At 46.7% G+C, this 72,089-nt stretch overlaps 1 pseudogene; it reads right to left on the bottom strand.

Annotated features, from left to right (window-relative positions):
• Window positions 1-46,852: 46,852 nt before the first annotated feature.
• On the bottom strand, window positions 46,853-57,392 carry LOC140719761 (C-reactive protein-like; annotated as a pseudogene).
• Between the last annotated feature and the right edge of the window lie 14,697 nt (window positions 57,393-72,089).

Here is a 72,089-nt window from a genome sequence, read left to right as displayed (position 1 = left end):
CACCAAGACCAAGGAGATGGTGGTGGACTTTAGGAGATCTAGGCCTCATATGGAGCCAGTGATCATTAATGGAGAATGTGTGGAGCAGGTTAAGACCTACAAGTATCTGGGAGTACAGTTAGACGAGAAGCTAGACTGGACTGCCAACACAGATGCCTTGTGCAGGAAGGCACAGAGTCGACTGTACTTCCTTAGAAGGTTGGCGTCATTCAATGTCTGTAGTGAGATGCTGAAGATGTTCTATAGGTCAGTTGTGGAGAGCGCCCTCTTCTTTGTGGTGGCGTGTTGGGGAGGAAGCATTAAGAAGAGGGATGCCTCACGTCTTAATAAGCTGGTAAGGAATGCGGGCTCTGTCGTGGGCAAAGTACTGGAGAGTTTAACATCGGTAGCTGAGCGAAGGGCGCTGAGTAGGCTACGGTCAATTATGGAAAACTCTGAACATCCTCTACATAGCACCATCCAGAGACAGAGAAGCAGTTTCAGCGACAGGTTACTATCGATGCAATGCTCCTCAGACAGGATGAAGAGGTCAATACTCCCCAATGCCATTAGGCTTTACAATTCAACCGCCAGGACTTAAGAACTTTTTAAAAGCTATTATTAATGCTGTCTGAGATAGTGATTTAGATGCATATCATATTTTTTTTACTGAGTCAAGTATTGTATGTTATTAGTTTTTGCTACAACAAGTGTATGGGACATTGGAAAAAAAAAGTTGAATTTCCCCATGGGGATGAATAAAGTATCTATCTATCTATCTATCTATCTATCTATCTATCTATCTATCTATCTATACACATTGATGAAGGAAGAGCAGTCGATGTAGTGTATATGGATTTCAGTGAGGCATTTGATAAGGTACCCCATGCAAGGCTTATTGAGAAAGTGAGGAGGCATGGGATCCAAGGGGACATTGCTTTGTGGATCCAGAACTGGCTTGCCCACAGAAGGCAAAGGGTGGTTTTAGATGGGTTATATCCTGCATGAAGGTCAGTCACCAGTGGAGCGCCTCAGGGATCTGTTCTGGGAGCCCTACTCTTAGTGATTTTTATAAATGACCTGGATGAGGAACTGGCGGGATGAGTTAATAAGTTTGCAGATGACACAAATGTTGTAAGTGTTGTGGATAGTGAGGAGGGCTGTCAGAGGTTACAGCAGGACATTGATAGGATGCAAAACTGGGCTGAGAAGTGGCAGATGGAGTTCAACCCAAATAAATCTGAAGTGGTTCATTTTAGTAGGTAAAATATGATGGCAGAATATAGCATTAATGGTAAGACTCTTGGCAGTTTGGAGGTTCAGAGGGATCTTGGGGTTCAAGTCCATAGGACATTCAAAGCAGCTGCACAGGTTGACTCTGTGTATTGGCCTTCATCAATCGTGGAATTGAATTTCGGATCTGAGAGGTAATGTTGCAGCTATATAGGATCCTGGTCAGACCCCACTTGGAGTACTGTGCTCAGTTCTGGTCGCCTCACTACAGGAAGGATGTGGAAGCCATAGAAAGGGTGCAGAGGAGATTTACAAGGATGTTGCCTGGATTGGGGAGCATGCCTTCTGAGAATCGGTTGAGTGAACTCGGCCTTTTCTCCTTGGAGTGACGGAGGATGAGAGGTGACCTGGTAGAGGTGTATAAGATGATGAGAAGTATTGATCATGTAGATAGTCAGAGTCTTTTCCCAGGACTGAAATGGTTGCCACAAGAGGACACAGGTTTAAGATGCTGGGGAGCAGGTTTAGAGGAGATGTCAGGGGTATGTTTTTTACGCAGAGAGTGGTGAGTGCGTGGAATGGGTTGTCGGCAACAGTGGTGGAGGTAGATACGATATGGTCTTTTAAGAGACTTTTGAACAGGTACATGGAGCTTAGAAAAATAGAGGGCTATAGGTAAGCCTAGTAATTTCTAAGGTAGGAACATGTTCATCACAACTTTGTGGGTTGAAGGGCCTGTATAGTGCTGTAGATTTTCTATGTTTCTATATTTCTATGTGATTAGCTAGGACAACCACAACTTGATTGGAGATCCACTCTCCATTTGCATGCCACATCCCCTGCAATGAGGCCATCTGAAAGTGAATTCAGAAAGGTACTGGATGATGCCACAACTGTCTCCATGCCAAGCACCATGCCCAATGGAGGACAAACAGGTACTAGAGCCGATCTCTGTGCCTCTGGTTGCAAGCCATGTTGGACCAAGGAAGGACCATGCAGCTCAGAGGAAGCAGGAAAGTGAGGAAAGCACTGGTCCAAATACAACTGTTTTTGTAGGCAACATGTCTGAGAAAACTTCGGAAGCGTCACTCAAGACAGTTACATGTGAAATGAGTTTTGCTTTAAGCTGGAAGAGAGTTCAATGAGCTTCAAGAAAGTTGCAAACATTCGGCTTTTCTGAGTATAAAGAACCAGAATCTCCTCTGTGTGCATTCTGTTTATTGCATTAACTTGAAATGGGAGACAAAATCCACTTGTAAAGATCAAGGCCCAATGGATCAATAGATGGCCAAAAAGAAAGGAGTCAATGGAGGTATGGAAACAGAGGATCTGTCAAAAGATGTTGTGGATGTGGAAACCAGAAGGAGAGATCAGATCGTAAAGGGAGAAATAGAAGGATTAATAATTGAATACTCCTGTGAACTAAATGCACTTTCCCAACAGCAAGATGCACAAACGAGAAGAAAAAGGAAGGAAGAGATGGAGAGAAGGAATGTGAGAAAGGAAAAGGAATCAAATTAGATCCAGAGAGAGAAAAGGAGAAGAAAGGAGTCCAGAGCTGACAGAGCCACTTCCTGCTGTCTCAGAGTCAACTCCGACAGCCAACACTGAGGAGGCCCCAGAACCTGAGATTGTATTCACGGCCATGAGTCTCACGTCCCAGAGTGATCCTCCTTGTCTGGAAAGACATTATCCCTGTGGTGAACTACATATACCTGTCTGGACACACCCCCTGCTGACTGCTCCAGTGGCTCCTCCCACAGACCCCGGTATAAAGGCGATTGAGGCCTGAGCCCGGCCTCAGTCTCCAGGATGTAGTATGGTGGTCAACTACTGCTTGTTCTTTCTTCCAGTCAATAAAAGCCGATATCTCGCCTTTACGTCTCAGAGAGAGTTATTGATGGTGACTGGAAGTTTTAAAACATGGAAAGCGTTTTACGTCCGGAAAGATTGGATTTGGACCCCCAAAACCCTGAAGCAGCTCTTGCCTTTGAACTCTGGCTTGCATGCTTCCAATCATACTTGGAGGAGGTTAGTGCAACTGAACCCGCTGTTATGCACCGAATTCTCCTCTCGAGGGTCACCCCGAAAGTTTACTCACTTATCAGAGGCCTGCCGACCTATGAAGGGGCACTGGACGCCCTCAAAAGACAGTACCTGTGGCCGGTGAACACCGTCAATGCAAGACATCGCTTAGCTACGCGATGGCAATGGCCTGGAGAATCGAGCGCCGAGTTTCTCCGAGCCCTACAGACACTCGTGCAGACTTGCAATTGCAAAACACTCACGGCGGAACAGCATGCGGAGCTCCTCGTACGAGACGCCTTTGTTACAGGAATCAGGTCACTGTATGTGCGCCAGCGGCTGCTGGAAAATGCCGATCTTACCCTACGCTCGGCGATCGAGACGGCCGACATGCTGGAGACTGCTCTGCACAACGCTGACTCTGTCCAGCCGCGCGATCCCCCGCCTGTTCCGTCGACACCTCAGACCCCACCGCCGCCGGTTCCCGCGAGCGAATTCGCCAACACCGCTGCCAGTCGCGATTCCACGAACTCCCCGAACCCGACCACAGCTGCTGCCAGTCGCAAGCCCATGCAGTGTTACTTCTGCGGACTCGAAAAGCACCCCCGAAAACGCTGCCCGGCCCGAGAAGTGATCTGCTCAAGCTGCAGGAAGAAGGGCCATTTCGCCAAGGTCTGTAAGTCTGAACCACGAGCGGGCTCGGGCAGCGCTGCGTGTGAGGCATGGGGGCCACCATCTTGCCTGCCCGCCTCGTGCGAGGCATGGGGGCTGCCATCTTTGTCGGCGCCAACATGCCCCGCCCCCTACCCACCGGTGCTTACCGGGCACCAAGACGGCAGTTCAACTCTGGCCACCGTAACCCTCGACCAAAGCGCCTGTTACGTACCCTTGTCACGTGACTGGAGTTGAAGCTATACTGGACTTGAGGTAATGGTCTTGTGATGGTGGAGTGACATCATTTTCCCGCCAGTAGAGGTCATGTGACAGTTTTTTTTTACAGGGTATAAAAGGAGGACCCCTCCCTGTGAGGAGGGGCAGTTCGTGGCTGGATTTGCCATGTTGACTTCATGCCACTGCGTGATTTAATGTTATGACGCAGTTTAGTTGAAAGATGAAGTTTTATCTAATGCCTAAAGTTTAAAATGTCATTGCCAGCAGTTTCTTTACAATACTGCTAGTTAAGAATCAGTGGAGAGTGAAGATCGGAGTTCGGGAGTTAAAGATCGAGGAGAATCGATTTCAACGGTGAAACAGGTTCGACTTTGTTTGATCCTTATTCGGAAGGAATTCGTTGACTGTTCTCGTGTTAACCCCTGTGAAATATCAGAAAGGATTGAGAACAGTGTTCTAAAGGAAAAGGTCAGTGCCTTTAAGCCGTTTCGTTTCGTAAATTCTTCATGGGAAAGAGTTTGATTTGGGAACCGAAACAACATGATGGAAAAGAGAATTTAAATCGTCTTAAAAGTCTCTCCCTTAAATGGACTGTGAGCATTTTGAACTTTTGGCAATATTACTTTGAAGAACTGTTTTTGCAACATCGCTTTAAGAACTGTTTAAGCTTCATTTCTTTAAGAACTGTTTAAGCTGCCGCACAGCAGCTGATTTCCGGTTACGTTAGTGATTTGTTTACTTTTGGGGGGTTTATTTTCAGTGTTTAATAAATGTGTTATTTGTTATAGAAACCCCTGCCTAACTCATATATTTATTGTTGCCTGAATCTGTAACACGCCCCACACCAGCTTGCAAGGTCAATGATGGACATCCTGGTGGAGGGACACAGGACTAGCTGCCTGTTTGACACGGGCAGCACTGAGAGATTTATTCACCCGGACACGGTGCAACGCTGCAGACTCGTGACACAGCCGGTAAGCCAGAGGGTCACCATGGCTTCTGGGTCGCATTCCACAGACATCCGGGTGGGTTGTGTAGCGACATTGGTGGTGCAGGGCACGGAATATTGGGACTTTGCGCTACTGGTCATGCCTCAACTATGCGCGCCTGTGCTATTGGGGCTCGACTTCCAGAGCCACCTCGAAAGTGTGACTATGGCATATGACGGGCCCCTCCCACCACTCACTGTCAGGAATCCTCAGTTTTGTGGGACTTCGTCATATACCCCATTACTGACCGCACACACACACACCGACCCACACATCCCACCCACACCATGCCGACAGCTGCGCTACTGACACCACTTGCAGCCTCTCCACCCTCAAGATCCCTCCCCCACCGCTGTTCGCCAACCTGACCCCTGACTGTAAACCTGTGGCAACTAAAAGCAGGAGGTACTGCGCGGGGGACAGGACCTTCATTCAGTCAGAGGTGCAGCGGCTGCTCAGGGAGGGGATCATTGAGCCAAGCACAAGTCCTTGGAGGGCCCAGGTGGTTGTTGTTTGGACCGAGCAGTAAAATAGGATGGTCGTGGACTATAGCCAGACCATCAATAGGTTCACGCAGCTTGACGCGTACCCCCTACCCCGCATCGCGGATATGGTCAATCAGATAGCTCAGTACAAGGTGTACTCGACCATAGATCTGAAATCCGCTTATCACCAGCTCCCCATCCACCCGGAGGACCACCCCTACACTGCTTTCGAGGCGGGCGGCAGGCTCTGTCACTTCCTGCGCGTCCCATTCGGTGTCACAAATGGTGTCTCTGTCTTCCAGAGGGAAATGGACCGGATGGTGGACCAGTGCCAACTGAAGGCCACATTCCCCTATCTGGATAACATCACCATCTGTGGTCACGACTGGCTAGATCACAATGCCAACCTCCAAAGATTTTTCCAAGTGGCCAAAGCCCTGAACCTTACTTATAACAGGGACAAGTATGTGTTTGGAACCACCCGACTCGCTATCCTTGGGTATGTCGTGGAAAACGGGGTTACTGGCCCTGATCCCGACCTTATGCGCCCCCTGTTAGAACTCCCTCTTCCCACCACTCTCAAAGCCCTCAGACGGTGCCTGGGCTTCTTTTCCTATTACGCCCAATGGGTCCCCCATTACGCAGACAAGGCCCGCCCCCTGGTCAAGTCTACCACTTTTCCCCTCTCTGCCGAGGCCTGCGCGGCCTTCAGCTGCATTAAAGGGGACATTGCCAAAGCAACGATGCATGCGGTGGACGAGACCATTCCCTTCCAAGTAGAGAGTGACGCCTCCGATTTCGCGCTTGCTGCTACCCTCAATCAGGCAGGCAGGCCAGTAGCATTCTTTTCTTGTACCCTTCAAGGCTCTGAAATTCGGCACTCCGCGGTGGAGAAAGAAGCCCAGGCCATAGTGGAAGCTATTAGGCACTGGAGGCACTATCTCACCGGCAAAAGGTTCACCTTGCTGACCGACCAGTGCTCAGTTGCGTTCATGTTCAGCAACCAACAGCGGGACAAAATCAAAAATGATAAAATATTGCGGTGGAGAATAGAACTCTCCACCTACAACTATGATATCCTGTACCGGCCTGGCAGACTCAATGAGCCCCCTTATGCCCTATCCCAGGGAGTGTGTGCCAGCGCACAGCTCGACCAGCTATACGCCCTCCATGCACATCTTTGCCACCCAGGGGTCACCCGATTTTACCTTTTTGTGAAAGCCTGGAACCTGCCGTACTCCCTTGAGGACATCAGGACGATGACCAGGGACTGCCAAGTCTGCGCTGAGTGCAAACCGCACTTCTACCGTCCTGAAAAGGCGCAACTTATCAATGCCACCCGCCCCTTTGAGCGACTGAGTGTTGACTTTAAGGGCCCCCTTCCCTCCACCGACCGCAATGTCTACTTTCTCAATATTATCGATGAGTACTCGTGGTTCCCCTTTGCTATCTCCTGCCCCGACACCCACTACCACGTCCGTCATAAAAGCCCTGCGCCAGCTCTTCACTCTGTTCGGATATCCCTGCTATATCCACAGTGATAGAGGGTCCTCCTTTATGAGTGACGAGCTGCGCCAGTACCTGCTAGCTAGGGGCATTGCTACTAGTCGGACCACGAGTTATAATCCCCGGGGAAATGGACAGGTGGAGAGGGAGAATGCCACAGTGTGGAAGGCCACACTTTTAGCCCTTAAGTCAAAAGGGTTGCCGGTCTCTCGATGGCAGGAGGTCCTCCCAGAGGCACTCCACTCTATCCGCTCCCTATTATATACGTTCACCAATGCCACCCCTCACGAGTGCCTATTCTCTTTTCCCAGGAAGTCTGCCACTGGGACCACCCTACTGGCTTGGCTGACATCCCCAGGGCCAGTGCTGCTCCGGAAACATGCGAGGGGCAATAAATACTCCCCACTGGTTGAGAGGGTTCACCTTCTACATGCAAACCCCCAGTATGCTTACGTGGTCTTACCTGATGGGCGGGAGGACACGGTCTCCGTCCGCGACCCGGCGCCCACAGGAGCAGCAGACCACTACCTCGAACACTCCACGGTAACTATGAATCCTGTACCCGAGGTGACACCGCGCACACCGAGCCCTACACAGACTCCTCACGACACTCCTATACCGGGCGTCTCGTACGCGCATATACCAGGCACCTCGCACACGCATGAGGGATCACTGACGCCTAGTGGGCTGACACCTCCAGTTAGGCCGGAACCAGCACAACCACCGTCTCCAGTGCAATCACCACCGGCACCTGTGCAATCACAGCCGGTGCTACGTAGATCGCAGCGATAGATTCGACCACCTGATAGACTTAACCTGTAAATATACTTGTAAGAAACTTCGCCCCATGGGGACTCTCTTTTAAAACAAAGGGGGGGTGAATGTGGTGAACTACATATACCTGTCTGGACACGCCCCCCTGCTGACTGCTCCAGTGGCCCCTCCCACAGACCCCGGTATAAAGGCGATTGAGGTCTGAGCCCGGCCCTCAGTCTCCAGGATGTAGTATGGTGGTCAACTACCTCTTGTTCTTTCTTCCAGTCAATTAAAGCCGATATCTCGCCTTTATGTCTCAGAGTGAGTTATTGATGGTGCATCAATCCCACAAGAGTAAGAAATCCTCCACAGTGATTAAATCTTTAAGACTGATAGGGACAATGTAAAAGTTACTATGCTGTGGATGTCTGCACATACTGGCTGTGCTATACAATATATTGTGTATATAGATTGTAGATGCAGTCTATATTGAGATGGAGTTTAAAGCTAAGTAGGAGGAGTGTTGTGCATTTAATATTTTAGTTATATTTGAATAATCTTGTATATATATTGGCCAATTGAGCATTTTTAGTCATTTAAATAATTCATTACAGGTTCCGTGTAAAAATGTGTTAATTGCATACATCATCACGTTACCATGTGATATGTGTGTGCCTCGTTTAAAGCAAAGACAAAATCACACCCGTATTTTGACTCCCTGTGTCTTCCTTTCAAATAATTTAATGTTTTATGTTACAGAACATATCACCAAGTAAGCAACATCTACTGAATCTGCTTTGTCCATCCTGCCTATTATTTCCTGAAAGAATTTTAAGTGTAACCCCTTGGGTCGCCTCAGGCTCGCTCAGCTCGTTCTCGTCTAGGGGGAGCAGCCTTCGGCCCCGCCAAACTGGGTAATCAGCTGGTGTGGATGCTGTGTGATGTCCCCACCTCGCCAAATAACAGACAGGACTCCGTATGCGATTAAATGATTACAATTTATAAAGATTACTATAACTAAGTGATTAATAACAATACAGTATATATGAAGGAAAAGAAAATAAAGAAAAGGCGCCAAACTTATCAAAGTCCAAACCACTTCATGCACAACTGTTGGAGCTCAATTACTGAAGTCTTCTGGCCACCATTCGATCCCCTCCGAACTCCTCAACTCGCAGCTCAGGACCACCCGAAGTGGTCAACCAAGCACATCTATCTTCGTCTCCGGTCCTCACTGAACCACCTCGCCTCGGACCCCCGCTTGGGGTCCGTTCCTCACCCAATTTACAGTATCGCGCCCTCTCTCTCTCACCCCCTCGCACTGACTCCCCCAAAATACCCGCCAACAATAGCTTACAGACTCAGAAGAAAGAACAACATTAATCCCAATTGGTTAACAAAGGAATACAATTCTCGTTATCAGTAAATTTTAACCCAAACAAGCTTCCACCACTCTCTCATAACAAAGAAGCATTCCTACTTTTAACAAAACAAAGAAGCCATTTTGATTAACATACGCAGTAACAAAGAAAAAGAAGAAACCCTCTTTACATAAGAAATTTGCCAGGCAAGATTTCCCCTGAAATAATCGTACTGACTTTGCCCTATTTAATTATGTGCCTCCCAGTACCCCAACACATCATCGTTAGTAATAGACCCTGTACTGTATGGATCTGTTTCTTTTAGAGCAATGACTCCCCTTAGCACTACTCGTGGATGATAACTTATCCATGGGCATTGATTTGTGGTTTCTGCACACACGCATTCTGCTGTTCTCTCTCCCTCTCTGCAATGGGAATAAACCTGTTAAAGCCACCTCCACATGCGTGCTTTTATTTAATGGACACTTACTGTACAGACACAACAAATTGGTGAGGAGTACAAAGCTGAACGTCTGCAGATATCACCAGCTGCACTGACAGTTACGAGATTCGGAGGAAGGGAGAGAGACAATGAGAGGAAAGAGCTCAACAGTAGGGAGATGGTTGTCACAGATACAAGCAAAGGGATGCAGAGGGACACACAACTAGCAAAGATAAAGTGAAAACATTATGACAATGTCCTTAGTTGGGAAAGCTGAGGAATATGAGAGGGCTTATGAGGACTGGGAATCGTACATCGAGAGGGTTGAACTGTATTGTAACATGGACGACATGGATGAGGAAAAGAAAGCCTGCACGCTTCTTAGCTTAATGGGTGCTGAGACGTACAGGATCTTATGCAGCGCAGTAACTCCTGAAAAGTCAGCAAGCAATACAAATGAGAAGTTGTTTGGGAAGGGTATTGGTAAACTCAAAGGCATGACAGTCCGGATTAAACTGGATGAAGCAGCAACATTAAGATTCCATAAAACACGTCCGGTGTTTAGGACAGAATTAAGGAAAAACTGAATGGTCTACTTCTGCACCTATTGTCTATTGTCTATTGTGCCTTACGCACTACATTCTAAAGTGGATGATGAATTGCAGAGCTTGGAGGCGTCTGGCATTCTCTCCAAGGTGGAGTGAAGCAACTGGGCCATGACCATTGTCCCAGTGATGAAGAAAGGGAAGCCTGGAGCTGCTGGAGTATGCAGGGACCCCGGAGTGAGCATCAACCCTGTGCTGCGTACTATACAGCATCTCCTGCCATGAATAGAAGACATTCTTGCTTCTTTGGCAGGAAGGGAGAGGTTTTCAGAGATTGACTTGTCACAAGCCTATCTGCAAATGGAGATTGAGGAGTTAAGTAGGAAGCTCCTCACAATCAACACTCAGAAGGGAATGTTCCAGTGTAATCATCTCAACTTTGGCATCGCATCAGCTCCATCAGTTTGGCAAAGAGTGCTCCAAGATATCCCAGGAACACAATGTTACCTTGATGGCATCATTGACTCTGGCAAGAATGGTGAAGAGCAGCTCCAGAACCTTGGTAAAGTGCTTCCTAGCTGAGTGAGTATGGACAGAGAGAGAAATGTGAGTTTTTCAAGAATAAAATCTCATACTGTGGACAAGTCATCGACAAGCATGGCTGGCATATGTCACAAGAGAAGACTGAAGCAGTGCTACAGGCAGCAAAAGTGGAAAATGTGTCATAACTCCTGTCATCCTCAGGCCTGGGAAACTACTACCATCAGTTTCTCCCAAACATTGCTAACCGTGCTGCATCCGTTGAACATACTGTTACAAAGTGGGAATGGTCAGAAAGATTTGAAAGAGCATTCAGGAAAACAAAGAGATGAGTAACATCAGATGAACTGCTCACCCATTGTCACCCATCTCTACCCATCAGACTGTCCTGTGATACATCCCCTTACGGCATTGGAGTTGCTTTCTCCCATGAAAGATGAATCTGAACATCCAATTGCATTTGTTTCAAGATCACTGATGAGAGCAAAATGCAACTATGCACAGATCGACTGAGAGGCTCCTAGTCTAGAATGGGGAATAAGGAAGTTCCACCACTACCTCTACTGACAAAGGTTTACTCCAGTGACAGACCACCAGCTCCTTTCCTCCATTTTCAATCCCAGGAAGGGAATCTCACTGATGTCTAATACCCAGATGCAACGTTGGGCACTTTTCCGAGGAGGCCGCTCTCATGACAGAGTTCAAAGGTACCAAACAACACTGACGGTTTGTCACGTCTTCCACTGTTGGCAACTGAAGAAGAAAAGACTTCATTCTGTGACCCAGCAGTGGTCTTCCACACAGCATTGGTGGACCAGTTGCCGGTAACAAATTCTGAAATACAAAGAGAAACAAAAAATGACCTGACATTGTCAAAGGTCTGTGGGATCATCATGCAAGGATGGCCAGCTCATAGTATCATGTGTTTCCAGAGTTCTCAGTAAGAGACCAACTGTCTGTTTGTCAAAGAATGCTGACGTGTGGATCTTGTGTTTGATTCCCTCTAAACTGCGCACCAGAGTGTCAGAGAATCTGCATGAAGGACAGCTGGGTACAGTCAAGATGAACAGTCTCACCCAGAGCTACGTGTGGTGGCCGGGGATAGATAGACAGATTGAAGATTTGACCAAAAGCAGTTTGGGATGCCACAAATTTCAAAATGCACACCACAGACACTTAACTGGAACAGAGAAAGTTGTCTTTGATAAGACACCTGCCCAACCTGATGGCAATTCACAGGTCCAAAGGTGCTATCCTAAAAGAAACAGAGAGCCACCCAAAAGACTGTATCATAAGTGTAGTGGTCTGCTATTGTGAAAGCATGTTTGATGGAATAAGATTTGTTCCAATTCATCCTCCCTAAGCTCCCACTCTCATCCACACTGGGAGCAAGAATCTCAAACCTGCTGGGCAGGCTCAAGGGCTGAGGCTCCTCCAGCACAACCTCTGGGATCCCCTACCTGTCTCACTCACAGTCATACCATCTTGTCCCTGCCACAGGCATAATCTGAAGTAGTTAATCTACTTAGTGTGACTGTTCCTGAAATTCAGTGTCCAGGTAACTCTCCCCTCTCTGATCCAGATTCCAGGCCATCAACTTCAAACTCAGCTTCGTTCTTAGCAGCGAACACACACTGCAGTCGCCACACCATGCAGCCACAACACAACACCTGATCCTGCTTCCTTATTTTATTTCATCTCCCGTAATTTGGTATCTTTTTAGTTATAAAATCAATATTATATATAATTGCAAATCCTTACCTCTTCTTATCTGCTATACACCATTGCCTCCACCTCATCTCACCACAGCCTCTTTAGCCAAAGCCTCAGTTCTTCATTCTAACACTGCCCACTCCTACAATGGCTGCTCCCACAAATACCATGCCAAGTAAATTTGGTTATTTTTATTCGCTCAAGTAAAACTCACTCCCACTCTTCACAGACTTTGATCTTCTTTCCCGCTACTTGAAAATATGACTCATTTTCAACATGCACGTACCAGGTAGAGCTGAGCCACTGACAACATGTTTCACTCTTCAATGAGAGGTGCAGAAGGACAAAATGGGACCAGTAACAGACGTACCGAGAAGTAACACAAACAAGAGAAAATCTGCAGATGCTGGAATCCAAAGTGAAACACAAAATACAGAGTGATCCCTAAATGATCCCTGAGCCATGAAATCACATAGTCTTGTTTCATCATATCACATCTGATCATTTTATCGCATTGTTGTCATGCGAGGGAAATCTATAAAGTATTACATTACAGGGAAATTTTAGTGCAGGTAGAAAAGACGGTGCAAGGTCATAACCAGGTAGATTGTGAGGCCAAGTGTCCACCTCTTTGTACAAGGGAAACATTCAATAGTCTAATTACAGCAGGATAGAAGCTGTCCTTGAACCTGGTGATCTGTGCTTCCAGGCTTTTGCCCAACAGGAGAGGGGAGAAGAGAAAATCTCTGGAGTGGGTCAGGTCTTTGATTATGCTGGCTGCATTCTTGAGGCAGTAAACAGGGTATACAGGGTTTCAAGAGGACATGCTAGCTTCCATAATGTGTGAGGCCATGTCTTCAAATCTCAGCATTTTCTCATTGTTACGGACTCAGCAACAATAAATATATGAGTGAGGCCGGGTTTTGATAACAAATAAAACGTTTATTAAAACACTGAAAAACAAACCCCCAAAAGTAAACAAATCACCAATGTAACCGGAAATCAGCTGCTGTGCGGCAGCTTAAACAGTTCTTAAAGCAATGTTGCAAAAACAGTTCTTCAAAGTAGTATTGCCAAAAGTTCAAAATGCTCACAGTCCATTTAAGGAAGAGACTTTTTAAGACGATTTAAATTCTCTTTCACGTCGTCTTGTTGCGATTCCCAGTCGAACTACTTTTCCCATGGAGAATTTACGAAGATGAAATGAAACGGCTTAAAGGCACTGACCTTTCCTTTACAAAACTGTTCCCAATCCTTTCTGCTATTCACAGGGATTAACACGGGGATAGTCAACGAATTCCTTCCGAATGAGGATCAGACAAGGTCAAACCTGTTTCACCGTCGAAATCGACTTTCCTCGATCTTTTAACTCCCGAACTCCGATCTTCACTCTCCACTAATTCTCAACTAGCAGTATTATAAAGAAACTGCTGGCAATGACCTTTTAAACTTTAGGCATCAAATAAAACTCCATCTTTCAACTAAACTGCATCATAACATTAAATCACGCAGTGGCATGAAGTCAACATGGCAAATCCAGCCACGAACTGCCCCTCCTCACAGGGAGGGGTCCTCCTTTTATACCCTGTAAAAAAAACTGTCACATGACCTCTACTGGCGGGAAAATGACATCACTCCACCATCACAAGACCATTACCTCAAGTCCAGTATAGCTTCAACCCCAGTCACGCGTCACGTGTCACGGGTACGTAACATCATAATCAGAGCAGAAGTCCATTTCTTATAATCAGATGCACCAGATAGGATGATTTCTAAGGTGTGACTGTGGCTATAATAGTGACCAAAGCATGTGCTTGCAAGCGCAAAATAATGTGACACGCCGGGGATGGGGTGGGGGGCAGGTCAACAGCTTGCCCCTGTATTTCCAATGACCAGCACTGTTTATTGTTCTTGTGTTAAGATGCTTTCGTGGGATCATGGTGGGAAGTTCCAGTTCATTTATTGCTACATTTTAGCTTGGGCTATACAGTTATTTGATAGTGTATCCGTGGCTCACTCTAACTGTAACTGGGGTGTGTGATGTTCACCTCCCCCGTCTGTATCAGACTGGTTGGGTTCACTCTCTGGGTCAGGGTGCCAGTCTGTTTTGTGATTGTCACAGTAAAACGGTTGTTGAGTTAACGAGCTTCCTCGGCTGTCATTATGGACAAACCCTCAACACATTAGTCAATGTTAAACACGGCAATCAATGAGGAGCAACAATCAGCAACCCAAGAGGAAATGAATCACTGGTGTTCAGAGAGCAACATCTTCCACATCCACCAAAGAGAGTCAAAATGCTATCACTGCTGTAATGTAGGGTTTAATTTACTTTATGTGAAACCTACAAGACAATGGAAGAGAGGAATTTCATTGGTGAATAGTGAAGTAAAGGGCTGGGAAGTTGATTAGTGAAATATACGAGGCTGGAGAAGGAGGATCTGATAGGAGAGGACAGAAGGCCATAGAAGAAAGGAAAGGGGGAGGAGCACCAGAGTGAGGTGATTGGCAGGTCAGGAGATAAAGTGAGAGACGGAAATGGGTTTGGGGACTGGTGATGGCGGTGGGGGGAATAGAAACTGAGTGTGGCCTCATTCCGACTGTGGAGGAGGTCATGGACTGACATGTTGGAATGGGAATGGGAAGTGGAGTTAAAACGAGTGGCCATCTAGAGATCCTGCTTTTTCTGGCCAATGGACTGTAGGTGCTTGGTGAAGCAATCTCCCAATCTGCGATGTAGTGTAGGAAAAATTGGGGAGTGATACTAGTGTAGGCTTGGAGCACAGACTGTTCCACATAGCCAACAAACAGGTAGGCATAGCTGGGACATATGCGAGTGCCCATGGCTACACCTTTAGTTTGGAGGAAGTGGGAGCAGCCAAAGTAGAAATTATTAAGAGGGAAGACAAGTTCTGTTACATGGATGAGAGTAGTAGTGGAAGGGAACTAGCTCACTCTGATGAAAGAAAGAGAGTGCTTTGAGGCCTTCCTGGTGGAGAATTGGACAGGGCTTCAGGTTCTTGGATCATTGGGATCTCTTCTGGGGGAGGTATAACCTGTTCAAAAGTGATGGGTTGGACCCGAACCCTAGGGGGGCCAACATTCTCGCAGGTAGGTTTGTTAGATCTGTTGGGGAGGGTGCAACTTAACTTGTCAAGGGGTTGGGAACCCGAGTGTAGTAACTCAGGATAGGACAGCTGGTAAAAAAAGTAAAGATAGCATGCAGTCAGACTGTCTGGAAGGGCAGGCAGGTGATGGGACCCAGTCGCAGCCAACAGGCTGAGTATCAAATCATTAGGGAAGCAGAATCAGAAAGGACAGCAAATACGATACTCAAGGTTTTGTATCTAAATATGCAAACTATAAAAAATGAAGTGGATGATCTTGTTGAACTGTTACAGATTGCCAGGTATGATGTTGTGGCCATCACAGAATCGTGACTGAAGGATGGTTGTAGTTGGGAGCTGAATGTCCAAGGTTACACATTGTATTGGAGGAATAGGAAGGTAGGCAGAGACGGGTGGTGTGGCTCTACTGTAACAAATGGTTTCAGATCAGTAGAAAGATGTGGCATAGGATCAGAAGATGTTAAATCCTTGTGGGTTGAGTTAAGAAACTGCAAAGGTAAAAGGACGTTGATGGCATTTATATACAGGCCTCCCAACAGTGGCTGGGAGGTGGACCACAGTTTACAACAGGAAATGGAAAGGCGAGTCAAAAGGGCAATGTTATGGTAGTCATGGGAGATTTTAACATGCAGGTTAATTGGGAAAACCAGGTTGGTAATGGATCTCAAGAGAGTGAGTTTGTTGAATGGCTAAGAGATGGCCTTTTGGAGCAGTTCTCGTTGAGCCTACCAGGGGATCAGCCATACTGGACTGGGTGTTATGTAATGAACCGGAGGTGATTAGGGAGCTTAAGGTAAAAGAACCCTTCAGAACCAGTGATCACAATATGATAGAGTTCAATCTGAAATTTGATAGGGAGAAAGTGAGGTCTGATGTAGCAGTATTTCAGTGGAGTAAGGGAAATCACAGTGATATGAGAGAGGAGTTGGTCAAAGTAAATTGGATGGAGCTGCTGGCAGGGATGTCAGCAGAGCAGCAATGATGTGAGTTTCTGGGAAAAATGAGGAGGGTGCAGGACATGTGTATTCCAAAAATGAAGAAATACTCAAATGGTAAAATAGTACAACCGTGGATGACAAGGGAAGTCAAAGCTAATGAAAAAGTGAAAGAGAGGGCATGAAATAAAGCAAAACATAGTGGAAAGATAGAGGATTGGGAAATTTTACAAAACCTACAGAGAGCAACTGAAAAAAATCATTAGGAGAGAGAAGATGAAATATGAAAGCAAGCTGGCAAATAATATCAAAGTAGATAGTAAAAGATTTTTCAAATATGTGAAAAATCAAAGACAAATGAGCAAGAAAATGAAGCAGGAGATATAATAATGGGGGACAAGGAGATGGCTGATGAACAAAATGAGTACATGTATTTTGCGTCTGTCTTCACTGTGGATGATACTGGCAGTATGCCTGCTGTCGTAGTGTGTGAAGGAAGAGGAGTGGGTGCAGATACTATTACAAGAGAGAAGGTGCTTAAAAAGCTGAAAGACCTAAAGGTACATAAGTCACCCAGACAAGATGAACTTCACCCCAGGGTTCTGAAACAGGTAGTGTGATCCTTCGGGCCCTTTTTTCACACCTGTCTTTGTAAATGTCCTGAATCATGGGAAATTCACAACTACAGATGTGCTGGGCTGTCAACACCACTCTCTGCAGAGTCCTTCAGTTGAGGGAGGTACAGTTCCCATGCCAGGCAGTGATGCAGCCAGTCAGGATGCTCTCAATTGTGCCCCTGTAGAAAGTTCTGAGGATTTGGGGACCCATACCAAACTTCTCCAACCGTCTGAAGTGGAAGAGGCACTGTTGTGCCTTTTTCACCACACAGCTGGCGTGTACTGACCACATGAGATCCCCAGTGATGGGAGTGCTGAGGAAACTAAAGCTGTTCACACTCTCAACCCACGATGCAATGATGTCAATAGGGGTTACCCTGTCTCCATTCCTCCTGTAGTCCACAACCGGCTCCTTTGTTTTTGCAATATTGAGGGAGAGGTTATTTTCTTGACACAACTCTGTCAGAGAGATGACTCCTTCCCTGTAGGCTACCTCATTATTATAAGCTAAGAGGCATTCAGACCAAAACATCAACAGGTAGGGAGTAGAGGCATACACATCCTACACAGGCAGATGTGATCAGTTTAGATCAGCCGTAGATCTGATGAAGGGCCGATTACTGCACTGTACTGTTCTATGTACCATCCATTTATCAACCTGAAGAAACAAGTTTTCGCCAGAAGGTTTGAAGATAATTAAGTGACTGTTTCAGCATTTAATCAGGATACATCTTGTCCCAGTTTACCTGACCAGTTGCTTTTCCTACTCTCACCTTCCAAATCAGCTAAATCCAGACATTCTTCACTACCGGAAATAACTTTGAAAAGATCCCAATAATTTCAGTGTAATGAAGAGCATTAAGCTCTGGGAGTTGATCATTCACTCTAGTTACCATTTTTCATTTCCTACAGCTAATGATTTCATCCAGAACCCTGGTTCACACCCGCCGAGGGTTTGAAATGTGTGTGTCCCATTCCTGTAGTAACTAACCGGCTGGGGGAGAACCTGGAATCTCAGGACCACAAGATGAGGTCAGACTGGGAATGGAATCTGGGATCTGCTACCCCACATGGGGAGAAGCCTGGAGAATGGGGTTGAGAGGGGTAATAAATCAGCCATGATGGAGTAACAGAGCAGAATGGGTGTGCTGAATGGTTTAATTCTGCTCCAATGTCTCGTGATCCTCAGTACCACTGTGCTAAGATGCACCCTGAATGGTGTTTGCACACAGGAATATTTTATATCAGAACAAGTACATACCTGCACTGTCAGATCCCGGCAGGTAAATGCAGACCACGAGCACAAGACCATAAGATGTAGGAACAGAATTAGGTCTTTTGGCCCATTGAGTCATTTCCTCCATTCAATCAAGGCTCATTCTTTTATCTATCTTCTCCTCAACCCCATTTCCCGGCCTTCTTACCGTAACCTTTGATATCATATCCAATCAAAAACCTATCAACCTCTGCCTTAAATACACCCAACAAGAAGTATAAGTTACACAAGACCTGATGGATGTCAGGACCAGAGTTTATCAACTTTCCTGGCACCAATTACACAGTTGATGAAACAACTCGTACCACACTGAGGGCAAGCAGCAGGTGTTTCTGCCATTTGGTAAGGAGACCCTGGTTCATAGAGTATGGCCCAGCCTGTGGAAAGGAGAGGGCTACAGAGTGTGGCCCAGCCTGTGGAAAGGAGAGGGTTACAGAGTGTGGCCCAGCATGTGGAAAGGAGAGGGTTACAGAGTATGGTCAAGCCTGTGGAAAGGAGAGGGTTACAGAGTGTGGCCCAGCCTGTGGAAAGGAGAGGGTTACAGAGTATGGTCAAGCCTGTGGAAAGGAGAGGGTTACAGAGTGTGGCGCAGCCTGTGGAAAGGAGAGGGTTACAGAGTGTGGCCCAGCATGTGGAAAGGAGAGGGTTACAGAGTGTGGCCCAGCCTGTGGAAAGGTGAGGGTTACAGAGTGTGGCCCAGCCTGTGGAAAGGACAGGGTTACAGAGTGTGGCCCAGCCTGTGGAAAGGAGAGGGTTACAGAGTGTGGCCCAGCCTGTGGAAAGGAGAGGGTTACAGAGTGTGGCCCAGCCTGTGGAAAGGAGAGGGTTACAGAGTATGGCCCAGCCTGTGGAAAGGAGAGGGATACAGAGTGTGGCCCAGCCTGTGGAAAGGAGAGGGTTACAGAGTGTGGCCCAGCCCGTGGAAAGGAGAGGGTTACAGAGTGTGGCCCAGCCCGTGGAAAGGAGAGGGTTACAGAGTGTGGCCCAGCCCATGGAAAGGAGAGTGTTAGAGTGTGGCCCAGCCCGTGGAAAGGAGAGGGTTACAGAGTATGGCCCAGCCTGTGTGATGCACCATCAATAACTCACGCTGAGACTTATGAAACGAGATATCGGCTTTTATTGACTGGAAGAATAAACAACACTACATCCTGGGGAAAATGAGGGAGAGCAGCAGCCCACAGTCGCCTTTATACAGGGGTCTGTGGGAGGAGCCACAGGAGCAGTCAGCAGGGTCTGTGGGAGGAGCCACAGGAGCAGTCAGACAGGTATATCTAGTTCACCACATTGTGGAAAGGAGAGGGTTACAGAGTGTGGCCCAGCCCGTGGAAAGGAGAGGGTTAGAGTGTGGCCCAGCCTGTGGAAAGGAGAGGGTTACAGAGTGTGGCCCAGCCTGTGGAAAGGAGAGGGTTACAGAGTGTGGCCCAGCCTGTGGAAAGGAGAGGGTTACAGAGTGTGGCCCAGCCCGTGGAAAGGAGAGGGTTACAGAGTGTGGCCCAGCCCGTGGAAAGGAGACGGTTACAGAGTGTGGCCCAGCCCGTGGAAAGGAGAGGGTTACAGAGTGTGCGGTTGGGAGACTGTAGGTCTGACACGGTGGTCAGCAGCACAGGGGCGCCGCAGGGAACCGTACTCTCTCTGGTCCTGTTCACTCTGTACACATCAGACTTCCAATATAACTCGGAGTCCTGCCATGTGCAGAAGTTCGCTGATGACACGGCCATAGTGGGGTGTGTCAGGAATGGACAGGAGGAGGAGTATAGGAAACTGATACAGGACTTTGTGATATGGTGCAACTCAAACTACCTGCGTCTCAATATCACCAAGACCAAGGAGATGGTGGTGGACTTTAGGAGATCTAGGCCTCATATGGAGCCAGTGATCATTAATGGAGAATGTGTGGAGCAGATTAAGACCTACAAGTATCTGGGAGTACAGTTAGACGAGAAGCTAGACTGGACTGCCAACACAGATGCCTTGTGCAGGAAGGCACAGAGTCGACTGTACTTCCTAAGAAGGTTGGCATCATTCAATGTCTGTAGTGAGATGCTGAAGATGTTCTATAGGTCAGTTGTGGAGAGCGCCCTCTTCTTTGTGGTGGCATGTTGGGGAGGAAGCATTAAGAAGAGGGACGCCTCACGTCTTAATAAGCTGGTAAGGAAGGCGGGCTCTGTCGTGGGCAAAATACTCGAGAGTTTAACATCGGTAGCTGAGCGAAGGGCGCTGAGTAGGCTACGGTCAATTATGGATAACTCTGAACATCCTCTACATAGCACCATCCAGAGACAGAGAAGCAGTTTCAGCGACAGGTTACTATCGATGCAATGCTCCTCAGACAGGATGAAGAGGTCAATACTCCCCAATGTCATTAGGCTTTACAATTCTACCGCCAGGACTTAAGAACTTTTTAAAAGCTATTATTAATGCTTTTTGAGATAGTGATTTAGATGCATATCATATTTTTTACTGAGTTAAGTATTGTATGTAATTAGTTTTGCTACAACAAGTGTATGGGACATTGGAAAAAAAAGTTGAATTTCCCCATGGGGATGAATAAAGTATCTATCTATCTATCTATCTATCAGCCCGTGGAAAGGAGAGGGTTACAGAGTGTGACCCAGCCTGTGGAAAGAAGAGGGTTACAGAGTGTGGCCCAGCCTGTGGAAAGGAGAGGGTTATGAAGTGTGAGTATGAAGCGCTGATTATCATCAGATTTTCCCTGTTACTGACGGCCTCATCAAAAATCCCCATGGTTTTGTTTGACATTTTTTGTATCAAAATTATAAAAGTTTGTTTTCAACACAGAGACTCAAGACAGTCAATATTTACAAGACAGTAGTTACACTTCAATTACAATACGGTCACTATCGTCTATAGAACATTCTAGATACCGGGGGGACCACCGCTCACGGAAATACCCCAATAGCGCACTCAACCTTCCGCCACCCAGACCCGAGAGGAGCCAGGCCCAAGCCCAAGCCCAGCAGCAGGTGCTCCTCTCGCCCGGCCCCAGCCGAACTGGGCGTCCAGACATGAGGAGCACAGCCAGAACCACAGCAGCAGCTCTCAACCTGTCGCATTCAGTGTACGCGTGGGACACCGACTCCTCCCGCCCGCAGAGTGGACAGCTGGACTGGGTGTCAACACCTTCCACCCCAGACCCTCAATGTACAGGGGAAGCACCCCTCCGTAAAGGGGCTTCCAGTGGGGACCTCCTCCGCTGCCAGGCGAGTGAGTGGAAGGTGTGCAGGAGCGGTCCGGACAAGAAGCGCCAGAATCAGTCAGCAGGTCAGGCAGAGGAGTTCATGCCGAGGTCACAGTTCCTTCATCAGAACTGGGAGACAAAACAAGTCAGGATTAAGTTAGCAGAGGTTTTCTGTAGTCGGTAACCCCATTCCTGCCATTAATTCTATGGTTTATAAGACAACTCCTACTATTGAGAAATATACCTGACATAATCACTATATATACCTGAAATATAATCACTACGTACTAGCTATTTACTACACTATGTAATCACTCCTATGTACTGAATATTACTATGTATTATTTTACTAGACACATTTTGCTATGTATTGTTTTACTAGATACCTTGTATTCTCTTAGCTACATACTGTGGCAGTTAAAGAACACCTGTTTAGCTAGCAGCACTAAGTAGCTGAAATGTACTCCATGTATTATACTCAGCCTTTGTTTATTAAGAGATAACGGTGGCGGACATGATGGTATGAACAGGAAATGTGATGTGAGGGAGGTTAAGGGAAGCTGAAGAATTGTCTGTGTCTCCAGGTCATTTTAAGTAACCACGACACTACCACACTGAGCACGCACAGCAGTTCATTCAACGTTCAAAGATTGTTTTTATCAAAGTATGTCTACATCTCCAAATACTACCTCAAGATTCATTGTCTTGCAGACATTCACAGGAAAACAAATACAATAGAATAAATGAGAAACTATGTTGTTCGACCTTCGGGGTCGAAGACGACTTCTGTCAGGTGGAGGGTTTGTGACTGTGGGTCTGGAGGTGACTGGTGAGGCCAATCTGGGCCCTGAAAGTTCGCCCACATATGGGACACATGAGGATAGGTGCTGCAGTGGAAGTGGAGGTAGTTCGAGCCTTGCGCACGACGAGTTTCCTCTGAGCCACTGCAGTGCGTCTGATTTCTGCTGGATACGCTCTCCTTTAGTGGTCCTGCTCCACCAGGTTGGGCGGTCTAGAGCAAGCGATTCCCAGCTACTGGGATTGATGTTGAGGTCTTTGAGGGACACTTTGAGGCAGTCTTTGAAACGTTTCTTCTGCTCTCCAGCTGAGCGCTTGCCCTGGCTCAGCTCTCCATACAGCAGTTGTTTTGGTAGTCCACTGTCAGACATCCTGACGACATGGCCAGCCCATCTGGCTTGGGCTTTCTGTCGGAGGGTGTAGACGCTGTGGGTGCTAGCCCGCTCCAGGACCTCCGTGTCTGGGACTTTGTCCCGCCATCGTACGTGGAGAAGTCTGTGGAGGCAGCTCAAGTGGAAGTGGTTGAGCTGTTTAGCGTGTCTGCTGTAGACAGTCCAGGTCTCGCTGGCATAGAGGAGGTTGGTGAGAACCACTGCTCGGTAGACCTTCAGCTTGGTGGTAAGGCTGAGTCCTCTCCGCTCCCATACATTCTCACGGAGTCTTCCAAAGGCGGCACTGGCTTTGGTAATTCTGTTGCTGATCTCTGCATCTATGTTCACCGCTCGTGATAGAGTACTGCCCAGATAAGTAAAGCTGTCAACTGCCAGTAGCTTCTGCCCCTTTACTGTGATGTGTGGTTCCTGGTAGGCTGGGCCACACTCTGTAACCCTCTCCTTTCCACAGGCTGGGCCACACTCTGTAACCCTCTCCTTTCCACAGGCTGGGCCACACTCTGTATCCCTCTCCTTTCCACAAGCTGGGCCACACTCTGTAACCCTCTCCTTTCCACAGGCTGGGCCACACTCTAACCCTCTCCTTTCCACAGGCTGGGCCACACTCTGTAACCCTCTCCTTTCCACGGGCTGGGCCACACTCTGTAACCCTCTCCTTTCCACAGGCTGGGCCACACTCTGTAACCCTCTCCTTTCCACAGGCTGGGCCATACTCTGTAACCCTCTCCTTTCCACAGGCTGGGCCACACTCTGTAACCCTCTCCTTTCCACAGGCTGGGCCACACTCTGTAACCCTCTCCTTTCCACAGGCTGAGCCACACTCTGTAACCCTCTCCTTTCCACAGGCTGAGCCACACTCTGTAACCCTCTCCTTTCCACATGCTGGGCCACACTCTGTAACCCTCTCCTTTCCACAGGCTGGGCCACACTCTGTAACCCTCTCCTTTCCACAGGCTGGGCCACACTCTGTAACCCTCTCCTTTCTACAGGCTGGCACATACTCCATGAACCAGGGTCTCCTCTCCAAACAGCAGAAACACCTGCTGCTTGCCCTCAGTGTGGTACGATTTGTTTCATCAACTGTGTAATTGGTGCCAGGAAAGTTGATAAACTCTGGTCCTGACATCCATCAGGTCTTGTGTAACTTATACTTCTTGTTGGATGTATTTAAGGCAGAGTTTGATAGGTTTTTGATTGGATATGATATCAAAGGTTACGGTGAGAAGGCCGGGAAATGGGGTTGAGGAGAAGATAGATAAAAGAATGAGCCTTGATTGAATGGAGGAAATGACTCAATGGGCCAAAAGACCTAATTCTGTTCCTACATCTTATGGTCTTGTGCTTGTGGTCTGCATTTACCTGCCGGGATCTGACAGTGCAGGTATGTATTCGTTCTGATATAAAATATTCCTGTGTGCAAACACCATTCAGGGTGCATCTTAGCACAGTGGTACTGAGGATCACGAGACATTGGAGCAGAATTAAACTATTCACACATCCATTCTGCTCTTCCATTCCATCATGGCTGATTTATTACCCCTCTCAACCCCATTCTCCAGGCTTCTCCCCATGTGGGGCAGCAGATCCCAGATTCCATTCCCAGTCTGACCTCATCTTGTGGTCCTGAGATTCCAGGTTCTCCCCCAGCCGGTTAGATACTACAGGAATGGGACACACACATTTCAAACCCTCGGCGGGTGTGAACCAGTGTTTTGGATGAAATCATTAGCTGTAGGAAATGAAAAATGGTAACTACAGTGAATGATCAACTCCCAGATGTTGTTGTTCTTCATTACACTGAAATTATTGGGATCTTTTCAAAGTTATTTCCAGTAGTGAAGAATGTCTGGATTTAGCTGATTCAGAAGGTGAGAGTAGGAAGAGGCAACAGGTCAGGTAAACGGGTACAAGATGTATTGTATCCTGATCAAATGCTGAAATGCTGGAACAGTCACTTAATTATCTTCAAACCCTCTGTCGAGAACTTGTTTCTTCAGATCCAAGATGGCAGCGGCCACTCCGGAGCTGATATCTGTTATTTGTTAAGCGGGGGGCCGTGCACAATCCTAATCTGATGAAAGATGGACGTGGGAGCACAGAGGAACATTTGAAAATCTCCAGGATGGTCTTCTTCGTTGCTACTGCTGCTGTGAGGTCTGGGTTTCTGCTGAGAAGAACAGGCCCCCAGTCCTCGGAGTCACGTTGCCATTGGCCGTTGGCGGGGGCGTCTTAATGAGCTCGGCAGAGGATGGTGCTCGGAGAGGCTGTGCCGGAGGGGATAGTCGGGGGCTCAGAGGTTCGATGGACTCGGAGTCCGCTGCAGTCAGGGCGCTGGAGATCTGTCTGCGAGGCTGGGTCCAATGGAGTTTTCATTGTGTGCTGCATCTGCGAGGCTGAGTCCAGAGGCGCCTTGGAAGTCCATAGCGGGGGTATTCCCTTCCGCCGCCTGCGTGGGATGATGAGTCTATCGGGACCCTGAGGACTTGTGGAAACTGTGTGGTGGTTTTTTTCAAACTTATAGTCTTTTAACATCTTTGGACTATTTTTTACTGTGCTCATGGTCTTTTTTTTATCAATTATGGCACTGTCTGCACTGTTATAACTTTATGTTAACTATAACTATGTGTAACTATGTTGTTTTGTGTAGGTCTTGTACCTTTACTTTGGTTTGTTGGGTGGTAGAGTTGGTCTCCTGACTTGGTGTGTCTAGGTAGCCTTGTTTTGTCTGGTGAATTTGGAGCTCCTTTCTGGGGAACGCGCTAAGATGGTAGCACGATATTAATATGCAGCAGCCTCTCCGGACTCTGGATTGGGGATTGCCAAATGTTATGTGGATTTTCTGGTGTAGTCTGTTTTGTCGTGTGCTTTTGTGATACCATTCTGGAGGAACGCTGTCTCATTTTTAGCTGCATTGCATTTGTGGTTTCTGAATGACAATAAACTGAAATTCAGTTCAATTCAATTGATAAATGGATAGTACATAGAACAGTACAGTGCAGTAATCAGCCCCTCAGCAGATCCACGGCTGATCTAAACTGATCACATCTGCCTGTGTAGGATGTGTATGTCTCTACTCCCTGCCTGTTGATGTGTTGATCTGAATGCCTCTCAGCTTATAATAATGAGGTAGCCTACAGAGTGGTGTCAAGAAAATAACCTCTCCCTCAATATCACAAAAACAAAGGAGCCGGTTGTGGACTACAGGAGGAATGGAGACAGGGTAACCCCTATTGACATCAATGGATCTGGGGTTGAAAGTGTGAACAGCTTTAGGTTCCTCAGCATTCACATCACTGGGGATCTCATGTGGTCAGTACACACCAGCTGTGTGGCGAAAAAGGCACAACAGTGCTCTTTCACTTCAGACAGTTAAGGAAGTTTAGTATGGGCTCCCAAATCCTCAGAACTTCCTATAGGGGCACAATTGAGAGCATCCTGACTAGCTGCGTCACTGCCTGGCATGGGAACTGTACCTCCCTCAACTGAAGGACTCTGCAGAGAGTGGTGTTGACAGCCCAGCACATCTGTAGTTGTGAATTTCCCATGATTCAAGACATTTACAAAGACAGGTGTGAAAAAAGGGCCCGAAGGATCACACTACCTGTTTCAGAACCCTGGGGTGAAGTTCATCTGGTCCGGGTGACTTATATACCTTTAAGTCTGTCAGCTTTTTAAGCGCCTTCTCTCTTGTAATAGTATCTGCACCCACTCCTCTTCCTTCACACACTACGACAGCAGGCATACTGCCAGTATCATCCACAGTGAAGACAGACGCAAAATACATGTACTCATTTCGTTCATCAGCCATCTCCTTGTCCCCCATTATTATATCTCCTGCTTCATTTTCTTGCTCATTTGTCTTTGATTTTTAACATTTTGAAAAATCTTTTACTATCCACTTTGATATTATTTGCCAGCTTGCTTTCATATTTCATCTTCTCTCTCCTAATGATTTTTTAAAGTTGCTCTCTGTAGGTTTTTTTAAAAATTTCCCAATCCTCTATGTTTTGCTTTATTTCATGCCCTCTCTTTCACTTTTTCATTAGCTTTGACTTCCCATGAGAGAGGTCTGGAGTGGGATGAGAGGTCTGGAGTGGGATGAGAACCATCACTGGGTTCCAGCAAACTGGCAACAGAGGAGCTGAAGGCAGTGTGGACAGGGCCAACGAACTTAACCTGTTCTTCAACAGATTTGACACTGTGGCCCCTGCCCATCCCCCACATGATTCATCTGTTGTTGGGCCCAACAAACACTTACTCCACTCTCCCCTCCTACTCTTCCTCACAGCCCCCCACCCTGCTCTCGTGACTACACCCCTCCCACACCTAGAACCACCACGGTGGGCTTCACAGCTGAACAGGTGAGAAGACGGCTGAAACGTCTCCACCTAAGCAAGGCCTGGATGGTGTCAGCCCCAGGGAGCTCAAAGCCTGTGCCCCCCAGCTACGTGGAGTACTTCAGCATGTCTTCAACCTGGGTCTGAGTCTCCAGAGGGTTCCTGTGCTGTGGAAGACGTCCTGCCTCGTTCCTGTACTGAAGACGCCACACCCCAGTGGCTCCAATGACTACAGACTGGTGGCATTGACCTCCCACATCACTAAGACCCTGGAGAGACTTGTTCTAGAGCAGCTCTGGCCTATGGTTAGGCCACACTTAGACCCCCTCCAGTTCGCCTATCAGCCCTAACTAGGAGTTGAGGATGCCATCATCTACCTGCTGAACCGTGTCTACGCCCACCTGGACAAGCCAGCAAGCACTGTGAGGGTCATGTTTTGTGACTTCTCCAGTGCGTTCAACACCATCTGCCCTGCTCTGCTGGGTGAGAAGCTGACAGTGATGCAGGTGGATGCTTCCCTGGTGTCATGGATTAATGATTACCTGACTGGCAGACCACAGTACGTGCGCTTGCAACACTGTGTGTCAGACAGAGTGGTCAGCAGCACTGGGGCTCCACAGGGGACTGTCCTGTCTCCCTTTCTCTTCACCATCTACACCCCGGACTTCAACTACTGCACAGAGTCTTGCCATCTTCAGAAATTTTCTTCTGCCATAGTTGGATGCATCAGCAAGGGAGATGAGGCTGAGTACAGGGCTACGGTGGGAAACTTTGTCACATGGTGCGAGCAGAATCATCTGCAGCTTAATGTGAAAAAGACTAAGGAGCTGGTGGTGGACCTGAGGAGGGCTAAGGCACCAGTGACCCCCGTTTCCATCCCAGGGGTCAGTGTGGACATGGTGGAGGATTACAAATACCTGGGGATACGAATGGACAATAAACTGGACTGGTCAAAGAACACTGAGGCTGTCTACAAGAAGGGTCAGAGCCGTCTCTACTTCCTGAGGAGACTGAGGTCCTTTAACATCTGCCGGACGATGCTGAGGATGTTTACGAGTCTGTGGTGGCCAGTGCTATCATGCTTGCTGTTGTCTGCTGGGGCAGCAGGCTGAGGGTAGCAGACACCAACAGAATCAACAAACTCATTCGTAAGGACAGTGATGTTGTGGGGGTGGAACTGGACTCTCTGATGGTGGTGTCTGAAAAGAGGATGCTGTCCAAGTTGCATGCCATCTTGGACAATGACTCCCATCCACTCCATAATGTACTGGTTAGGCACAGGAGTACATTCAGCCAGGGACTCATTCCACCGAGATGCAACACTGAGCGTCATAGGAAGTAATTCCAACCTGTGGCCATCAAACTTTACAACTCCTCCCTCGGAGTGTCAGACACCCTGAGCCAATAGGCTGGTCCTGGACTTACTTCCACTTGGCATGATTAACTTATTATTATTTAATTATTTATGGTTTATATTGCTATATTTCTTTACTATTCTTGGTTGGTGCAGCTGTAACGAAACCCAATTTCTCTCGGGATCAATAAAGTATGTCTGTCTGTTTGTCCTTGTAAGCCATGGTTGTAGTATTTTATCATTTGAGTATTTCTTCATTTTTGGAATACATGTGTTCAGCACCTTCCTCATTTTTCCCAGAAACTCACATCATTGCTGTTCTGCTGACATCCCTGCCAGCAGCTTCATCCAATTTACTTTGGCCAGATCCTCTCTCATACCACTGTAATTTCCCTTACTCCATTGAAATACTGCTATGTCAGACTTTACTTTCTCCCTATCAAATTTCAAATTGAAACTAATCATATTGTGATCACTAATTCTGAAGGGTTCTTTTTCCTTAAGCTCCCTAATCACCTCCGGTTCATTACATAACACCCAGTCCAGTATGGCTGATCCCCTGGTAGGCTCAACGAGAACTGCTCCAAAAGGCCATCTCTTAGCCATTCAACAAACTCACTCTCTTGAGATCCATTACCAACCTGGTTTTCCCAATTAACCTGCATGTTAAAATCTCCCATGACTACCATAACATTGCCTATTTCCTGTTGTAAACTGTGGTCCACATCCCACAGTGGCTCAGCTCTGCCTGGACTGTGCATGTTGAGAATGAGTCATATTTTCAAGTAGCGGGAGAGAAGATCAAAGTCTGTGAAGAGTGGGAGTGAGTTTTACTTGAGCCAATAAAAATAACCAAATTTACTTGGCATGGTATTTGTGGGAGCAGCCATTGTAGGAGTGGGCAGTGTTAGAATGAAGAACTGAGGCTTTGGCTAAAGAGGCTGTGGTGAGATGAGGTGGAGGCAATGGTGTGTAGCTGATAAGAAGAGGTAAGGATTTGCAATTATATATAATATTGATTTTATAACTAAAAAGATACCAAATTACGAGAGATGAAATAAAATAAGGAAGCAGGATCAGGTGTTGTGTTGTGGCTGCATGGTGTGGCGACTGCAGTGTGTGTTCGCTGCTAAGAACGAAGCTGAGTTTGAAGTTGATGGCCTGGAATCTGGAATCAAATTCTGTGATGGATCAGAGAGGGGAGAGTTACCTGGACACTGAATTTCAGGAACAGTCACACTAAGTAGATTAACTACTTCAGATTATGCCTGTGGCAGGGACAAGATGGTATGACTGTGAGTGAGACAGGTAGGGGATCTCAGAGGTTGTGCTGGAGGAGCCTCAGCCCTTGAGCCTGCCCAGCAGGTTTGAGATTCTTGCTCCCAGTGTGGATGAGAGTGGGGGCTTAGGGAGGATGAATAGGAACAAATCTAATTCCATCAAACATGCTTTCACAATAGCAGACCACTACACTTATGATACAGTCTTTTGGGTGGCTCTCTGTTTCTTTTAGGATAGCACCTTTGGACCTGTGAATTGCCATCAGGTTGGGCAGGTGTCTTATCAAAGACAACTTTCTCTGTTCCAGTTAAGTGTCTGTGGTGTGCGTTTTGAAATTTGTGGCATCCCAGACTGCTTTTGGTCAAATCTTCAATCTGTCTATCTATCCCCGGCCACCACACGTAGCTCTGGGTGAGACTGTTCATCTTGACTGTACCCAGCTGTCCTTCATGCAGATTCTCTGACACTCTGGTGCGCAGTTTAGAGGGAATCAAACACAAGATCCACACGTCAGCATTCTTTGACAAACAGACAGTTGGTCTCTTACTGAGAACTCTGGAAACACATGATACTATGAGCTGGCCATCCTTGCATGATGATCCCACAGACCTTTGACAATGTCAGGTCATTTTTTGTTTCTCTTTGTATTTCAGAATTTGTTACCGGCAACTGGTCCACCAATGCTGTATGGAAGACCACTGCTGGGTCACAGAATGAAGTCTTTTCTTCTTCAGTTGCCAACAGTGGAAGACGTGACAAACCGTCAGTGTTGTTTGGTACCTTTGAACTCTGTCATGAGAGCGGCCTCCTCGGAAAAGTGCCCAACGTTGCATCTGGGTATTAGACATCAGTGGGATTCCCTTCCTGGGATTGAAAATGGAGGAAAGGAGCTGGTGGTCTGTCACTGGAGTAAACCTTTGTCAGTAGAGGTAGTGGTGGAACTTCCTTATTCCCCATTCTAGACTAAGAGCCTCTCAGTCGATCTGTGCATAGTTGCATTTTGCTCTCATCAGTGATCTTGAAACAAATGCAATTGGATGTTCAGATTCATCTTCCATGGGAGAAAGCAACTCCAATGCCGTAAGGGGATGTATCACAGGACAGTCTGATGGGTAGAGATGGGTGACAATGGGTGAGCAGTTCATCTGATGTTACTCATCTCTGTGGTGAACTACATATACCTGTCTGGACACGCCCCCCTGCTGACTGCTCCTGTGGCTCCTCCCACAGACCCCTGTATAAAGGAGATTGGAGCCATAGACCCTTCCTCAGTCTCCAGGATGTCGTGTGATGGTCACTTGCTGCTTGTGCTTTCTTCCAGCCAATAAAAGCCTACCTTAACCCATATCTCAGAGTTATTGATGGTGCATCAATTTTATTGGCTAGAAGTTTTAAAACCTGGAAAGCATTTTACGTCCGGAAAAATTGGACATTGATCCTCAAGACTCAGAAGCAGCTCTTGCCTTTGAACTCTGGCTTGCATGCTTCCAATCATACTTGGAACAGATTCCTGTGACTGAACTCGCTATTATGCACAGAATCCTCCTTTCGAGGGTCACCCCGAAAGTTTATTCCCTTATTAGGGACCTACTGACCTACCAAGGGGCACTGGACGCCTTCAAAAGACATTACCTGTGGCCGGTGAACACCGTCTACGCAAGACATCGTTTAGCAACACAGTGGCAGCGGGCCGGAGAGTCGAGCGCTGAGTTTCTCCGAGCCCTACAGACACTCGTGCAGGCCTGCAACTGCGAAGGACTGACGGCGGAACAACATTCGGAGCTGCTAGTATGAGTCGCCTTCGTTACGGGGATCAGGTCAATGTACGTGCGCCAGCGTCTGCTGGAAAATGCCGATCTTACCTTATGCTCTGCGATCGAGACGGCCGACACGCTGGAGGCTGCTCTGCACAACGCTGACGCTGTCCAGCCGCGCGATCTCCTGCCGGTTCCGTGGACGCTGCAGACCCTGCCACCCATGAGCGAATCGACCTCGGCTGCTGCCAGTCGCGAGTCCACGAACTCCCCGAAACCGACCACAGCTGCTGCCAGTCGCAAGTCCACACAGTGTTATTTATGCGGACTCGAAAAGCACCCCCGAAAACGCTGCCCGGCCCGAGAAGCTACCTGCTCCAGCTGCAGAAAGAAGGACCATTTTGCCAAGGTCTGTAAGTCTGAACCACGAACGGGGTCGAGCAGTGCCGCGTGTGAGACATGGGGGTCACCATCGTGGTCGCCGCCATCTTGCCTGCCTGCCTTGTTCGAGACATGGGGCGGCCATCTTTGTTGGCGCCACCTCGCCCCACCTCCGACCCATGGGTGTTTATCGGGCACCAAGACGACGGTTCAACTCTGGCCTCTGTAACCCTCGACCAAAGCAGCCCACACCAGCTTGCAAGGTCAATGATGGACATCCTGGTGGAGAGGCACAGGACTAGCTGCCTGTTCGACACGGGCAGTACTGAGAGTTTTATTCACCCGGACACGGTGCAACGCTGCGGACTCGTGACACGGCCGGTAAGCCAGAGGGTCACCTTGGCTTCTGGGTTGCATTCCACAGACATCCGGGTGGGTTGTGTAGCAACATTGGGGGTGCACGGCACAGAATATTGGGACTTTGCGCTACTGGTCATGCCTCAACTGTGCGCGCTTGTGCTATTGGGGCTGGACTTCCAGAGCCACCTCAAAAGTGTGACTATGGCATATGATGGGCCCCTCCCACCACTCACTGTCAGGAACCCTCAGTTTTGTGGGACTTCGTCATATACCCCATTACTGACCACACACACACAGACCAACCCACACATCCCACCCAGCACCATGCCGACAGCTGAGCTACTGATGCCACTTGCAGCCTCTCCACCCTCAAGATCCCTCCCCCACTGCTGTTCGCCAACCTGACCCCCGACTGTAAACCTGTGGCAACTAAAAGCAGGAGGTACAGCGCGGGGGACAGGGCCTTCATTCAGTCAGAGGTGCAGCGGCTGCTCAGGGAGGGGATCATTGAGCCAAGCACAAGTCTTTGGCGGTCCCAGGTGGTTGTTGTTCGGACCGGGCAGTAAAATAGGATGGTTGTGGACTATAGCCAGACCATCAATAGGTTCACGCAGCTTGACGCGTACTCCCTACCCCGCATCGTGGATATGGTCAACCAGATAGCTCAGTACAAGGTGTACTCGACCATAGACCTGAAATCCGCTTACCATCAGCTCCCCATCCGCCCAGAGGACCGCCCCTACACCGCCTTCGAGGCGGGTGGCAGGCTCTATCACTTCCTGCGCGTCCCATTTGGTGTCACAAATGGGGTCTCTGTCTTCCAGAGGGAAATGGACCGGATGGTGGACCAGTTTCCCTACCTGGATAACATCACCATCTGTGGTCACGACTGGCCGGATCACGATGCCAACCTCCAACGATTTTTCCAAGTGGCCAAAGCCCTGAACCTTACTTATAACAGGGACAAGTGTGTGTTCAGAACCACCCGACTCGCTATCCTTGGTTATGTCGTGGAGAACGGGGTCATTGGCCCTGATCCCGACCGTATGTGCCCCCTGTTAGAACTCCCTCTTCCCACCACCCTCAGACGGTGTCTGGGCTTCTTTTCCTATTACGCCCAATGGGTCCCCCATTACGCAGACAAGGCCTGCCCCCTGGTCAAGTCTACCACTTTTCCCCTCTCTGCTGAGGTCTGCGCGGCCTTCACCTGTATTAAAGGGGTCATTGCCAAAGCAACGATGCATGCGGTGGACGAGACCATTCCCTTCCAAGTAGAGAGTGACACCTCCGATTTCGCGCTTGCTGCTACCCTCAATCAGGCAGGCAGGCCAGTAGCATTCTTTTCTTGTACCCTTCAAGGCTCTGAAATTCGGCACTCCGCGGTGGAGAAAGAAGCCCAGGCCATAGTGGAAGCTATTAGGCACTGGAGGCACTATCTCACCGGCAAAAGGTTCACCTTGCTGACCGACCAGCGCTCAGATGCGTTCATGTTCAGCAACCAACAGCGGGGCAAAATCAAAAATGATAAAACTTTGCGGTGGAGAATCGAACTCTCCACCTACAACTACGGTGGAGAATTGAACTCTCCACCTACAACTATGATATCCTGTACCGGCCTGGAAGGCTCAATGAGACCCCTGATGCCCTATCCCGGGGAGCGTGTGCCAGCACGCAGCTCGACCAGCTATACGCCCTCCATGCACATCTTTGCCACCCGGGGGTCACCCGATTGTACCATTTTGTGAAAGCCCGGAACCTGCCTTACTCCCTTGAGGACATCAGGACGATGACCAGGGACTGCCAAGTCTCAGCTGAGTGGAAACTGTACTTCTACCGTCCTGACAAGGCACAACTTATCAAGTCCACCCGCCCCTTTGAGCGACTGAGTGTTGACTTTAAGGACCCCCTTCCCTCCACCGACCACAATGTCTACTTTCTCAACATTATCAATGAGTACTCGCGGTTCCCCTTTGCCATCCCCTGCCCCGACACCACTGCCACGTCCGTCATAAAAGCCCTGCGCCAGCTCTTCACTCTGTTCGGATATCCCTGCTATATCCAGTGATAGAGGGTCCTCCTTTATGAGTGATGAGCTGCGCCAGTACCTGCTAACTAGGGGTATTGCTACTAGTAGGACCACGAGCTATAATCCCCGGGGAAATGGACAAGTGGAGAGGGAGAATGCCACAGTGTGGAAGGCCACACTTTTAGCCCTTAAGTCAAAGGGGTTGCCGGTCTCTCGATGGCAGGAGGTCCTCCCTGAGGCACTCCACTCTATCCACTCTCTGTTATGTACGTCCACCAATGCCACCTCTCATGAGCACCTCTTTTCTTTTCCCAGGAAGTCTGCCACTGGGACCACCCTACCGGCTTGGCTGACATCCCCAGGGCCAGTGCTGCTCTGGAAACATGCACGGAGCAATAAATACTCCCCGCTGGTCGAGAGGGTTCACCTACTACAAGTGAACCCCCAGTATGCCTACATGGTCTTACCTGATGGGCGGGAGGACACAGTCTCTGTCCGTGACCTGGCGCCCGCAGGAGCAGCAGACCACTACCCCGTACACTCCACGGTAACTATGAACCCTGTACCCGAGGTGACACTACGCACACCAAGCCCTACACAGACTCCTCACGACACTCTCATACCGGGCGCCTTGCACACGCATATACCAGGCGCCTCGCACGCGCGTGAGGGATCACTGACGCCTAGTGGGCTGACACCTCCAGTCAGGCCAGAACCAGCACAACCTCCGGCACCTGTGGAATCACCACCACCGGCACCTGTGCAATCACAGCCGGTGCTACGTAGATCGCAGCAACAGATTCGACAACCTGATAGACTTAACCTGTAAATATACTTGTAAGAAACTTCGCCCCATGGGGACTCTCTTTTAAAACAAAGGGGGGGTGAATGTGGTGAACTACATATACCTGTCTGGACACACCCCCCTGCTGACTGCTCCAGTGGCTCCTCCCACAGACCCCGGTGTAAAGGCGCTTGGAGCCACAGACCCTTCCTCAGTCTCCAGGATGTCGTGTGATGGTCACTTGCTGCTTGTGCTTTCTTCCAGCCAATAAAAGCCTACCTTAACCCACGTCTCAGAGTTATTGATGGTGCATCAATCTCCTTGTTTTCCTGAATGCTCTTTCAAATCTTTCTGACCCACTTTCCCACTTTGTAACAGTACATTCAATGGATGCAGCACTGTAGCAATGTTTGGGAGAAACTGATGGTAGTAGTTTCCCAGGCCCGAGGATGACAGGAGTTATGACACATTTTCTGCTTTTGCTGCCTGTAGCACTGCTTCAGTCTTCTCTCGTGACGTATGCCAGCCATGCTTGTCGATGACTTGTCCACAGTATGAGATTTTATTCTTGAAAAGCTCACATTTCTCTCTCTGCGGGCCGTCCATACTCACTCAGCTAGGAAGCACTTCACCAAGATTCTGGAGCTGCTCTTCACCATTCTTGCCAGAGTCAATGATGCCATCAAGGTAACATTGTGTCCCTGGGATATCTTGGAGCACTCTTTGCCAAACTGATGGAGCTGATGCGATGCCAAAGTTGAGATGATTACACTGGAACATTCCCTTCTGAGTGTTGATTGTGAGGAGCTTCCTACTTAACTCCTCAATCTCCATTTGCAGATAGGCTTGTGACAAGTCAATCTCTGAAAACCTCTCCCTTCCTGCCAAAGAAGCAAGAATGTCTTCTATTCATGGCAGGAGATGCTGTATAGTACGCAGCACAGGGTTGATGCTCACTCCGGGGTCCCTGCATACTCCAGCAGCTCCAGGCTTCCCTTTCTTCATCACTGGGACAATGGTCATGGCCCAGTTGCTTCACTCCACCTTGGAGAGAATGCCAGACGCCTCCAAGCTCTGCAATTCATCATCCACTTTAGAATGTAGTGCGTAAGGCACAATAGACAATAGACAATAGGTGCAGAAGTAGACCATTCGGCCCTTCGAGCCTGCACCGCCATTCTGAGATCATGGCTGATCATCTACTATCAATACCCGGTTCCTGCCTTGTCCCCATATCCCTTGATTCCCCTATCCATAAGATACCTATCTAGCTCCTTCTTGAAAGCATCCAGAGAACTGGCTCCACTACCTTCCGAGGCAGTGCATTCCAGACCCCCACAACTCTCTGGGAGAAGAAGTTTTTCCTTAACTCTGTCCTAAATGACCTACCCCTTATTCTCAAACCATGCCCTCTGGTACTGGACTCTCCCAGCATCTGGAACATATTTCCTGCCTCTATCTTCCATAACATGTTTTATGGAATCTTAATGTTGCTGCTTCATCCAGTTTAATCCGGACTGTCATGCCTTTGAGTTTACCAATACCCTTCCCAAACAACTTCTCATTTGTATTGCTTGCTGACTTTTCAGGAGTTACTGCGCTGCATAAGATCCTGTACGTCTCAGCACCCATTAAGCTAAGAAGCGTGCAGGCTTTCTTTTCCTCATCCATGTCGTCCATGTTACAATACAGTTCAACCCTCTCGATGTACGATTCCCAGTCCTCATAAGCCCTATCATATTCCTCAGCTTTCCCAACTAAGGACATTGTCATAATGTTTTCACTTTACCTTTGCTAGTTGTGTGTCTCTCACTGTCTACCGTGCACTGTTACCCCTGCATCCCTTTGTTTGTATCCGTGACAACCATCTCCCCACTGTTGAGCTCTTTTCTCTCACTGTCTCTCTCCCTTCCTCCGAATCTCGTAACTGTCAGTGCAACTGGTGATATCTGCAGACGTTCAGGTTCGTACTCCTCACCAATTTGTTGTGTCTGTTCAGTAAGTGTCCATTAAATAAAAGCACACATGTGGAGGTGGCTTTAACAGGTTTATTCCTATTGCAGAGAGGGAGAGAGAACAGCAGAATGCGTGTGTGCAGAAACCACAAATCAATGCCCATGGATAAGTTATCATCCATGAGTAGTGCTAAGGGGAGTCATTGCTCTAAAAGAAACAGATCCATACAGTACAGGGTCTATTACTAACGATGATGTGTTGGGGTACTGGGAGGCACATAATAAAATAGGGCAAAGTCAGTACCTTTATTTCAGGGGAAATCTTGCCTGGCAAATTTCTTATGTAAAGAGGGTTTCTTCTTTTTCTTTGTTACTGCATATGTTAATCAAAATGGCTTCTTTGTTTTGTTAAAAGTAGGAAGCTGCTTAGTTATGAGTGCTGGAAGCTTGTTTGGGTTCAAATTTACTGATAACGAGAATTGTATTCCTTTGTTAACCAATGGGGATTAATGTTGTTCTTTCTTCTGAGTCTGTAAGCTATTGTTGGCGGGCATTTTGGGGGAGTCGGCGCGAGGGGGTGAGAGAGAGAGGACGCGATGCTGTAAACTGGGCGGGGGTCTGAGGCCAGGTGGTTCAGCGAGAACTGGAGACTAAGATAGATGTGCTTGGTTGACCACTTCGGGTGGTCCTGAGCTGCGAGTCGAGGAGTTTGGAGGGGATTGAATGGTGGCCAGAAGACTTCAGTAATTGAGCTCCAACGGTTGTGCCCGAAGTGGTTTGGACTTCGATAAGTTTGGCGCCTTTTCTTTATTTTCTTTTCCTTCCTATATACTGTATTGTTATTAATCACTTAGTTATAGTAATCTTTATAAATTGTAATCATTTAATCACATATGGTGTCCTGTCTGTTCTTTGGCGAGGTGGGGACATCACACAGCATCCACACCAGCTGATTACCCAGTTTGGCGGGGCCGAAGGCTGCTCCCCCTAGACGAGAACGAGCTGAGCGAGCCTGAGGCGACCCAAGGGGTTACACTTAAAATTCTTTCAGGAAATAATAGGCAGGATGGACAAAGCAGATTCAGTAGATGTTGCTTACTTGGTGATATGTTCTGTAACATAAAACATTAAATTATTTGAAAGGAAGACACAGGGAGTCAAAATACGGGTGTGATTTTGTCTTTGCTTTAAACGAGGCACACACATATCACATGGTAACGTGATGATGTATGCAATTAACACATTTTTACACGGAACCTGTAATGAATTATTTAAATGACTAAAAATGCTCAATTGGCCAATATATATACAAGATTATTCAAATATAACTAAAATATTAAATGCACAACACTCCTCCTGCTTAGCTTTAAACTCCATCTCAATATAGACTGCATCTACAATCTATATACACAATATATTGTGTAGCACAGCCAGTATGTACAGACATCCACAGCATAGTAACTTTTACATTGTCCCTATCAGTCTTAAAGATTTAATCACTGTGGAGGATTTTTTACTCTTGTGGGATAACGTCTTTCCAGACAAGGAGGATCACTCTGGGACGTGAGACTCATGGCCATGAATACAATCTCAGGTTCTGGGGCCTCCTCTGTGTTGGCTGTCGGAGTTGACTCTGAGACGGCAGGAAGTGGCTCTGGCAGTTCTGGACTCCTTTTCTCTCTCTGGATTTAATTTGATTCCTTTTCCTTTCTCACATTCCTTCTCTCCATCTCTTCCTTCCTTTTTCTTCTCGTTTGTGCATCTTGCTGTTGGGAAAGTGATTTAGTTCACAGGAGTATTCAATTATTAATCCTTCTATTTCTCCCTTTACGATCTGATCTCTCCTTCTGGTTTCCACATCCACAACATCTTTTGACAGATCCTCTGTTTCCTTGACCTCCATTGACTCCTTTCTTTTTGGCCATCTATTGATCCATTGGGCCTTGATCTTTACAAGTGGATTTTGTCTCCCATTTCAAGTTAATGCAATAAACAGAATGCACACAGAGGAGATTCTGGTTCTTTATACTCAGAAAAGCCGAATGTTTGCAACTTTCTTGAAGCTCATTGAATTCTCTTCCAGCTTAAAGCAAAACTCATTTCACATGTAACTGTCTTGAGTGACGCTTCAGGAGCTTTCTCAGACATGTTGCCTACAATAACAGTTGCATTTGGACCAGTGCTTTCCTCACTTTCCTGCTTCCTCTGAGCTGCATGGTCCTTCCTTGGTCCAACATGGCTTGCAACCAGAGGCACAGAGATCGGCTCTAGTACCTGTTTGTCCTCCATTGGTGCTTGGAATGGAGACAGTTGTGGCATCATCCAGTACCTTTCTGAATTCACTTTCAGATGGCCTCATTGCAGGGGATGTGGCATGCAAATGGAGAGTGGATCTCCAATCAAGTTGTGGTTGTCCTAGCCAATCACATAGAAATATAGAAACATAGAAAATCTACAGCACTATACAGGCCCTTCAGCCCACAAAGTTGTGATGAACATGTTCCTACCTTAGAAATTACTAGGCTTACCTATAGCCCTCTATTTTTCTAAGCTCCATGTACCTGTTCAAAAGTCTCTTAAAAGACCATATCGTATCTACCTCCACCACTGTTGCCGACAACCCATTCCACGCACTCATCACTCTCTGCGTAAAAAACATACCCCTGACATCATACCCATGACTGTAGGTCTGACACAGTGGTCAGCAGCACAGGAGCGCCACAGGGAACCGTACTCTCTCCGGTCCTGTTCACCCTGTACACATCTGACTTCCAATATAACTCGGAGTCCTGCCATGTGCAGAAGTTCGCTGATGACACGGCAATAGTGGGGTGTGTCAGGAATGGACAGGAGGAGGAGTATAGGAAACTGATACAGGACTTTGTGATATGGTGCAACTCAAACTACCTGCGTCTCAATGTCACCAAGACCAAGGAGATGGTGGTGGACTTTAGGAGATCTAGGCCTCATATGGAGCCAGTGATCATTAATGGAGAATGTGTGGAGCAGGTTAAGACCTACAAGTATCTGGGAGTACAGTTGGACGAGAAGCTAGACTGGACTGCCAACACAGATGCCTTGTGCAGGAAGGCACAGAGTCGACTGTACTTCCTTAGAAGGTTGGCGTCATTCAATGTCTGCAGTGAGATGCTGAAGATGTTCTATAGGTCAGTTGTTGAGAGCGCCCTCTTCTTTGTGGTGGCGTGTTGGGGAGGAAGCATTAAGAAGAAGGACGCCTCACGTCTTAATAAGCTGATAAGGAAGGCGGGCTCTGTCGTGGGCAAAGTACTGGAGAGTTTAACATCGGTAGCTGAGCGAAGGGCGCTGAGTAGGCTACGGTCAATTATGGAAAACCCTGAACATCCTCTACATAGCACCATCCAGAGACAGAGAAGCAGTTTCAGCGACAGGTTACTGTCGATGCAATGCTCCTCAGACAGGATGAAGAGTTCAATACTCCCCAATGCCATTAGGCTTTACAATTCAACTGCCAGGACTTAAGAACTTTTTTTAAAGCTATTATTAATGCTTTTTGAGTTAGTGATTTAGATGCATATCATATTATTACTGAGTTAAGTATTGTATGTAATGAGTTTTTGCTACAACAAGTGTATGGGACATTGGAAAAAATGTTGAATTTCCCCATGGGGATGAATAAAGTATCTATCTATCTATCTATCTATCTATCTATCTATCTATCTCCTCTAATCCTGCTCCCCAACACCTTAAACCTGTGTCCTCTTGTGGCAACCATTTTAGCCCTGGGAAAAGACTCTGACCATCTACATGATCAATGCTTCTCATCATCTTATACACCTCTATCAGGTCACATCTCATCCTCCGTCACTCCAAGGAGAAAAGGCTGAGTTCACTCAACCGATTCTCAGAAGGCATGCTCCCCAATCCAGGTAACATCCTTGTAAATCTCCTCTGCACCCTTTCTATGGCTTCCACATCCTTCCTATAGTGAGGCGACCAGAACTGAGCACAGTACTCCAAGTGGGGTCTGACCAGGGTCCTATAGAGCTGCAATATTACTTTTCAGATCCTAAATTCAATTCCACGATTGATGAAGGCCAATACACAGAGTCAACCTGCGCAGCTGCTTTGAATGTCCTATGGACTTGAACCCCAAGATCCCTCTGAACCTCCAAACTGCCAAGAGTCTTACCATTAATGCTATATTCTGCCATCATATTTTACCTACTAAAATGAACCACTTCAGAGTTATCTGGGTTGAACTCCATCTGCCACTTCTCAGCACAGTTTTGCATCCTATCAATGTCCTGCTGTAACCTCTGACAGAACTCCTCACTATCCACAACACTTCCACATCTGTGTCATCTGCAAACTTACTAACCCATCCCTCCACTTCCTCATCCAGGTCATTTATAAAAGTCATGAAGAGTAAGGGTCCCAGAAAAGAACCCTGAGACACTCCACTGACTGACCTCCATGCAGAACATGACCCGTCTATAACCACTCTTTGCCTTCTGTGGGCAAGCCATTTTGGATCCACAAAGCAATGTCCCCTTGGATCCCATGCCTCCTTACTTTCTCAATAAGCCTTGCATGGGGTACTTTATCAAATGCCTTGCTGAAATCCATATACACTACATCTACTGCTCTTCCTTCATCAATGCGTATAGTCACATCCTCAAAAAATTCAGCCAGGCTCGTAAGGTACAACTTGCCCTTGACAAAGTCATGCTGACTATTCCTAATCATATTATACTTCTCCAAGTGCTCATAAGTCTTACCTCTCAGGATCTTCTCCATCAACCCCACAATGCTGGGGTCCTTCTGTTTTTACCACATACAAGCTCAATGTGGCTTGTTGGTTGTTGTATTTCACAGTTCTGGATGTCATTCCCATAGGCGTTACTGTTTTCTAGATGCTAACTGCATTTCATTGGCTTTGTATCTGTACTCGGCACAATGACAACAAAGCTAAATCTAATCTAATCTAATAATCTATTATTAAAAGGTTGGATTGATAGGATCTTGATTAGTAAGAGCATCAAAGCTTATGGGGAGACGACAGGAGAGTGGGGTTGAGAGGAATAAAAAATCACCCATAATGGAATGGTGGAGCAGGTTTGATGGGGTGAATAGCCCAATTCTGTTCCTATGTCTTATGGTCTTTTGTGTTGATTTAATGATGGGAACTGAGAGTGAGCTGAGCTTTCACCAAAGACCGACCACACACACACACACACACACACACACACACACACACACACACACACACACACACACACACACACACACACACACACACACACACACACACACACTAGACAATAGGTGCAGAAGTAGACCATTCGGCCCTTCGAGCCTGCTCCGCCATTCTGAGATCATGGCTGATCAATTCCTATCAATACCCGGTTCCTTCCTTGTCCCCATATCCCTTGTTTCCCCTATCCATAAGATACCTATCTAGCTCCTTCCTGAAAGCATCCAGAGAATTGGCCTCCACTGCCTTCTGAGGCAGAGCATTTCAGACCCCCACAACTCTCTGGGAGAAGAAGTTTTTCCTTAACTCTGTCCTAAATGACCTACTCCTTATTCTCAAACCATGCACTCTGGTACTGGACTCTCCCAGCATCTGGAACATATTTCCTGCCTCTATCTTGTCCAATCCCTTAATAATCTTATATGTTTCAATCAGATCCCCTCTCAATCTCCTTAATTCCAGCATGTACAAGCCCAGTCTCTCTAACCTCTCTGCGTAAGACAGTCCGGACATCCCAGGAATTAACCTTGTGAATCTACGCTGCACTTCCTCTATAGCCAGGATGTCCTTCCTTAACCCTGGAGACCAAAACTGTACACAATACTCCAGGTGTGGTCTCACCAGGGCCCTGTACAAATGCAAGAGGATTTCCTTGCTCTTGTACTCAATTCCCTTTGTAATAAAGGCTAACATTCCTTTAGCCTTCTTCACTGCCTGCTGCACTTGCTCATTCACCTTCAGTGACTGATGAACAAGGACTCCGAGATCTCTTTGTATTTCTCTCTTACCTAACTTTACACCATTCAGATAATAATCTGCCTTCCTGTTCTTACTCCCAAAGTGGATAACCTCACATTAGATGTCATCTGCCAAGTATATGCCCACTCACCCAGCCTATCCAAGTCACCCTGAATTCTCCTAACATCCTCATCACATGTCACACTGCCACCCAGCTTAGTATCATCAGCAAACTTGCTGATGTTATTCTCAATGCCTTCATCTAAATCGTTGATGTAAATCGTAAACAGCTGTGGTCCCAATACCGAGCCCTGTGGCACCCCACTAGTCACCACCTGCCATTCCGAGAAACACCCATTCACTGCTACCCTTTGCTTTCTATCTGCCAACCAGTTTTCTATCCATGTCAATATCTTCCCCCCAATGCCATGAGCTTTGATTTTACCCACCAATCTCCTATGTGGGACCTTATCAAATGCCTTCTGAAAATCGAGGTACACTATATCCACTGGATCTCCCCCGTCTAACTTCCTGGTTACATCCTCGAAAAACTCCAACAGATTAGTCAAGCATGATTTACCCTTGGTAAATCCATGTTGGCTCGGACCAATCCTATCACTGCTATCTAGATATGCCACTATTTCATCTTTAATATTGGACTCTAGCATCTTCCCCACTACTGATGTTAGGCTGACAGGTCGATAGTTCTCTGTTTTCTCCCTCCCTCCTTTCTTAAAAAGTGGGATAACATTAGCCATTCTCCAATCCTCAGGAACTGATCCTGAATCTAAGGAACATTGGAAAATGATTACCAAGGCATCCGCAATTTCCAGGGCCACCTCCTTTAGTACCCTAGGATGCAGACCATCTGGACCTGGGGATTTGTCAGCCTTCAGTCCCATCAGTCTAATCATCACTGTTTCCTTCCTTATGTCAATCTGTTTCATTTCCTCTGTTACCCTATGTCCTTGGCCCATCCATACATCTGGGAGATTGCTTGTGTCTTCCTTAGTGAAAACAGATCTAAAGTACTTATTAAATTCTTCTGCCATTTCTATGTTTCCCATAACAATTTCACCCAATTCATTCTTCAAGGGCACAACATTGTTCTTAACTATCTTCTTTCTCTTCACATACCTAAAAAAGCTTTTGCTATCCTCCTTTATATTCCTGGCTAGCTTGCATTCGTACCTCATTTTTTCTCCCCGTATTGCCTTTTTAGTTAAGTTCTGTTGTTCCTTAAAAATTTCCCAATCATCTGTCCTCCCACTCACCTTAGCTCTGTCATATTTCCTTTTTTTTTAATGTTATGCAATCTCTGACTTCCTTTGTCAACCACTGTGGCCCCTTTCCCCCCTTTGAATCCTTCCTTCTTCGGGGGATGAACTGATTTGGCACCTTGTGCATCATTCCCAAGAATACCTGCCATTGCTGTTCCACTGTCTTTTCTGCTAGGATATCCATCCAGTTAACTTTGGCCAGCTCCTCCCTCATGGCTCCATAGTCTCCTTTGATCAACTGCAACACTGACACCTCCGAGCTGCCCTTATCCTTCTCAAATTGCAGATAAAAACTTATCATATTATGATCACTACCTCCTAATGGCTCCTTTACTTCAAGATCGCTTATCAAATACTGTTCATTACATAACACTAAATCCAGAATAGCCTTGTCCCTGGTCAAGCTGTTTCAAGAATGCATCCCGTAGGCACTCTACAAACTCCCTCTCCTGGGGTCCAGCACCAACCTGATTCTCCCAGTTCACCTGCATGTTGAAATCTCCCATAACTACTGCAACATTACCTTTGCCACATGCCAATGTTAACTCCCTATTCAACTTGCACCCAATATCCATGCTACTGTTTGGTGGCCTGTAGACAACACCCATTAGGGTCCTTTTGCCCTTACTGTTTCTCAGGTCTATCCACACAGACTCTACTTCTCCTGATCCTATGTCCCCCCGTGCAAAGGACTGAATCTCATTCCTCACCAACAGGGCCACCCCACCCCCTCTGCCCACATTTCTGTCCCTACGATAGCACGTATACCCTTGTACATTCATTTCCCAGGTCTGATCTCCCTGCAGCCATGTCTCCATTATCCCAATAACATCATAGTTACCCATTCGCACCTGAGCTTCAAGCTCATCCGCCTTATTTCTGACACTTCGTGGATTCAGATATAGAATTTTTAGCCCATTTCTCCTCTCTCTGTTTGAATCGCTGCCTATTGTGCTTAACCCAGCTCCCCGAACTCCCATCGGGCTATACGCCCCTAGAATTTTGTTGTACTTCCTAAATTTACTTATTCTTTCAACACAGTTAACTCCATGTTCCGTCAGACCATCCCTCTGTACATGTGTCCTCCTCATCATTTGTTCCACCTCACCTTTCTCTACTACACACTTAATATTCCAGAACCGTGTAGTCCCCACCTGTCCTTTATTCTTCATCTTGCTATCCTCTCTCACATTCTGGATCCCTGCCCCCTGTAAATTTAGTTTAAAGCCCACCAAGAAGGACTAGCAAACTTCCCTGGGAGAATGTTAGTACCGCTCCAGTTCAGGTGTAAACCGTCCCTTCGGAACAGATCCCAACTTTCCTGGAACAAAGCCCAATTATCTAAAAACCTGAAGCCCTCCCTCCTGCACCATCCTCTCAACCACATATTAATTTGTATAATCCTTCTGTTCCTTGCCTCACTCGCACGTGGCACAGGTAGCAATCCTGAGATTGTTACCCTGGAGGTCCTGCTCTTCAGCTTCGCACCTAACTCCCTGAACTCTCTACGCAGGACCCCCTCACTCATCCTACCCACGTCGTTGGTCCCTACATGGACCAGAACATCTGGATTCTTGCTCTCCCTCTCGAGAATAACCTGCACCTGATCTGAGATGTCTCGGACCCCAGCACCAGGGAAGCAACATACCATCCGAGACTCCTGATCTTCCCCACAAAATCTCCTATCCGCCCCACTGACTATAGAATCCCGTATCACTACCGCTCTCTTCTCTTCCCTCCTCCCCTTCCTAGTCGAGGGTCCAACCTCAGTGCCAGAGACAGGACCACTGCAACTTTTTCCTGGTAGGTCATCCCCACCAACAGTATCCAAAACGGTATACTTATTTTTGATGGGAACGGCCACAGGGGTGCTCTTCTCTCTCTGTCTGCTCCCCCTGCCTCTCTTGACTGTCACCCATTTGCCTACCTCCTGTCTTTTTGGTGTGACTACCTCCCGATAACTCTTATCTATCTCTGCCTCTGCCTCCCGAATGATCCGTAGTTCATCCAGCTCCTGCTCCAATTCCCTAACTCGGTCTGATAGGAGCTGCAGCTGGATGCACCTATTGCAGGTGTGGTCATCAGGGACAACTGTGTTGACCCTGACCTCCCACATACTGCATACGGAGCACACCACTGCTCTAACCATCTCCTCCATTACCTGATCCCAGATTAGTCAGAATAAATGAAAAAAGAACCTACTGCCCTTACCTTTTTACCTCAGCAAGCACGTACTCAGGCTCACTGATTTCCTCTCACCGAAGTCCTCTTGCGCCGAAGCCCGCTGAGCCAAAGCCCAGCACTCTGCTCCCACACAAGCTCCTGAAAGTGGGCCTCTTTTTAAACCCCGCACTCGCTACTGACGTCGCCTGCGTCTGCGCAGCTTTACCTTCCTCCTCAGGTACTGTCCAGGTAGGTCCAACGGTCTCGGCCTATCTACAATGGCTGATCCTCCGATCTCCGGTCGTCTGTCAACCTCGAGCAGTCCTTGCTCCCGCTCCACTGGCCGCACCAACACACACAGACACACACACAGAGTAATTACCACACACAAGATAATTTTTGTTTTGATGCTAATTTACTCAGCTGAAAAACAGCAGTGTTACAGTTTAATCCCAGTCACATGTGGCACAGTACATTCTGTGAGCTTTCCAAAGCCTGGTGTAACAAACAATGTGAGAGAGCGAGAGCGAGAGAGAGAGAGAGAGAGAGAGAGAGAGAGAGAGAATAATAATTCCCATCAGCACAAACAAAGTCACCTTCCACCACTGGGATTTCCCCAGAGTCCATGTCTGCCCATCACCATCACCACCCCTGCCCCAGACACTTCATTGTCTGCCTGTGGGTGTCAGGGTGAGGGCAGAAAATGTCCCTGCCACTGCTCTGTGCTGGTGCACCTTTTAACCGGGATGAACTATTCCCAGTGGGATCTGAGGAAGGGGCCAGCAGAAAGGATGAGGAGAGGAGTCTGGTTAAAGAGGGAGGCCTCGTCTGTCCTGAGCAGTTGTTGTAATTTCCTCATGTTAAATGAGGCTCAGTGAGTGGGATAGTACTCTGGAGTTTACATCTGATCCCTGTAAACATCCTTCATTGCTCTCTGCACCCCATCCAACTCCCAACGTGTGACAGAGAATGAGCGAGACTCTTCTACACTGAGTCTGAAGCCATTCCCCAGTCAGTGAGGGTCGATCAGCAACTGGAAGGACTCACTGAGTGGTCCCTTACCCAGACATGAACAGCCCTTTATTCGAGAATCAACTTCACTATATCTACTGATCATCTGATTTAGAGAGAAAAGATCGGAATGAAAGGTCATATTCAGTAAGATTGCCTTGGGGAGAAAGTGCTCCCTGTGAACATTTGTATCCTTTTGTAGCCAAGGCACTAAAATATGCAGTCATTATTGTCCTTGATTGTCACCGTCCCTCCTGATACGTGGGAAGTTGTTCCCCAGTTGATGATGTTGCCTCCGGTACAGAAACATCCCTCATTTGCCCTCTCAATCTCGCTGGTTTCAAGCACAAAATCCCACATGTTAACATCAGTTATCTCCCCAACAAAGGACTGAGATTGATCAAAACCTCCTCCAACACTGTCCTGATCCTGACCAAGAATCACCTGACCAGAACCTTGCACAACATAACCCTTTCCACCAATCTTCTGTAGAGAGCGTTTCCCATTTACCCAGATGGTAACCAAACACAGATGTGTCTCAGCAAGGCATCCATTTTTGGAAGGGAAAACCCAGCGACATAACTGTTTAAATACAGAATAATGCGTCCATTAGCTGTGTACCAAATCCACAGTTCATTGTGATACCTCGACGTTGCATAGGAGAATAAAGTGTGACCGCGGGTCAATTCAGAGGCTGCCCTGAGGCAGACAGTAAAGGCGGTTAAATTGGTGAAAGACGATGGGAAAACTCTGACATAGCTGTCGCTTGATTCCTTTTCAAATATCAGCGATTTCCCTACCAGACCTGTAAAACATAAAGAGTTAGATGTGGTTAAGTCACAGTTTGAAATGTCACCAATGGTCTGTGTTTGTGAGGTGGGACACTGTCAGAAAGAACAAATCTCTTTACTCGAAGCAGGAGTTGTTTGTGATGTGTACTTGGCTGGATTTCATGGCCACATGAAGTAGTAAGTATTACTGGACTGGTATATTACTGGGATGTTAATCAGAACCAGTGGGGCACCCACAAATGGCCTGATCATTGAATTCCGACACCATGAACTTGTACCCAGCCCCGATGTCCTTGCAAAGTATCTCCAGAAACACCTGGGCACTGAGATGTTCTTGTTTGCATCAACCAAACAGAAGACAATTTAGGGATGTGAACATAGAACAGAACAGCTCTGGATAGGCCATTCAGCCCACAGTATTGTGCTGATCTTGATTATAATTCACATTAAATGTTCCCCTCCTGTTCAACCTTCTTCCCTTATTAGATCCCCCCTACCTCCAGCCATGGCCTGAGAGGACATCATCTCCTTTACCCCTCTGTCTTTTCCAGCAGTCCCTAGCTAGGTGTCCCAGTCATTAGCACACAAGGCAAGTTCTCCATCACAATCCTGAACAGTTGTCCCTGGAACATAAAATGCTCGCAGTCCTGGACGTCACTGGTGTTTGTTTCAGAAAACTGCCCCATTAGCACCCAAGTCCCAATTGCTTTATATGTCAGAGATTATTCTGAAAATAAGAAATTATGTGAATATAGCAGATTATTAATTCAAAATGGAAACAGTCTAGAGTTCTTAATGTAAATTGCAAGCAGTAGACAGTCTGGAGTTAAAAGGACAGCTTTGCAAACAGCATTGTCTACAGAGAACACACACAAAATCCTGGTGTAACGCAGCAGGCCAGGCAGCATCTATAAGGAGAAGCACTGTCGACGTTTCGGGCCGAGACCCTTGGTCAGGACTCCTTCGTCAGGAGTATAGATGCTGCCTGGCCTGCTGTGTTCCACCAGCATATTGTGTGTGTCGTTTGAATTTCCAGCATTTGCAGATTTCCTCGTGATTGTCTACAAAGCACAGGTTTCTGGCCATAGCAGGGGCTGGATGCTGAGAAATATGGTTTGCAAAGTGAAGTGACTGTGAGACATTGTCATTTCCATCAGGCAAATGTAAAACAATGGGGGTTATGTTCATTTGCCTGTGTCAAACCTGGCAACATTATTATTTGAATGTGAATTTGAATTTATTTAAATCTTACATCCATCCCAGGGCGTGAGGGAGTAAAACTCTGTTAAAAATCTGTCTCAGAGCCTTTTGGTCCTGTCTTTAATGCTGTGGTGCCGTTTGCTGGACGGAAGCAGCTGAAACAATTTATGGTTGGGGTGAATGGTGTACCCCATGATCTTCTAGCACCCCCCATTGCACCTGCTGGTGTAAATGTCCCCAATGGAGGGAAGTTCTCATCCACAGATGATCTGGGCTGTCCGTACCACTCTCTGCAGTGCCCAGCGATCAAGGTTGGTGCTGATCCCATACCAGGCAGTGATGCAGCCAGTCAGGATGCTGTCAATGGGACCCCGTAGAAGGTCTTGAGGATTTGGGGCCCATACTGAACTTCTTCAGTCGCCTGAGATGGACGAAACACTGTTGTACCTTTTTTGCCATACAGCCGGCACTTACAGTCCAGATGGGAACTTTGGTGATGAGTATACCCAGGGATTTGAAACTACTCACCTCTCAACTCCAGTCCCATTGATATTGATCAGGGTGAGCCTGACTCTGTTCCTCCTGTAATCCACAATCAGCTTTTTTGATTTTCGGATTTTGAGGGAGAGGTTGTTGTCCTGGCACCATTGTGTCAGGGTGTTAACCTCTCCTCTGTAGGCTGTCTCATCACCACTAGAGATAAGGCCGATCAGTGTCGTGTCATCTGTAAATCTGATCAGCAGATTGAGCTGTGTGTGGCAGGACAGTCGAGTAGAGGAAGGGACCCAGAACACAATACCGGGGGGCACCTGTGTTGAGGGTCAGAGGGGCAGAGATGAGGGAGCCCATCCTTACCACTTGTCAGCAATCTGATAGGAAGTCCAGGATCCAGCTGCTCAAGACTGGTTGAGCTTCTTGTCAAGTATGGAGGGAATTATAGTGTTGAAAGCTGAACAGCATTCTAATCCGTGCATCCCTCTTCTCCAGGTGAGGGAAGACAGTGTGTAGTGGTGTGGCTATGGTGTCATCGATAGACGGGTTCTGTCAGTAGGTGAATTGTAGGGGGTCCAGTGTGGGCGGTTACGTGCTGCAAATGTAGTCTTTAACCATTTATTAACAATTTATTATTAACATTATGACAGTACATTGCACCATTGTGACTGAGTTGAAGTTACAGAGAGAGTGTAGTACAGTACACACTGACAGGCTTGTCACACCAGCTCACTCTCCGTCGGCCCCACCAGACACTCGGTTCACAACTGTGGCACCAAGTAGCTCTTTGCATGCCACAGCAGCAACTCTCCGGTACACCATTTCAACAGGCCGGTAAACCGGGTGAGAGTAGCCGGCAGGAACCCCTTCCACTGGGAATGACTCTGACCCAGTGATGGTGGAGGAAGCCCAAAGGGGATTGTGGGGTCTGGGAGCTGAGGGTGCTCACATGTAACCATATAACCACATAACAATTACAACACAGAAACAGGCCATCTCCGCCCTTCTAGTCCGTGCCAAACGCTTACTCTCACCTAATCCCACCGACAAGCACTCAGCCCATAACCCTCCATTCCTTTCCTGTCCATTTACCTATCCAATTTTTTTTTTAATGACAAGATCAAACCTGCCTCTAGCACTTCTACTGGTAGCTCATTCCACACAGCTACCACTCTCTGTGTAAAGAAGTTCCCCCTCGTGTTACCCATATAACATATAACATATAACATATAACAATCACAGCACGGAAACAGGCCATTCCGGCCCTCCTAGTCCGTGCCGAACTCTTAATCTCACCTAGTCCCACCTACCCGCACTCAGCCCATAACCCTCCACTCCTTTCCTATCCATATACCTATCCAATTTTACCTTAAATGACACAACTGAACTGGCCTCTACTACTTCTACAGGAAGCTCATTCCACACAGCTATCACTCTCTGAGTAAAGAAATACCCCCTCGTGTTTCCCTTAAACTTTTGCCCCCTAACTCTCAAATCATGTCCTCTCGTTTGAATCTCCCCTACTCTCAATGGAAACAGCCTATTCACGTCAACTCTATCTATCCCTCTCAACATTTTAAATACCTCGATCAAATCCCCCCTCAACCTTCTACGCTCCAATGAATAGAGACCTAACTTGTTCAACCTTTCTCTGTAACTTAAGTGCTGAAACCCAGGTAACATCCTAGTAAATCGTCTCTGCACTCTCTCTAATTTATTGATATCTTTCCTATAATTCGGTGACCAGAACTGTACACAATATTCCAAATTTGGCCTTACCAATGCCTTGTACAATTTTAACATTACATCCCAACTTCTGTACTCAATGCTCTGATTTATAAAGGCCAGCGTTCCAAAAGCCTTCTTCACCACCCTATCTACATGAGACTCCACCTTCAGGAAATTATTCCTAGATCTCTCTGTTCCACTGCATTCCTCAATGCCCTACCATTTACCCTGTATGTTCTATTTGGATTATTCCTGCCAAAATGTAGAACCTCACACTTCTCAGCATTAAACTCCATCTGCCAACGTTCAGCCCATTCTTCTAACCGGCATAAATCTCCCTGCAAGCTTTGAAAACCCACCTCATTATCCACAACACCTCCTACCTTAGTATCATCGGCATACTTACTAATCCAATTTACCACCCCATCATCCAGATCATTTATGTATATTACAAACAACATTGGGCCCAAAACAGATCCCTGAGGCACCCCGCTAGTCACCGGCCTCCATCCCGATAAACAATTATCCACCACTACTCTCTGGCATCTCCCATCTAGCCACTGTTGAATCCATTTTATTACTCCAGCATTAATACCTAACGACTGAACCTTCTTAACTAACCTTCCATGTGGAACTTTGTCAAAGGCCTTGCTGAAGTCCATATAGACTACATCCACTGCCTTACCCTCGTCAACATTCCTCGTAACTACTTCAAAAAATTCAATAAGGTTTGTCAAACATGACCTTCCACGCACAAATCCATGCTGGCTACTCCTAATCAGATCCTGTCTATCCAGATAATTATAAATACTATCTCTAAGAATACTTTCCATTAATTTACCCACCACTGATGTCAAACTGACAGGTCTATAATTGCCAGGCTTACTTCTAGAACCCTTTTTAAACAATGGAACCACATGAGCAATACGCCAATCCTCCGGCACAATCCCTGTTTCTAATGACATCTGAAAGATCTCCGTCAGAGCTCCTGCTATCTCTACACAAACTTCCCTCAAGGTCCTGGGGAATATCCGGTCAGGACCCGGAGATTTATCCACTTTTAAATTTCTTAAAAGCGCCAGTACTTCCTCCTCTTTAATTGTCATAGGTTCCATAACTTCCTTACTTGTTTCCCACACCTTACACCATTCAATATCCTTCTCCTTAGTGAATACCGAAGAGAAGAAATCGTTCAAAATCTCTCCCATCTCCCTCGGCTCCACACATAGCTGACCACCCTGATTCTCTAAGGGACCAATTTTATCCCTCACTATCCTCTTGCTTTTAATATAACTGTAGAAGCCTTTCGGATTTACTTCCACCTTATTTGCCAAACCAAACTCGTAACTTCTTTTAGCTTTTCTAATCTCTTTCTTAAGTTTCCTTTTACATTCTTTATATTCCTCGAGCAATTCCTTTACTCCATGCTGCCTATATCTATTGTAGACATCCCTCTTTTTTCGAACCAAGTTTCTAATATCCCTTGAAAACCATGGCGCTTTCAAACCTTTAACCTTTCCTTTCAACCGAACAGGAACATAAAGATTCTGTACCCTCATAATTTCACCCTTAAATGACCTCCATTTCTCTATTACATCCTTCCCATAAAACAACTTGACCCATTCCACTCTCTCTAAACCCCTAAACTTTTGACCCTTAACTCTCAACTCATGTCCTCTTGTTTGAATCTCCCCTACTCTCAATGGAAAAAAGCCTATCCACGTCAACTCTATCTATCCCCCTCATAATTTTAAATACCTCTATCAAGTCCCCCCTCAACCATCTACTCTCCAAAGAATAAAGACCTAACTTGTTCAGCCTTTCTCTGTAACCCAGGTAACATTCTAGTAAATCTTCTCTGTACTCTCTCTATTTTGTTGACATCCTTCCGATAATTTGGTGACCAGAACTGTACACAATACTCCAAATTTGGCCTCACCAATGCCTTGTACAAATTTAACATTACATCCCAACTCCTATACTCAATACTCTGATTTATAAAGGCCAGCATACCAAAAGCTTTCTTCACCACCCTATCCACATGAGATTCCACCTTCAGGGAACTATGCACCATTATTCCTAATTCACTCTGTTCTACTGCATTCCTCAATGCCCTACTATTTACCATGTATGTCCTAGTTTGATTAGTCCTACCAAACTGTAGCGCCTCACACTTATCAGCATTAAACTCCATCTGCCATCTTTCAGCCCACTCTTCACTTCCCTTCTTCTTCTGGATGGCAGAGTCATTTGTAAATTGATAAATTAGCTTACTACTGTCACATGTACTGAGGTTCACTGTGTTTTATACTGTCCCTACATAGCAATTCATCAGTTGAGGTAGAACAAGATCAAACAATAACTCAATGCAGAATTAAGTATAACAGTTAAGGACATGAGTTGAGAGTTAAGGATTCAACAGTGGCTAGATGGGAGATGCCAGAGAGTAGTGGTGGATAATTGTTTATCGGGATGGAGGCCGGTGACTAGCGGGGTGCCTCAGGGATCTGTTTTGGGCCCAATGTTGTTTGTAATATACATAAATGATCTGGATGATGGGGTGGTAAATTGGATTAGTAAGTATGCCGATGATACTAAGGTAGGAGGTGTTGTGGATAATGAGGTGGGTTTTCAAAGCTTGCAGGGAGATTTATGCCGGTTAGAAGAATGGGCTGAACGTTGGCAGATGGAGTTTAATGCTGAGAAGTGTGAGGTTCTACATTTTGGCAGGAATAATCCAAATAGAACATACAGGGTAAATGGTAGGGCATTGAGGAATGCAGTAGAACAGAGAGATCTAGGAATAACAGTGCATAGTTCCCTGAAGGTGGAGTCTCATGTAGATAGGGTGGTGAAGAAGGCTTTTGGAACGCTGGCCTTTATAAATCAGAGCATTGAGTACAGAAGTTGGGATGTAATGTTAAAATTGTACAAGGCATTGGTAAGGCCAAATTTGGAATATTGTGTACAGTTCTGGTCACCGAATTATAGGAAAGATATCAATAAATTAGAGAGAGTGCAGAGACGATTTACTAGGATGTTACCTGGGTTTCAGCACTTAAGTTACAGAGAAAGGTTGAACAAGTTAGGTCTCTATTCATTGGAGCATAGAAGGTTGAGGGGGGATTTGATCGAGGTATTTAAAATGTTGAGAGGGATAGATAGAGTTGACGTGAATAGGCTGTTTCCATTGAGAGTAGGGGAGATTCAAACGAGAGGACATGATTTGAGAGTTAGGGGGCAAAAGTTTAAGGGAAACACGAGGGGGTATTTCTTTACTCAGAGAGTGATAGCTGTGTGGAATGAGCTTCCTGTAGAAGTAGTAGAGGCCAGTTCAGTTGTGTCATTTAAGGTAAAATTGGATAGGTATATGGACAGGAAAGGAGTGGAGGGTTATGGGCTGAGTGCGGGTAGGTGGGACTAGGTGAGATTAAGAGTTCGGCACGGACTAAGAGGGCCAGAATGGCCTGTTTCCGTGCTGTGATTGTTATATGGTTATATGGTTACAGAGAGAGTGCAGTACAGGTAACAATAAGACACTCAAGGGCCACGATGATGGACATTATAAAGTCAGGAGTCTGTTGTATTATGGTAGGGAACTGTTTGATAGTCTTATCACAGCAGAATAGAAGCTGTCCTTGAGCCTGGTGGTCGTGCTCTTGGGCTTTTATATCTTCTGCCTGTCAGGAGAGGGGAAGAGAGAATGTCTGGGGTGGGAGAGGGGTAAAGAGAATGTCTGGAATGGGAGAGGGGTAGAGAGAATGTCTGGGGTGGGAGAGGGGGAGAGAGAATGGGGTGGGAGAGAGAATGGGGTGGGAGAGGGGAAGAGAGAATGTCTGGGGTGGGAGAGGGGTAGGGAGAATGTCTGGGGTGGGAGAGGGGAAGAGAGAATGTCTGGGGTGGGAGAGGGGAAGAGAATGTCTGGGGTGGGAGAGGGGAAGAGAGAAAGTCTGGTGTGGGAGAGGGGAAGAGAATGTCTGGGGTGGGAGAGGGGTAGGGAGAATGTCTGGGGTGGGAGAGGGGAAGAGAGAATGTCTGGGGTGGGAGAGGGGAAGAGAATGTCTGGGGTGGGAGAGGGGTAGGGAGAATGTCTGGGGTGGGAGATGTCTTTACTTTTACTGCCTGCTTCACACCTGCTCATTATCCCCACTCTGTTCCTGTCACATGGTCAGTTTCCAGATCAGACCAATGAATTCCGTCCAGTTCCCTGAGGTTTGACTGTAGCTGATAGTCTGTCATGAGGAAATAACACTTCACCATGGTGTCATTTTAAACATCCAACCAAGGTCATCAGCTGTGACCGACTCTATCCAAATCAATACTGGATCAGCAGAACATTCTGTCACAATGGGTGAGGGGTAAAGACCAGGGGCAAACTAATCCATAATTCCCAGCTGTCCTATTTGAAAGGCTGTGGGATCTTTGGAGAAAGTGCAGAAGAGGTTAACTTAAATGTTACCTGAGTTGGAAACTATTCAGCAGGAGGAAGAGTTAAAGAAAAATGGATTGAAGAAGATTGAAGAAGGCTGAGAAGATTCCTGACAAGTCAGTCAAATCAAGAGAGGTATAAATAGTGTAGATATTCAGAGTCTGCTTTGCAGGTTTAAATGCCAAATACTAAGGGGCCAAGGTTTAATGTAAGAGGGAGAAAGTTTAAAGATTTGTGAGACAGATTTTCTTCTTACACAGACTGTAGGATACCAGGAATGCACTGTGAGGGGAATTGAATTGAATTGACTATATTTCTTCCATCTTTCACATACATGAGTAGTAAAAATCTTTATGTTACGTCTCCATCTAAATGTACAATCATAGTAATTTATAATAAATAGAACACACACAATAGCAAAGCTAAGAGGCATTCAGACCGACACATCAACAGGCAGGGAGTAGAGACATACACATCCTCCACAGGCAGATGTGATCAGTTTAGATCAGCCGTGGATCTGATGAAGGGCCGATTACTGCACTATACTGTTCTATGTACCATCCATTTATCAACCTGAAGAAGCAGGTTCTGACCAGAAAGTTTGAAGACAATTAAGTGACTGTTTCAGCATTTGATCAGGATACAATACATCTTCTCTCAAATTACCAAATAACATTTCCTGCTGATGAGTTTATCCAGAACACTGGTTCACACCCACCAAGGGTCTGAAATGTGTGTGTCCCATTCCTGTAGTATCTAACCGGCTGGGGGAGAACCTGGAATCTGAGGACCACAAGATGAGGTCAGATTGGGAATGGAATCTGGGATTTGCTGCCCCACATGGGGAGAAGCCTGGAGAATGGGGTTGAGGGGGTAATAAATCAGCCATGATGGAGTAACAGAGCAGAATAGGTGTGCTGAATGGTTTAATTCTGCTCCAATGTCTCGTGATCCTCAGTACCACTGTGCTAAGATGCACCCTGAATGGTGTTTGCACACAGGAATATTTTATATCAGAACGAATACATACCTGCACTGTCAGATCCCGGCAGGTAAATGCAGACCATGAACACAATGGGGATGAAGTAATTCATCCTGTCTCCAGCCTGTTAAAACAAAGCATCCCCAATTAACTCCCATTCGTGTGTGTCAGCAACACCCAGATAGTCCCTCTGGTACTCACAGTGATCCGTCTCCAACGGGCCAGCCTCACTTCAGGTGCATCCAGTACCCTGGGCACGAACGGCTGGAATTTATATTCTGCTGAGCTCGGTCAGTCAACTGTAGGGAGGAACTGAGGGGTGGAGCAAACTCTGCTGCCGTTCAATACTCAGAGAACTGGCACTGGCCTCAGTGTTCACATCAGCACTACGTTATCAGTCAGCACCTGAGAATTGCCAGGAATGCAGAAGCTTACAAGAGATGAAATATTACAAAATTAGCTAACAAGACATTGCTTTTTTTTAATTCAGTGAAATAAATATGAAACATCTGAATAGGGATTGATAAGTGGGCAGGTTGACAAAGTGAAGCATTTTAAACTACCACTGGGCAATTTTGTCTGTCAGTTGAAATTGAACTCTTATGATCAAATCCATTGTCCAGAAGAAGAATCTTTACACAGTGATTGCCTGGGAAGCATCCACACTCCAGACTAACCCCAGTCATGCTTTGCCATCACAACAGCCAAACATCTTACTAAAGAGTATGTCCAAATGCATTTTGGCTGTTTGAAGTCAGTGCTCCAGCTCAACAAGGAGAGCTCAACCACTATGTCTGACACAGTGTCCAGGTATTGACAGTCAAGGTCTACAGCAGCAAAGACCACAACACCCCCTTCTGCAGTCCCACCACAGCAAAGACCTCAGTGAAGAGTTGCTACTAATGCCAATCCCATCTGCACTGACATGGACAGACTGAACTTCCATCCATCCCAGGACACACATCTGGCAAACCAGTCTCCACAACTCAGGACACTCATTCAGGAGCCACAGGTGCATTAGATGTGGCTTGGTATCTGACTCATCACGATCAAGTTGCAGCAGGACGAAAACAGCTTGACAATCAATCTGCTGGTTATCTGTCCTGGAAGGTCTAAATCTCAAACCCAGCGAAGAGCTCGACCTCCTCAGTAAATGGCTTGGTGGGGAATCACTGCTACGTGCGAGAAGGGTTCGGTCAGTTCACATTAATAATACAGCTCAGGGTTCACAAGTACTGTGGCAGAGGCTGGACAAAGGCTATGGCTCTCCAGAGGTAATCAGAGAGCTTTGGAAAATGATTGAGTCTACTGAAGAAAGATTCTCTTGTCAAGCTGTTTTAGCTCTAGGAGCTTGAAGATCTGTTGGAACTGCAAGTAACAAAAACTGAGGGTTACTGACAAGGACTGAGTTTCATGGACAGAGCAAGAGAAATAAATGCTATAGTGGAGAAACAAGTGAATATGCAGGAAAGTGGATAACTGAAGAGTTCAAGAATAAAATGAAACATCATGTCCACTATCAGCCATTTTCATTCTTTGTGCAATTTGCCTGTTGCCACACAGAAATGCCAAATGTCCCTACTTTTATGCTTTCCAGTTCCGGTAACAGGTCATTCAAAGAGAGATCTCCAGCAAGAGCATGGAAAACCAGAACCCTATTACGTCAACAAAACTGCAGAAGAAAACTCTCATGAGCCTCAATAGAAATGCCCTGTCCATAGGAAACCTTTACCATTCAGGAAATGCAGAGGGTTCAGAGAAAATCCACTTGCAGACCAAAGATGCTTTCTAAAGGAGCACTCAATGTTTCAAATATTGTGCTTCAACATCACACCAAGCAAAAGATCGTAATGCTCCCACACACTGCAATGCGTGCAACAGCGACCAGCACATATCAGCACTTCATTCAGGGTCCCACCTTGGCTACCACTGGTTCCAGCACACACACTGCAGAGCATGGCCAGGAGCCAGCTGAGAATCCATCACATTTAGTTACTTCCTCATGCACAGAAATATGCGGGAAAGGCTTCCAAGGCAAATATTGCTCTAAAATATGTCTAGTCAACCCAAAAGGACATCTTGAGCAAAAGATAAATGCATTTGGATGATGAGAGCAATGTGTCATGGAAGTTCTGTTTGCCCATACACTCCAAATACATGATGTGGAACATCAGAAGTTGCTGGAAGAAGAGCCAGTGGATTTGTCATGGAGCCATTAGGAGGTGAGGTCTGCTTACACTTGCCAACCCTCACTGAGTGTGAAGATATTCCCAACAACAGGGATGAAATCCCAACTTCTGAAGTTGCACGTGGTCACATCTTAAGGCAATAGTGGTTTAAAAAGTTACAAGTCATGAAGACATGCCTATTTTTGGTGGGAGGAGAATGTAATCCACTGGTTAAGATTTCTGCTGCTATGCTGTGAGGTATTTTTATTTCAGCAGTTTTCTGCAAAAGCAGTGTATCCTGCTAGTTATAATGTTTTTGCTTCAGCTAAAGATAAGGAGCCATGTTGTCCAGCCTAGGAATGTTGTGTCAGCCAACAAGGATTGTCCTGGTACATGTTGTAACTTCCTGCCTAGTGGAAATTCGGGAGAGCTGGGCGGGATCAGATTTCTGAAGGACAGTCGTCTGGTTTGGGGTCTTTGGGCGGAAGCTGCTGATCGGGGCACAAGAGAAGATGCCGCAGAATGTCGTTCTAGCGAGAGACTCGTTGTAAGAAGTGCTTTGTGCAGATGTTTGGCTCCAAGGAAGAAGTGCCAATACTCCTGAGAGAGCCAGTTCATTCGAGATGGTCTTCGAGGGAGGTTCAGACAGTTACTGGTGTAGTTCACACAGAATGTGGGTTCAGTGCATAAGGAAAGTGATACCCTTGCCAACTCCAGAAATGAGCCTCAATGTTCACATGCACTTTGGACTGGTTTAACAGTAAAAGGCCCTTTTATTATTTTTTCCCATAACTGTAAATTTGTTAAGTATATTTCTTTATAATTTTATGCCGGTGTACAATCTGTTAATTTTCTGGTGAGCGATAACTTGTCGTGGAGCAGTATTTACACAGCATTCACAACAATCAATGTTCCTTCATCGGACCATCCGAACTTTCCTGTTTGGTTGAACCCCAAATCATATCGACTCTAAACGGTAATTGTTTGTGAAAGGTGGCCTTCTAACTGCTGAGTCAAGTGGTTGTTAGCAGAGATAGATAATTACCCAAGTTTGCATATGAGTCCTGGTGAAAGGGTTAAATGTTTTTAATAGGATCCAATGTACAAAGTGATGAACCAGCCAGGTTTTCATACGAGCCCCAGTGAGAGGGTTACATGTTTCTAATAAGATCCAATGTAGAAAGCAAAAAACTCAGAAGATCCAGTGGAACTATGTTCATACTGATCTCAACCTGGCTGATCATGCCATAAGAGGTCTCCAAACTGAACAGCTCACCCTCTCCTCATGGTTATCTGGACCGATATATCCTGCTGATCTCCTCCAGAAACATCATCAATGCCAGCATTTCACAGTGAGAATGGTTAAAGACTGTAGTAAAATAGTTTTTAAGGCCAGTCTCTGGAATATTCTTCTTTTGTCAAAGACTTAATGAAATGATCATTTGACCTTTGTTTCCATGGATAACTTTGACATCCTGTGTATCCCAGGCATGGAGCATTCTGGACCCTAGAGGTGCAGTTCATTTTGAATGAACATAATTTCCAGATTTTAATCTGTTTTCTATATCATTTCCTGAGTGGGTTTGTTTTGATTTAATTTGAAGCATATGATTGAAGACAGTTCAATTATGAAGAAAGCATGACATTGCCTCTACCGGGTATGACTTGCCGAGGGCTATTTCAAGGGCGAAGAGACAATTTCGAATGAGGTTGAGGGCAACATCGGATGCACGGCAACTCTGGCAGGGTTTGCAAAATACTACTTCCTACAAAGCAAAACCCAGTAGCATGAATGGCAGTGATGGTTCAGTACCAGATGAACTCAACACGTCTGATTTGAAAGGGAGAATTTAACTGCAGCTATGAAGATCCCTGCTGCACCCGGTGACCCTGTGACCTCTGTCTTGGAGGCCGATGTTAGGCTGTCTGTAAAGAGGCTGAACCCTTGCAAGGTGGAAGTACCTGGTAAGGCTCAGAAAATGTGCCATCCAACTGGCAGGAGTATTCAAGGACATTTTCAACCTTACTACTACAGGCAGAAGTTCCCACTGTTATGGTCCGGTCCGGAACCCGCATTCCGGGTCTTGATCTGGTCCGCGGACTCCGGACTCTGGGTCTTGTAGCCGTCCCTCCTTTCACCCTTGAACCCAAGTAGTCACACCTGTGGATCATCGTGGCTTGTTTGGACTCAAGGAGGTGCACCTGATGCCCATCGGCTGGCAGTGTATATAGGGGGCTCTGGGACTGAGTGGAGTTGGGGGTTGGCCTGCTTATCCTGTTCCTCTGGTTTGGAGTTCCCTTCGTTAAAGATGAGTTCTTTGAGTAAGTCTGGCAGTCACCCTGGACCTAGTTCCCATCCAATCCCTTGACTCCGTCGGGCAAGCCTGGCCGGACTGCCATTGCCTGGCAGGGGACTCTGCCCCTTTCCATCCCTTGCTGCTGACGGGTTCTGCCCTGCAACCTACCCAGGTGCCCTGCGACCTGCTCAGGCCCCCGTGTTCCTGCCTGGGGGGTCCGGGCCCTGCCTAGGATTTATGCGGCCCGCCCAGTGAACTCCTAGACCTTGCCTGAACTCCGGGATGATCCTGCCTTGCCCGAACTCCGGGATGATCCTGCCTTGCCCGAACTCCGGGATGATCCTGCCTTGCCCGAACTCCGGGATCTTCCTGCCTTGCCCGAACTCCGGGATCCTCCTGCCTTGCCCGAACTCCGGGATGATCCTGCCTTGCCCGAACTCCGGGATCCTCCTGCCTTGCCCGAACTCCGGGATGATCCTGCCTTGCCCGAACTCCGGGATCCTCCTGCCTTGCCCGAACTCCGGGATCCTCCTGCCTTGCCCAAACTCCGGGATGATCCTGCCTTGCCCGAACTCCGGGATGATCCTGCCTTGCCCGAACTCCGGGATCCTCCTGCCTTGCCCGAACTCCGGGATGATCCTGCCTTGCCCGAACTCCGGGATCCTCCTGCCTTGCCCGAACTCCGGGATCCTCCTGCCTTGCCCAAACTCCAGGATGATCCTGCCTTGCCCGAACTCCGGGATGATCCTGCCTTGCCCGAACTCCGGGATCCTCCTGCCTTGCCCGAACTCCGGGATCCTCCTGCCTTGCCCGAACTCCGGGATGATCCTGCCTTGCCCGAACTCTGGGATCCTCCTGCCTTGCCCAAACTCCGGGATCCTCCTGCCTTGCCCGAACTCCAGGATGATCCTGCCTTGCTCGAACTCCGGGATCCTCCTGCCTTGCCTGAACTCCGGGATCCTCCTGCCTTGCCCGAACTCCGGGATGATCCTGCCTTGCCTGAACTCCGGGATCCTCCTGCCTTGCCCGAACTCCGGGATGATCCTGCCTTGCCCGAACTCCGGGATGATCCTGCCTTGCCTGAACTCCGGGATCCTCCTGCCTTGCCCGAACTCCGGGATCCTCCTGCCTTGCCCGAACTCCGGGATGATCCTGCCTTGCCTGAACTCTGGGATCCTCCTGCCTGCCTGAACTCTAAGGCTCTCTCAGAACCCCAGCATCACTTTGAATGTCACGTCCCTCACACTCACCACGGTCTCCACGTCTTGTCTCTCATTTAGTTGTTCCCGTCCTGCCCCTAGTACTTCAGTGCCTGCGTCCTGCGTTTGGGTCCAGCCTCCTGTCCTCTTATGACACCCACTTGCTTCAAAAAGGCAACAATTATACCAGCGCCTAAGAAGAAAAATGTGGGCTGCCTTAATGACTATTGCCCGATAGCACTGACATTGACAGTAATGAAATGCTTTGAGAAGTTGCTCATGACTAGCCTGAACTCCTGCCTCAACAAGGACCTGGACCCATTGCAATTTGCCTATCACCACAATAGGTCAATGGCAGACGCACTCTCAATGGTTCTCTTCACAGCTTTAAACCAACTAGACAATGCAAACACCTACGTCAGGATGTTGTTCATCAACAAAACTCAGCATTTAATACCATCATTCCCACAATCCTGATTGAGAAGTAGCAGAACCTGGGCCTCTGTACCTCCCTCTACAATTGGTTCCTTGACTTCCTTACCAAAAGACCACAGTCTGTGTGGATTGGTGATAACATCCTCCTCGCTGACAATCAACACTGGTGTACCTCAGGGGTGTGTGCTTAGCCCACTACCCTGTTCTCTGTGTACACATGACTGTGTAGCTAGGCATAGCTCAAATACCATCTACAAACTTGCTGACAATACAACCATTATTGGTAGAATCTCAGGTGGTGACGAGAGGGCGCATAGGAGTGAGATATGCCAAGTAGTGGAATGGTGCCGCATCAACAACCTGGCACTCAACGTGAGTAAGATGAAAGAGCTGATTGTGGACTTCAGGAAGGGTAAGATGAAGGAACACATGCCAATCCTCATAGAAGGATCAGAAGCAGAGAGAGTGAACAGCTTCAAGTTCTTCAGTGTCAAGATCTCTAAGGATCTAACCTGGTCCCAATATATCAACGTAGTTATAAAGAAGGCAAGACAGCGGCTATACTTCATTAGGAGTTTGAAGAGATTTGGCATGTCAACAAATATACTCAAATACTTCTATAGTTGTACAGTGGAGAGCATTCTGACAGACTGCATCACTGTCTGGTATGGAGGGGTTACTGCACAGGACCGAAAGAAGCTGCAGAAGGGTGTAAATCTAGTCAGCTTCATCTTGGGCACTAGCCTACAAAGTACCCAGGACATCTTTAGGGAGCGGTGTCTCAGAAAGGCAACGTCCATTATTGAAGACCTCCAGCACCCAGGGCATGCCCTTTTCTCACTGTTACCATCAGGTAGAAGATACAGAAGCCTGAAGGTACACACTAAGGGATGGCTTCTTCCCCTCTGCCATCCGATTCCTAAATGGACATTGAAGCTTTGAACACTACCTCACTGTTTTTTTAAGATACAGTATTTCTGTTTTTGCACATGTTTTAAAATCTAATCAATATACATAATTGATTTACTTGTTCATTTATTATTATGTTTTATTTTATTTATTATTATTATTTTTTCTCTCTCTCTGCTAGATTATAACCATATAACAATATAACAATTACAGCATGGAAACAGGCCATCTCGGCCCTTCTAGTCCGTGCCGAACGCTTACTCTCACCTAGTCCCACCGACCCGCACTCAGCCCATAACCCTCCATTCCTTTCCTGTCCACATACCTATCCAATTTTACTTTAAGTGACAATACCGAACCTGCCTCTACCACTTCTACTGGAAGCTCGTTCCTCACAGCTACCACTCTCTGAGTAAAGAAATTCCCCCTCGTGTTACCCCTAAACTTTTGCCCCTTAACTCTCAACTCACATCCTATTGTTTAAATCTCCCCTACTCTCAATGGAAAAAGCCTATCCACGTCAACTCTATCTATCCCCCTCATAATTTTAAATACTTCTATCAAGACCCCCCTCAACCTTCTACGCTCCAAAGAATAAAGACCTAACTTGTTCAACCTTTCTCTGTAACTTAGGTGCTGAAACCCAGGTAACATTCTACTAAATCTTCTCTGTACTCTCTCTAATTTGTTGACATCTTTCCTATAATTCAGTGACCAGAACTGTACACAATACTCCAAATTTAGCCTCACCAATGCCTTGTACAATTTTAACATTACATCCCAACTCCTATACTCAATGCTCTGATTTTTAAGGACAGCATATTATGTATTGCATTGAACTGCTGCTGCTAAATTTACAAATTTCCCGTCACATGCCGATGATAATGAACATGATTCTGATTCTGATTTTGATAAAGAGTGTTTTGGCTGATTAAAAAGCAGATGGCAGAACGGATGATTTGTTTGAAGCCCTGTGGGTGAGTAGCATTGATTTTCATCAGATTTTCCTTGTCTCTGATGGTCTCATGAAAAATCCCCATGGTTTTGTTTATGATGTTTAACACATTGTTAGGCAAACAGAGGAAGAGGCTGTGACTGTTTCAATGAGTTCACCCCCCCCCCCCCCACTTCTGAATTCTAGTGAATACAAACCAAGAGCCATCATGCGCTTTTCATATGACAAGCCATTCAATCCTGGAATCATTTTTGTGAACTTCCTTTGAACCCTCTCCAGTTTCAGCACATTCTTTCTAAGATAAGAAGTCCAAAACTGCTAACAATACTCCAAGTGAGACCTCCACCATGGCTTTATAAAGTCTGAACATTATATTCTTGCTTTTATATGCTAGTTCTCTTGAAATGAATGCTAAAATTGTATTTGCCTTCCTCACTGCAGACTCAAACTGCAAATTATCCTTTAGGGAATCCTGCAGAAGGACTCCCAAGTCCCTTTGTGCTTCAGTTTTTTGTATTTTCTCTCCATTTAGAAAAAGCTCAACATATTCATTACTTCTATCAAAGTACATGACCATACACTTCCCGACCCTGTATTTCATCTGCCATTTCTTTGCCTATTCTCCTAATCTCTCTGTCCTTCTGTTGCCTCTCTACTTCCCCAAAACTACTTGTCACTCCACCTATCTTCATATCATAAGCAAATGTTGCAATAAAGTCATCAATTTCATCATCCAAATCATTAACAGAGAGCATTAAAAGAATTGGTTCCAACACAGACTCCTTTGGAACACCAGCAGCCAACCAGAAAAGGCTCCCTTTATTCCCATTCTTTGCCTCCTGCCAATCAGCTACTGCTTTATCCATGCCAGAATCTTTCCTGTAATACCATGGGCAACCTCATTTATGGCATCTTGTCAGAGGCTTTCTGAAAATCCAAGTGCACAACATTAAATGATACTCCTTTGTCTATCCTGCTTATTATTTCATCAAAGAATTTCAACAGATTTGTTAGGCAAGATTTTCCCTTGAGGAAACCATGCTGACTACAGCCTATTTCATCATGTGCCTCCAAGTACCGAGACCTCATCCTTAACAATTGACTCCAATATCTCCCCAACCACTGAGGTCAGACCAACTGGCTGAAAGTATCCTTTCTTCTGCCTCTCTCCGTCCTTGAAGAGTGCAGAGGCATTTACAATTTTCCAGTCTTCTGGAACCATTCCTGAATCTAGTGATCCTTGAAAGATCACTACTAATGCCTCCACAATCTCTTCAGTCACCTCTTTCAGAACCCTGGGGTGTACACTTTCTGGTCCAGTGACTTATTTACCTTCAGACCTTTCAGTTTCCCCAGAATTTTCTTTATAGTTACGGTAACTTCTCACAGTTCATGATCCCTGACACCCGGAACTTCCACCATACTGTTAGTGTCATCCACAGTGAAGGCTAATGCAAAATACTTACTCCGTTCATCTGCCATTTCCTTATGCCCCACTACTACCTCTCCAGTATCATATTCCAGCGGTCCGATATCGATTCTCAACCCTCTTTTACACTTCATCTACCTGAAAAAACTTTTGGTATCCTCTTTAATATTATTGGCTGGATTACTTTCATATTCAATCTCTATCTATTTGAGTTGCCTTCTCTCGGTTTTTTTAAAACCTTCCCAATCCTCTAACTTCCCACTAGTTTTTTCTCAATTATCTGCCCTCTCGCTGACTTTCAGGTTGGCTTTGACTCCACTTGTTAGCCACGGTTGTGTCATTTTTCGTTTAGAATATTTCTTTTCTTGGGATGTATATATCCTGTGCCTTCTGAATTGCTTCCAGGAAATCCAGCCATTGCTGCTCTGCCGTCATCACTGCCAGTGTTCTTTTCCAATCAGCTCTGGACATCTCCTCTCTCTTGTTTCTGTATTTCCTTTTACTCCACCATAATACTGATACATCTGACTAGCTTCTGCTTAGCAAATTTCAGGGTGAATTTCATCGTATTATGATCTCTTGCCGATAAAGGTTCTTTTACCTTTGAGCTCTCTAATCAATTCTGGTTCATTGCACAACACTTAATCCAGAACAGCTGATCCCCAATAGGCTCAACCAGGAGCTGCTCTAAAATGTCATCTCGTAGGTAGTCTAGAAATTCACCCTCCTCAAAACCAACACAAAACTGATTTCCCAATCTACCTGCATTTTGAAATCTCCCATGATGATTCTAACATTACCCTTTTGACAGGCATTTTCTATCTCCCATTGCAATATTTAGGCCTCATCCTTACTACTGTTTGGGGGTCTGTATACAACTCCCATCAGAGTCTTATTACCGTTGCAGTTCCTTAGCTCTATCCACAATCATTCAACACCTTCTGACCCTATGTCACCCCTTTGTAATGACTTGATTTCATTCTTTACCAACAAAGCAACCCCACCTGCTCTGCCTTCCTTTCGATACAATGTGTATCCTTGGACATTAAGTTCTCAGCTATAATCTTCTTTCAAGCATCGTTCAGTCATGCCCACTACATCATACCTGCCGGTCTGTAACTGTGCTGCAAGTTCATCTACCTTATTCTATATACTGCGTGCATTAAAAATTAACACATAGACGTGCCTTTCTATATATATATTGCTCTGTCCATGCACACAGGGTACATGGACAGAGCAATGGTCAGCACAATGCAACTTATGCCCAATGACTTGACCCGGGTTGGGTCGTAGTGGGTGAAGTCTGACTCGATAGTGCTCATCAGCCTACGGTCAGCACATTTACAACTGTCCTGGAGAACGGATGCTCAAGTCATTTCAGACCCTGTGAGGGAGGAGCCTCTATGAAAGAGGAGATCGTAGGCAAATGAATTGAGAGTCTCTGCTCAACCAGATTTAGGTAAGCTGGTCTTTGTCACTTGGAAGATAAGCTGGCACTTTCCATCGAAGATGAGGCCTTCCTTCAAACTGTGAACAAATAGTTTAACAAAAACAAGTCAAACAGTTGAATAGCTCCCCTTCCTTTTCACTCTCCACAACAACCCGTGCCAAACAACAGAAATCAGGATGTCAGTTGACCTATGACCCTCAGTTACACATTCAAAAGGGACATGGTTCAGACATTGAACAAATGCCCCAGAGCTTCCTAGTGAGAGTTTCATCGAGACTACCTCCGATGCTTGTGGTTTCATCGCCACCAAATAACAATGAAATTCTGAACTACTGCACGAGAGTTCATGTATTTGGTAACTGCCCCTCACCAGCTGTGGCCTTAAGAGGACAGCTATCGAGGGAGAGAAGGAATTCTGGACTGAAGCATGAAGGTATATAGAAAGGCACGTGTATGTTGATGATGGCCTTAAATCATTTTCTGGAGCAGAAGAAGCAGTCAGCGTGCTGAAAGCAGTGCAAGACATGTTGGTGCAGTCTAATCTCAGACTGCATCCAAAAGTGCTGCAGCCATGCAATGTTTCTGACCGGAGGAACTGGCCAAAGGGCTACACAATCTTGATGGTGGACAGGATCTCCCTCCTATGCAGCACAGTCTGGCCTTGGAAGGGTCCGCAGCACCGACACCCTTACTTTCCAGGTCACTGATACCGAAAGACCATTTAGTCATTATAGCGTGCTATCGGCTATCGTTGGTGCAGTCTTTCATTGACTCTATTATGGTAATTATTCTATTGTTGTGGCCCAGGGAAAAGTACACACTCAGGACAACTACTGTTTTGGGTTTTAATTCCTTTATCTGTTTTAGATGTTTAAGTGCCAGAAGAGAGTCTTAAAACAAAACGAACGACTTTACAATCAGGACCTGCCGTTACAATCTCTGTTTACCCTTTAATCCACACACTTACTTGTGTCTTGACTAATTGCGTATGCAGTATAAAAACACAAAGAAAATCGCACAAAACTAATACAGTACTAATACGGTAGTGGCAATTCTGAAAGAACACAATACAGACAACATTAGAATCCCCCCAACCCTGTATCTTGTACATAGCAGTGATAAATGTAAGTGAATACATCTCGTCTAAGATGTCGACTACTTTTTAGTACACACATGCTGAACTCCCGAACGAAGACCAGACATTCACGTTACGCTGTTACATGCACAATCAGTCATGATACAATAAAATTAGACAAAAGGTACACTTTAGCACAACTTTTACAAGATATTGCCTGGTAGTTAAATTACAGGAAGACTGACCTACTTGGCCGGTGAGGAACTTTGCAAGCCACGCTATCCAGCGTCGAGTTCTTTACTCGTGAAAATCTAAAGCATCCACATGTAAAATATGTCAAATGACCGATATTCTCGAGTCGCCAACAAACATAAATATATTCACATGGATAACGTAAATTAATGCTCACCTTTCCTCACCATGCCTAGCACCTCTGGGGGGAACTTGATTCCAATGCCCCAACAGCTTCAGCAGCAGAAAAAAAAATGGTCTCCCCACTATCCCGCGTGTGCGCAATGACGTCACCATCCCCACTTAAAGGCACAGACGCCTATTCTAGCATTACCCGGATGAATGCCTAAAGTACACTTTTAACGATACTCAATAGCATTCAATAGTCACCCAGTTACACTATTATGGATTTTTTGAGTATGTTCGCAAGAAGACAACCATATACAGGGTTGTAGAGTATATGTTGATGTATATGTACAAATTCACATTGAACTTTGAACATTCATCCACTTTTTATTTGCCCTTGAATCGGCAATATCGGTGAAGCGACCACAGTTCTGACACCCTTAATTTCCAGCAATACCAGTGGGACACGGGAGTAGGTGTGCAGATTGGGATATCGGAGAAGGTGTGTGGACTGGGACACGGGAGAAGGTGTGTGGACTGGGATATGGGAGAAGGTGTGCGGACTGGGATATGGGAGAAGGTGTGTGGACTGGGACACGGGAGAAGGTGTGAGGACTGGGAAACGGGAGAAGGTGTGTGGACTGGGATATGGGAGAAGGTGTGTGGACTGGGACACGGGAGAAGGTGTGTGGACTGGGATATGGGAGAAGGTGTGCGGACTGGGATATGGGAGAAGGTGTGCAGACTGGGATATGGGAGAAGGTATCTGGACTGGGACATGGGAGAAGGTGTGTGGACTGGGACATGGGAGAAGGTGTGTGGACTGGGAGATGGGAGAAGGTGTGTGGACTGGGAGATGGGAGAAGGTGTGTGGACTAGGATACGGGAGAAGGTGTGAGGACTGGGATATGGGAGAAGGTGTGTGGACTGGGAGATGGGAGAAGGTGTGTGGACTGGGATACGGGAGAAGGTGTGAGGACTGGGATATGGGAGAAGGTGGGCGGACTAGGATATGGGAGAAGGTGTGCGGACTGGGATATGGGAGAAGGTGTGAGGACTGGGATATAGGAGAAGGTGTGAGGACTGGGATATAGGAGAAGGTGTGCGGACTGGGACATGGGAGAAGGTGTGCGGACTGGGATATGGGTGAAGGTGTGTGGACAGGGATATGGGAGAAGGTGTGTGGACTGGGATATGGGTGAAGGTGTGTGGACTGGGACATGGGAGAATGTGTGTGGACTGGGATATGGGAGAAGGTGTGTGGACTGGGATATGGGTGAAGGTGTGCGGACTGGGATATGGGAGAAGGTGTGTGGACTGGGATATGGGAGAAGGTGTGTGGACTGGGACATGGGAGAAGGTGTGAGGACTGGGATATGGGAGAAGGTGTGCGGACTGGGATATAGGAGAAGGTGTGCGGACTGGGACATGGGAGAAGGTGTGCGGACTGGGATATGGGTGAAGGTGTGCGGACTGGGATATGGGAGAAGGTGTGTGGACTGGGATATGGGAGAAGGTGTGTGGACTGGGACATGGGAGAAGGTGTGTGGACTGGGATATGGGAGAAGGTGTGCGGACTGGGATATAGGAGAAGGTGTGCGGACTGGGACATGGGAGAAGGTGTGCGGACTGGGATATGGGTGAAGGTGTGCGGACTGGGATATGGGAGAAGGTGTGTGGACTGGGATATGGGAGAAGGTGTGTGAGCCTTACAATGTCAATAGGGAGCTGGCAGCACCCCCAGAGTGAGCACTGAAGGCTGAGAAATCAGCAACAGATACTGAAATATGGCAATATCCTCGCCGGGATATTGGCTTGTGGTACATGGGAGGGTTTAAACAACAGTAGCAGGGAGACAGGAACCAAAACAGCAGGGCAGCAGGTGGTAGTATTGAGGACAAGCGAGATGGTGTGACAAGCAAGATGGAAAGGAAGGACAACAAGGGGAAGATTGGATTGATGAGCTGGAAAGCGTTTACTTCAATGTTAGAAATATTATGAGTAATGAGGGTAAACTTCGAGCCTGGATCAGTAAATGAAATGACAACGTCGCTGCTGTTACAGAGACCAACATTCTGTAATAAGCATCATGAACCAGTCTGGATAAATTCACTCACCTCAACACTGAACTGACTCCACAACCTATAGAATCACTTTCAAGGATTCTACACTCGCCTTCTCAGTATCCTGGTTCAGAGTTTGACTGTGGCTATTTCATTTTAGCAGTCTGTTGTGCTTTCAGCTTGTTTGGGTCTGAGCTGAGATAAAGGGTTTGTTATTCAATTTAGGAATGTACTGTCAGCCAGTCGGGATAGTGGAATTGGAAGAAGTTTCTGGAGAATGCTGGCTCCGTTGGCGGGGAACTGGAAGAAGATGGGGGAAAGATGTCTGAGGATGCCATCCCTGTTGCACAAGGTGCTTTGTGAAGATGACTGTTTCTGGAAGGAAGAACCAACACTCCCGTGGGAGACCCGTTTCTTCGGGATGGATTTCGAGCGACGATCGGAAAGTGGTGTGTGTTTTCACACAGATAGAGGGCCCAGTGCACCAGTAGCAGACGTACAGGATCAGCTCCAACCTGCGCACAACTGACTGTGTGAGTACAATTGCCCTTTTTTGGGTTTTTTTCTTTCATTTACTTCTTAACCACTTTGTTAAGTGACTATTCCTAAATCAACTTTGTCTAACTGTACGCAGTGTGTGATCTGTCATTTTCGTGTAAC

This window comes from Hemitrygon akajei, chromosome 32 (genome assembly GCF_048418815.1).
Source record: "Hemitrygon akajei chromosome 32, sHemAka1.3, whole genome shotgun sequence".
Lineage (NCBI taxonomy): Eukaryota > Metazoa > Chordata > Chondrichthyes > Myliobatiformes > Dasyatidae > Hemitrygon > Hemitrygon akajei.
Note: the sequence above shows the minus strand (reverse complement) of the source record. Positions and strands in the feature narration are given on the sequence as shown.